Consider the following 72089-nt stretch of genomic DNA (forward strand, 5'->3'; position numbering starts at 1 on the left):
TCATTAGTGGAATGATGTGATGGACAAGACCCATTTGTTAGCTTAGCATAATGATGGTTAAGTTTTATTACTACTGCTTTCTTCATGTCAAAAATATATTCCTCTAACTATGAGATTATGCAACTCCCGGACACCGGAGGAATGCCTTGTGTGCTATCAAACATCACAACGTAATTGGGTGATTATAAAGATGCTCTACAGGTATCTCTGAAGGTGTTTGTTGGGTTGGCATAGACCGAGATTAGGATTTTTCACTCCGAGTATCGGAGATGTATCTCTAGGCCCTCTCGGTAATGCACATCATATGAAGCCTTGCAAGCAATGTGACCAATGATTTAGTTGCAGGATCATGCACTATGGAACGAGTAAAGGGACTTTCCAGTAACTAGATTGAATTAGGTATGAAGATACCGACGATCGAATCTCGGGCAATGGACATACCAATGACAAAGGGAATAACATATGTTGACATTGCGGTTCGAATGATAAAGATCTTCGTAGAATATGTGGGAACCAATATGAGCATCCAGGTTCCGCTATTGTTTATTGACCAAATAGGTGCCTCGGTCATGTCTACATAGTTTTCGAACCCGTAGAGTCTGCATGCTTAACATTCGATGACGATATGTATTATATGAGTTATGTGTTTTGGTGAGCGAAGGTTGTTCAGAGTCCCGGATGATATCACGGACATGACGAGGAGTCTTGAAATGGTCAAGAGGTAAATATTGATATATTGGAAGGTTATATTCGGACACCGGAATGGTTCTAGAGTGTTTCGGGTATTTTTTGGACTACCGAGGGGTTACCGACCCCCCGGGGAAGTAATGGGCCTCATGGGCCCTAAGAGGAGAGGCAAGGCAGGCCGCAGGAGGTGGCGCCCTCCCCCATGGAAGTATGAATTGGACAAGGGGGACGGGGCACGGCCCCCTTTCATTCTCCCTGTCCCTCTCCCTCTACTTCACTCTTCCCCCCTGTGTTGCAAAGGAAGGGGGGCGACTAGGAGTAGGAGTCCTAGTAGGACCCCCCCCCCACTTGGGCACGCCCTAGGCCGGCCCTCCTCCCCTCTCCTCCTTTATATACAAGGGAAGGGGGCACCTCAAGGCACAACATTGTTTCTTAGCCATGTGCGGTGCCCCCCTCCATCGTTTACTCCTCCGGTCATATTGTCATAGTGCTTAGGCGAAGCCCTACGCGGATCACATCACCATCACCGTCACCACGTCATCATGCTGACGGAACCCATCTACTCCTTTGTACCTCTACTGGATCAAGAGTTCGAGGGACGTCATCGAGCTGAACGTGTGCAGAACTCAGAGGTGCTCTACGTTCGGTACTTGATCGGTTGAATCGAGAAGATGTTCGACTACATCAACCGCGTTAAGCTAACGCTTCTGCTTTCAGTATACTAGGGTACATGGACACACTCTCCCCCTCTTGTTTCTATGCATCTCCTAGACAAATCTTGCGTGAGCGTAGGATTTTTTTTGAAATTGCATGCTACGTTTCACAACAGTGGCATCCGAGCCAGGTCTATGTGTAGATGATATGCACGAGTAGAACACAAAGAGTTGTGGGCGGTGATCGTCATACTGCTTACCACCAATGTCTTATTTTAATTTGGCGATATTGTTGGATGAAGAGGCCCGGACCAACCTTACATGACCGCGTTCATGAGACCGGTTCCACTGATAGACATGCAACTAGTTTTGCATAAAGGTGGTTGGCGGGTGTCTGTTTCTCCAACTTTAGTTGAATCGAATTTGACTGTGGCCGGTTCTTGTGAAGGTTAAATCAACAATCTTGATAAATCACCATTGTGATTTTTGTGTCGTAGGTATGTACGGTTCATGCTAGAAGCCCGTAGCAGCCATGTAAAACTTGCAACAACAAAGTAGAGGACGTCTAACTTGTTATTGCAGGGCATGTTGTGATGTGATATGGTCAAGACATGATGTGCTATAAAGATGTTGTATGGGATGATCATGTTTTGTAAAAGTTATCGGCAACTGGCAGGAGCCATATGGTGTCGCTTTGTTGTTGAAATACAAACACTATGTAATTGATTTACTTTATCGCTAAGCGGTAGCGATAGTCGTAGAAGCAATAGTTGGCGAGACGACCACGACGCTATGATGGAGATCAAGGTGTCAAGCCGGTGATGATGGAGATCATGACGTTGCTTTGGTGATGGAGATCAAAAGCACAAGATGATGATGGCCATATCATGTCACATATTTTGATTGCATGTGATGTTTATCTTTTATGCATCTTATTTTGCTTAGTACGATGGTAGCATTATAAGGTGATCCCTTACAAAATTTCACGGTATAAGTGTTCTCCCTAAGTATGCATCGTTGTGAAAGTTCTTCGTGCTAAGACACCACGTGATGATCGGGTGTGATAAGCTCTACGTTCAAATACAATGGGTGCAAGCCAGTTTTGCACATGCGGAATATTCAGGTTAAACTTGATGAGCCTAGCATATACAGATATGGGCTCGGAACACTGGAGACCAAAAGGTCGAACGTGAATCATATAGTAGGTATGATCAACATAGAGATGTTCACCATTGATGACTACTCCATCTCACGTGATGATCGGACATGGTTTAGTTGATTTGGATCACGTATCATTTAGATGACTAGAGGGATGTATATCTAAGTGGGAGTTCTTAAGTAATATGATTAATTGAACTTAATTTATCATTAACTTAGTCCTGATAGTTTTTTGCATATCTATGTTGTAGATCAAGGGCCCGTGCTACCGTTCCCTTGAATTTTAATGCGTTCCTAGAGAAAACTAAGTTGAAAGATGATGGTAGCAACTACACATACTGGGTTCATCACTTGAGGATTATCCTCATTGCTGCATAGAAGAATTATGTCCTTTATGCATCGCTAGGTACAAGGCCTGCTGCGGGAGCGGAAGCTGACGTTGTGAACGCCTGGCAAGCTCGATCTGATGACTACTCGTTAGTTCAGTGTGCCATGTTTTACGGATTAGAATCGGTACTTCAAAGATGTTTTGAACGTCATGGACCATATGAGATGTTCTAGGAGTTGAAGTTAATATTTCAAGCAAATGCTTGAGTTGAGAGATATGAAGTCTCCATCAAGTTCTATAGCTGCAAGATGGAGGAGAACAGTTCTGTTAGTGAGCACATACTCAGAATGTCTAGGTACCATAATCACTTGACTCAGCTGGGAGTTAATCTTCCAGATGATTGTGTCATTGATAGAGTTCTTCAATCACTCCCACCAAGCTACAAAGGCTTCGTGATGAACTACAATATGCAAGGGATGGAAAAGACTATTCCCGAGCTCTTCATAATGCTAAAGGCTGCGGAGGTAGAAATCAAGAAGGAGCATCAAGTGTTGATGGTTAACAAAACCACTAGTTTCAAGAAGAAGGGCAAGGGTAAAAAGAAGGGGAAATTCAAGAAGAATGACAAGCAAGTTGTCACTCCCGGAAAGAAACCCAAAGATGGACCCAAGCGGGAAGCTGAGTGCTTCTACTACAAAGGGACTGGTCACTGGAAGCGGAACTGCCCCAACTATTTGGCGGATAAGAAGGATGGCAAAGTGAACAAAGTTATATTTGATATACATGTTATTGATATGTACCTAACTAATTCTCGTATTAGTGCCTGGGTATTTGATACTGGTTCGGTTGCTCATATTTGTAACTCGAAGCAGGGACTGCGGATTAAACGAAGATTGGCTAAGGACAAGGTGATGATGTGCGTCGGGAATGGTTCCAAGGTCGATGTGATTGCCGTCGGCACGCTACCTCTACATCTAACTTTGGGATGAGTTTTAGACCTGAATAATTGTTATTTGGTGCCAGCATTGAGCATGAACATTATATTTGGATCTTGTTTAGTGCAAGACGGTTATTCATTTAAATCAGAGAAAAATGGTTGTTCTATTTGTATGAGTAATATCTTTTATGGCCATGCATCCTTGAAGAGTGGTCTATTTCTGTTGAATCTTGGTCATGATGATACACATATTCATAATATTGATGCCAAAAGATGCAAAGTTGATAATGATAGTGCAACTTATTTGTGGCACTGCCATTTGCGTCATATTGGTGTAAAGCGCATGAAGAAACTCCATAAAGATGGGCTTTTGGAATCACTTGATTATGAATCATTTGATACTTGTGAACCGTGCCTTATGGGCAAGATCACTAAAACTCCGTTCTCCGGAAAAATGGAACGAGCTAATGACTTATTGGAAATAATACATACTGATGTATGCGGCCCAATGAGTGTTGATGCTCATGGCGGGTATTGTTATTATCTGACCTTCAGGGATGATTTGAGCATATATGGGTATATCTACTTAATGAAACACAAGTCTGAAACATTTGAAAAGTTCAATGAATTTCAGAGTGAAGTGGACAACCATCATAACAAGAAAATAAAGTTTCTACAATCTGATCATGGGGGAGAATATTTAAGTTACAAGTTTGGCCTTCATTTAAAACAATGTGGAATAGTTTCACAGCTCATGCCACCTGGAACACCACAGCGTAATGGTGTGGCTGAATGTCGTAACCACACTCTATGATGTCTCTTATCAATTTACCACTATTGTTTTGGGAATATGCATTAGAGACAGCTGCATTCACGTTAAACAGGGCACAATCAAAGTACGTTGAGACGACACCGTATGAACCATGGTTTGGCAACAAACCTAAGTTGTCATTTCTTAAAGTTTGGGGATGTGATGCTTATGTCAACAGGCATCAGCCTGATAAGATCGAAATAGATCGTAGAAGTGTGTCTTCATAGGATACCCTAAGGAAACAATTGGGTACACCTTCTACCACAAGTCTGAAGGCAAGATTTTTGTTGCTAAGAACGGAACCTTTCTAGAGAAGGAGTTTCTCTCGAAAGAAGTGAGTGGGAGGAAAGTAGAACTTGATGAGGTAATTGTACCTACTCTCAATTCGGAAAGTAGCTCATCCGAGAAATATGTTCCCGTGATGCCTACACCAACTGGAGAGGAAGCTAATGATAAAGATCATGAAACTTCAGATCAAGTTGCTACAGAACCTCATAGGTCAAACAGAGCACGATCCGCACCAGAGTGGTACGGTAATCCTGTTCTGGAGGTCATGTTACTTGACCATGAAGAACCTATGAACTATGAAGAAGCTATGATTAGCCCAAATTCCGATAAGTGGCTTGAGGCCATGAAATCTCATATAGGATCCATGTATGAGAACAAAGTGTGGACTTTGGTGGATCTGCCCGATGATCGGCGACCCATAGATAATAAATGGATCTTCAAGAAGGAGACTGACGCTAATGGTAATGTTACTGTCTATAAAGCTCGACTTATCGCAAAAGGTTTTCGACAAGTTCAAGGAGTTGACTACGATAAGACTTTCTCACCCGTAGCGATGCTTAAGTCTGTCTGAATCATGTTAGCAATTGCCGCCTTTTATGATTATGAAATCTGGCAAATGGATGTTAAAACTGCATTCCTTAATGGATTTCTTAAAGAAGAGTTGTATATGATGCAACCAAAAGCTTTTGTCGATCCTAAAGGTCCTAACAAAGTGTGCAAGCCCCAGCGATCCATTTATGGACTGGTGCAAGCATCTCGGCGTTGGAATATACGCTTTGATGAGGTGATCAAAGCATATGGTTTTATACAGACTTTTGGAGAAGCATGTGACTATATCTTGAACTAAGGGTACTCACCATGTCGTCTCCCGGTCAGTTAGATTGGGCCGAGGACCACCATGGCCATATACTCATGGGCCAGTTCGGACAGCCGAAGTATACACAAGGAAGATTCCACAAGACTTGGTGATCAAGACAAAGACTCCTCCCCACCGGCATATTCGGCTAGGACTCTTGTTATCCTGGGCCTCTGGTGCATTATATAAACTAGGGTCAGGCTAGTCGATAGATCATTACAACAATCATAATCATAGGCTAGATTCTAGGGTTTAGCCATTACGATCTCGTGGTAGATCAACTCTTGTAATACTCATATTCATCAAGATCAATCAAACAGAAAGTAGGGTATTACCTCCATAGAGAGGGCCCATACCTGGGTAAACATCATGTTCCCCGCCTCCTGTTACCATCAGCCTTAGACGCATAGTTCGGGACCCCCTACCCGAGATCCACCGGTTTTGACACCGACATTGGTGCTTTCAATGAGAGTTTCACTGTGTGATTGGAAAATGATCGATGTCTTGTCTGGAGATTAACTGCGACGTCGGCATCTTCGTCATCGGCTCGACTGGTCACCTCGGCTTGACCGAGGACTGTGCCTGCCTCCTATAGTCATGTTCGGATGAGGTCCTTCATTAGCATCAACTCCGATCTCTATCAAGATCATGGAGGAATCATCCATGGAGCTCAGGGGCTCAATGTCAACATTGCCCTCGGGCAACTGTGCTGTTTTTCTGGACAGCGAACTTGTATCCGCCGCCACCGCCTCCTCGAGTGTCGTTTTAACAATTGCTTCCGTGGAATTGTGCGGAATTGAATCTACAACAACCCTGGAAAATTTCGTCGAGTTCCGATGGAGGAATCTCTGGTAATCTACGATATACCGGAGCCCTGTTAAATCTGGATGAGAATCTAGACAAGTTTAGGGTGTGGTCTCCAGAGCCCAGCTCGAAAGTCCTTTGGAAGATCCAGCCGTTCATCTGCTGCGGAATTCCCATATCTACCACTCCTCAAAATTTCAGCTCGATCCGACCGTCCAAACTCCGGGAACCTTCTGATTAGTGCATCACTTTTCAAATCTGCTTTCTGCGCGAGAACGAATCCGACCCGAGTTCATCTTTTTTATGAACGGGATTTCGAACATCCTTTTTGAAGGAAGTTTTGTATGGGGTATTGTGTTTTGTTCCCAAACACATACCATTAATTTTAAAGTCTTCTCCAATATGATCTTCACCATCGCGCCGGTATCACACCAGTCCGACAACGTTGCTCTACGGCTGCCGACCTGCACTAGACACGTCGTCGCTTTGTTGAGCCGAGCTTAGTTTCTTTGGATCATCATCTCGGCAAGCCAAACAAGAGTTTGGCATCACGAAGGATAAATTGTCACCAACATTGCCCCCCACGGATTACGCGAAGCGGGCACACCGTCATAACCGCACGGTCACTTCATCAAGCCAGCATTGACCATGTCACAAGTTACGACCTGCGCCGGCATGGCCGCACTGTTGCTTCTTCAAGCCGATGTCCGTCACACCGAACAGCTTCAATACCTCGGCTGGCATGGTAGCTGGAACGTCTCCTTACCGGCCTGCTCCGTCACCTCGGCTAGACGAGGGGCTTCACCATCCCTTCTTCAACCTACTCCGGAGACTTCAACGTCGTCAGCCGACCAGCTTCGCCACATTAGCTGGACCGGAAGCTTTGCCTCGGCGAGCCAAGATTTACCAGCATCGCCATGTCGTTGCTTCACCACCCATCAGGCAATGAGTGTGCGTATCAATTCCCAATTTTGGGAGTCACTTTTCTTCGGACTCCTACAACAAATAAACCAGGTGCTATTAATCCTATCAATTTTTGCTTGTTGATTTTATTTTATTTTAATAAATTGTTACTCTGGTTTGTTCCATCATCTGTACATAGGTCTATCAAATGGCGGCCACATTAACGACGGTCGCGTGGTGGTTCAGTCAGTTTCCGTACATAGTTCAGCGAATGCCACATCTGGAACCCGGACCGCCCTGCAAAATTCAGGCTTTGTCACGCCTTCACTGCGTCACGCCGACGCCCTGCATCGACATTGGCTTCGGCGCCACACCACATCTCTTTAAATAAATTGTTTTTGCGTAAAGAAATTATGCAAGGATTATATATATATATATATATTATTTCCTGGACCATACTGTTTTATGCGTGTAGGTAATCGATTTTGACTGCGTTACGCGATCACTACTCTGGAGTGCTGAACTCCTTGCTCGGACACCTCGACCTTGGGGGCTGGGACCTCGGCCATGTCGAGGACTACGAACCTTCTCGTATCTGTCACATATCAATGGGCGTCTTCGTCCCGCCACAAGCCTGAATCGTGTCAGCACCACCAAGCACATTAACCAGCTAAGTTGCTTTCATGCTCAAAGACTTTCTGTTTTAAATTTGGTTCGGTTCGACCAAGCATTATATTTTTTTGGCAAAAAGTAGTTTGTGAAAAAATTCCTTCTCAAAACTTTGTTTGTGACACACAAATTCAAATGCCTCGTTTATTTTGGGGCTTCCTTTATGAAGCCTTTCCTCTTGCATACGATTATACTTGTATGGCTTCGTTCCTTGTTCGTGTATTATGCCACAATATGCACCATATTGACTTAAGTGTTCTGCAAGCTGGGTTGCCTTGCTCCCGTGCTTACCCCTACATTCCCAATTGTTCGGATAGGGAGTAAAGGGAGCACCTCTACGATTGTCACAATCGGGTCATCCGAGCTCGGACCTCAAACTGGGTGAAGCCGAAAGCTAGCGCTCTTATTGTTTTCAATCATGGTCGGCACACAACGGAACTCATGAGTACAAAAAATCTATTGCACAAGTCTCATAGTAACAATGAGCAACCGAAGAAAGGTATCGGTGGGGGTACTATTTTCTTCGAAGATGCTTCTTACACTTCGTCAGTAATATAGCATAAGTTCCCTGAGCATGCTTTGTCTGTTATAGCCTTATGGCCTGATTGCCTGGTTATCTGAAACACCATCGATATTCTCGACAAGTGGAGTACATAACACTTTCCGTCCCTTGACCGAAGAGGGAGAAGCTAACGGTCGGTTAAGATGTGTTTAAAGTTCGAGTGAACACATATATGATATAAGTACTTTAGTACATACAATCATTATACATAAAATTCTTTTACCCAAGTCACTTGGGGGCTCTAAAAATTTATGAGTTGTTTTATAGTAAATGTATTTTCTTCTTGGTCGTTGCAAAGTCTTTTTATACCGCTCCTTTTTTCGACTCGAGTGTATGGTCAATATCCGGATAGCCTGTCTTCTCTCTAAAACCCGCTCGAGTTTAGTTCGCTAAACTGACCTCGGAGAAGTACTCCACCTTTGGGATAAGGAGCTTGAAGCCGTAGGCTGACCCGTGTGAAGTCTTCAGATCGGGTGTGTCATGTTAAAGCACGACAGAAGCACAATTTTTTTCCAATTTTCAGATTGGCACCGAACACTTGATCTTATTCGGATGTCAAGTTTTCACTGACATTTTTTGGTTTTCCAAGCTTATGGCACTTTTAAACTATTTGTGTGTATCCAGCATAAGTCTGGCAGTGCAACGCCGGACATCTTTAGAGATTCGGCAAAAACATTCTTGGATATTGCTATATATGCATCGGTTTCAAATTGTGTCTTCGGTCAATAGTTGGGTTGCCCGGCTCCTGTGCTTGCCTCCTACGTTCCGATTTGTTCGGCTAGGTGTGCAAAGAGAGAATCACTGCGATTGTGCTTCCAGCTCGCATGGTTAAGCACCTCAGTGGAGAAAGCCGAAAACTGACTATCACAATAAGCGTAAACTAGTCAGCGATCCGATGACTATGTTAAATGACAGGATGTTCATAACATTGGCCGAAGTGTTTATGACTTGACCTCGGCTGTCGCCGAACACTAATCGGGGGCTCGTAGCTAGCTTCCCCTGTTCAAAGCTCCTATGACTAAGTGAAAGTTATAAAGCCCGCATATCTGATTGCCTTGTTTCCGCTAACACAACCACCTTCGGGCACCGAGACGTCAGCTAAGGGTTGTCTTGTTATTGCGGAAACACCCTGCATAGTATCTACAAAGGGGTAGAAGCCGACGATGGGCCGCTTTCAACTGATAAACGGTCGCAACGGAGTCAAAATAAACATATCATCGGCATTTAATATACAAGGGCCACCTTCCATAATCATCGTTATAAAGCCATAAATATGCATCAATTTGACTTAAGATTTTTGCCAAGCTGGGTTACCTGGCTCATGTGCTTACCCCTACATTCCCGATTGTTCGGCTAGGCGGTAAAGGGAGCACCTCTGTGATTGTTACAACCGGGTCATCCGAGTTAGTACCTCAGACTGGATGAAGACGAAAGCTAGGAATCTTAAAGGATCACATTGGTCGGCAATGACGGAAGTGAAATTTTTGGTTCATTAATACCATAGAGTTCGGGAACTTTCCCCGAACTAAATCCTCAATATTTTCCTCCCACATTGATCGGAGGTGAGGTTTCATGATCATGATAAGCATGACGGCCCAAAGAAAGGAAACGATAGAGGGACTATTTTCTTTGGAAGATGTTTCTTATGTTAAAACGTAATATAACATATCTCTCCATGTACCTTTGTTTATAAAACCGTATGGCCGGATTGCCTTGTTTTCCATAAATCTTTGCCCTTATAACGTCTTTATAAAGTAGGGAAACACTCCTCGGCTACTGGCCGAAGAGGTTGAAGCCGATGATCGGTCAACAAAGTTTTATACAACACGGATTTGAGCATTAATGATGTAGAGTACTTGGATACATAGAATCATTACACATAACTTGTGATTCTACTATGGATATAGATCCTTAATTCGGCCACCCGCGCCCGCCTTAAGGCTCTGGGGCTATTAGTCTTCGGGCTTGTTATTTACAAATATTAAAGGGGCACATCGATCCCCTGATCTGGTGTTGCCACCCGACCAGTGTCTCGGGGGCTACTACGCTGCATGTTTAATGCAGAAAATTCAAACTGCTTAGTGTTTGGCTTGACCGAACTATGGGCAAACGCGTATTCGGACAACAATAGGTACCATCTGGACCTATCTGGCATCAAGCTAATATATTGTGGCAACTTATCCAGACCCTCTCTCAAGGGCCCGTTCACCGATGACTATTATCTCTAATATATTACACTGTGCTTCTATTCCTACGAATGTTGTCGAGCTAGGAGTTGATCCTCAGGCCGATTTCGTGCATCGACCTGAGTCTCAGGGGCTACTAGGATCACCGGTTTCATGTTTTCCTTCATCTGCATCTCGGGTTTTAGACTGACACACACCTTGAGGGCTACATGATATACATATACTGGTTGTATATCTCGACAGAGAATAAATTGCACCAGTCAAAAATATTCACCAAAAATCAGCCCGCGGTCGGGGTGGTGCACCACCTCAGAGGTAGTCCGGCATAAACCTCGGGCGCCAGTGGCTAGCTCCATAGAGGGCATTTCTGGCATTAAGCTTGGCTAAACTCCTTCAACTTTTTTGAACCAAGGTGATCTATGACACCTCGGATATAGTCCGGCGTTGGAGCTCGGATACAGTCCGACGTTGGAGCTTGGACACAGTCCAGCATTGGAGCTCGGATACATTCTGGCATTGGAGCTCAGATACATTATGGCGTTGGAGCTTGGAAGCAGTCCGACGTTGGTGCTTGGCTGCCAAAGATACCTCGAATGCAGTCCGATGTTGGGGCTCGGATGCAAGAGAACACCACCGCACAGGAACAGCTTCAAACCCGAGGTGTGGCGTAAAAAATGACAAGGCATTGACAAAGGCCGAGAACTTAAAGGGGCTCCTCGGATACCCAACGTGTAAACTCTTAGGATTCAGCTTGGCTATCCTCAAGATCGAAGAGAAGATTTGTTGAACCAGCTTTCAAGACCGACGACCGAAGATGAAGAATAGTTCGAAAGAATCGAGAAGCGTCCCCAACTTGAAGACTGGTTCAGGGGGCTACTGACGGTTTCCTGGACTGGGGGGTACTCACCATGTCGTCTCCCGATCAGTTAGATTGGGCCGAGGACCCCCATGGCCATATACTCATGGGCCAGTTCGGACAGCCACAGTATACACAAGGAAGATTCCGTAAGACTTGGTGATCAAGACAAGGACTCCTCCCCACCAGCATATTTGGCTAGGACTCTTGTTATCCTGGGCCTCTGGTGCATTATATAAACCAGGGCCAGGCTAGTTGATAAATCATTAAACCAATCATAATCATAGGCTAGCTTCTAGGGTTTAGACATTACAATCTCATGGTAGATCAACTCTTGTAATACTCATATTCATCAAGATCAATCAAGAAGGAAGTAGGGTATTACCTCCATAGAGAGGGCCCGAACCTGGGAAAACATCGTGTCCCCCACCTCCTATTACCATCAGCCTTAGATGCACAGTTCGGGACCCCCTACCCGAGATCCGCTGGTTTTGACACCGACAACATGTATTTACAAGAAAGTGAGTGGGAGCTCTATAGCATTTCTAATATTATATGTGGATGACATATTGTTGATTGGAAATGATGTAGAACTTCTGAATAGCATAAAAGGATACTTGAACAAGAATTTTTCAATCAAAGACCTCGGTGAAGCTGCTTATATATTGGGCATCAAGATCTATAGAGATAGATCAAGACGCTTGATAGGACTTTCACAAAGCACATACCTTGATAAAGTTTTTGAAGAAGTTAAAAATGAATCAGTCAAAGAAAGGGTTCTTGCCTGTGCTACAAGGTGTGAAGTTGAGTCAGACTCAATGCCTGACCACTGCAGAAGATAGAGAGAAAATGAAAGTCATTCCCTATGCCTCAGCCATAGGTTCTATCATGTATGATATGTTGTGTACCAGACCTGATGTGTGCCTTGCTATAAGTTTAGTAGGGAGGTACCAAAGTAATCCAGGAGTGGATCACTGGACAGTGGTCAAGAACATCCTGAAGTATCTGAAAAGGACTAGGGATATGTTTCTCGTTTATGGAGGTGACAAAGAGCTTGTCGTAAGTGGCTACGTCGATGATAGCTTTGACACTGATCCGGATGACTCTAAGTCACAAACCAGATACGTATTTTTATTGCATGGTGGAGCTGCAGTTGGTGCAGTTCCAAGCAGAGTGTCGTGGCGGGATCTACGAGTGAAGCGGAGTACATGGCTGCTTTGGAAGCAGAAAATGAAGGAGTTTGGATGAAGGAGTTCATATCTGATCTAGGTGTAATACCTAGTGCATCAGGTCCAATGAAAATCTTTTGTGACAATACTGGAGCAATTGCCTTGGCGAAGGAATCCAGATTTCACAAAAAGGCCAAATACATCAAGAGACGCTTCAACTCCATCCAAGATTTGGTCAAGGGGGGAGACATAGAAATTTGCAAAATACATACGGATCTGAATGTTGCAAACCCTTTGACTAAGCCTCTTCCAGGAGCAAAACATGATCAGCACCAAGACTCCATGGGTGTTAGATTCATTACAATGTAATCTAGATTATTGACTCTAGTGCAAGCAGGAGACTGAAGGAAATATGTCCTAGAGGCAATAATAAAGTTGTTATTTTATATTTCCTTATTCATGATAAATGTTTATTATTCATGCTAGAATTGTATTAACCGGAAACTTGATACATATGTGAATACATAGACAAAACACCATGTCCCTAGTATGCCTCTACTAGACTAGCTCGTTGATCAAAGATGGTTAAGTTTCCTAGCCATGGACATGAGTTGTAATTTGATAAACAGGATCACATCATTAGTTGAATGATGTGATGGACAAGACCCATTCATTAGCTTAGCATAATGATTATTCAATTTTATTGCTACTGCTTTCTTCATGTCAAAAATATATTCCTCCGACTATGAGATTATGCAACTCCCAGACACAAGAGGAATGTCTTGTGTGCTACCAAACGTCACAACATAACAAGGTGATTATAAAGATGCTCTACAGGTATCTCCGAAGGTGTTTGTTGGGTTGGCATAGACCGAGATTAGGATTTGTCACTCCAAGTATCGGAGATGTATCTCTAGGCCCTCACAGTAATGCACATCATATGAAGCCTTGCAAGCAATGTGACTAATGAGTTAGTTGCGGGATGATGCACTACAGAATGAGTGAAGAGACTTGCTGGTAACGATATTGAACTAGGTATGAAGATACCGACGATCGAATCTCGGGCAAGTAACATACCGATGACAAAGGGAATAACATATGTTGACATTGCGGTTCGACCGAAAAAGATCTTCGTAGAATATGTGGGAACCAATATGAGCATCCAGGTTCTAGTATTGGTTATTGACCGAAGAAGTGTCTCGGTCATGTCTACATAGTTCTCAAACCCATAGGGTCCGCACGCTTAATGTTCGATGACGATATGTATTATATGAGTTATGTGTTTGGGTGACCGAAGGTTGTTCGGAGTCCCGGATGAGATCATGGACATGACGAGGAGTATTGAAATGGTCAAGAGGTAAATATTGATATATTGTAAGGTTATATTCGGACACCGGCCGGAGTGTTTCAGGTATTTTTCGGAGTACCGAGGGGTTACCGGACCCCTCCCCCCCCCCCCCCGGGGGGGGGGGGAAGTAATGGACCTCATGGGCCCTAAGAGGAGAGGCAAGGCAGGCCGCAGCAGGTGGTGCCCCCCTGGAAGTCCTAATTGGACAAGGGGGAGGGGCGCGGCCCCCTTCCCTTCTCCCGCTCCCTCTCCCTCTACTTCCCTCTTTCCCCCTCCGTTGGAAAGGAAGGGGGAGCGACCAGGACTAGGAGTCCTAGTAGGACTCCACCCACTTGGGAATGCCCTATGCCGACCCTCCTCCCCTCTCATCCTTTATATACGGGGGCGGGGGGGCACCTCAAGGTACGACATTGTTTCTTAGCCGTGTGCGGTGCCACCCTCCACCGTTTACTCCTCTGGTCATTTTGTCGTAGTGCTTAGGTGAAGCCCTACGCGGATCACATCACCATCACCGTTACCACACCGTCGTGCTGACGGAACTCATCTACTCCTTCGTACCTCTACTAGATCAAGAGCTCAAGGGACGTCATCGAGCTGAACGTGTGCAGAACTCGGAGGTGTTGTACGTTCGGTGCTTGATCGGTTGAATCGAGAAGACGTTGCACTACATCAACCACGTTAAGCTAATGCTTCCACTTTCGGTCTACGAGGATACATGGACACACTCTCCCCCTCTCATTGCTATGCATCTCCTAGATAGATCTTGCATGAGCGTAGGAATTTTTTTGAAATTGCATTCTACGTTTCCCAACATTGATGTTAACCTTGTAGGTCAGTTCATCGGTTGTGGTCATTGAGGGATGATTCCTCCTTCGCCACTCTCGATAATGACGTTGTCGTGCAACTCCTCAAGAGTGGACCTCGAGGGTGATTCCTCCTAGGTTCACCTTTGTTGTTTTGGACACACAGTTACTATGGCTTTACAACATAACCATGATACTAAAGTCGGGTCGGCCTTGAGGGGTACCCGTGTGAGCATATTTGCGAGATAACTACATGGTGTAGCCGGGCATTCTTAGCCCTTGCCGCAAGTCCATGAGACGGGGCAACGGGGTCAAATCGATCGTGAGTCTTTGCTCGTTACCGCGTGTTCCTAATTCAATAACAGTTTCGGTATTTGATCCAAGTAGGCCTATGGCCTTTTTCGCACTAACCACCATGCGGGAATAAGTATGAGCACTCTGCGTCGTATGTATCAGCCGAAAGCTCAACGGACGTCAGCATTGGAGCAGTGCGCGCTGGGTTGGACTGGAACGCCTCGCCTTGTATAAGGTGGGCTAGGTATGCTCACTGGACGCATACGCAATGTGCAGGAGTGCAAAAGGCGATGGGCTAGAGACCCCTGCGCACTTAGAATGTAGACCGGCGTGCTGGCCTCTCTAATGAGCCTAGGTAGGACTGTGATGTGTTGATCGGCCAAGGGCGGTCATGACCTGATGGTGTGTCCGACCGGAGTTGATCGAGCGTGCTGGGTAAGTTGGTGCACCCCTGCAGGGAAGTGTTATCTATTCGGATAGTCGGGTCCACAGTAACAGACGCTCGGAGTTGTATCCCGATCGATGCAACTAAAACTAGATACTGAATGATGATGCATGTGATGGATATGTGGCTCCGAGATTGCTTTCCTGTAGGGAGTCGGGAAGGATCTCTGGGCGTTATTTGTACAACATGTTTATTAAATATAAAATGTTATTCTATACTCTTCTGATTGCTGCAAGATGCTTGGAGCTACTTGAAAATGCTAGCCTTCGATAGGCTAGGCTTTCCCATTCTCTTCTGGCATTCTACAATTCAGTCCACAGATACTACCCATTTCATTGTAACCGATGCATATGAAGTGTAGATCCTTGCTTGAGAGTACTTTGGATGAGTACTCACGGTTGCTTTGCTCCCCCTTTTCCACCTCTTTCCATTCTTCTCAGATGCTTGATAACCCACAAGTGTAGGGGATCGCAACATCTTTCGAGGGTAGAGTATTCAACCCAAATTTATTGATTCGACACAAGGGGAGCCAAAGAATATTCTTAAGTATTAGCAGTTGAGTTGTCAATTCAACCACACCTGGATAACTTAGTATCTGCAGCAAAGTATTTAGTAGCAAAGTAGTATGATAGTAATGGTAGCAGTGGCAAAAGTAAAGATAATAGTTTTGTAGTAATTGTAACAGTAGCAACGAAAAAGCAAATAAGCGAAGCACAAGATGTGAAAAGCTCGTAGGCATTGGATCAGTGATGGATAATTATGTCGGATGTGATTCCTCATGTAATAGCTATAACATAGGGTGACACAGAACTAGCTCCAATTCATCAATGTAATGTAGGCATGTATTTCGAATATAGTCATATGTGCTTATGGAAAAGAACATGCATGACATCTTTTGTCCTACCCTCCCGTGGCAGCGGGGTCCTAATGGAAACTAAGGGATATTAAGGCCTCCTTTTAATAGAGAACCAGACCAAAGCATTAACACATAGTGAATACATGAACTCCTCAAACTACGGTCATCACCGATAAGTATCCTGATTATTGTCCCTTCGGGGTCTTCGGATCATAACACATAATAGGTGACTATAGACTTGCAAGATAGGATCAAGAACACACATATATTCATGAAAACATAATAGGTTTAGATCGGAAATCATGGCACTCGGGCCCTAGTGACAAGCATTAAGCATAGCCAAATCATAGCAACATCAATCTCAGAACATAGTGGATACTAGGGATCAAACCCTAACAAAACTAACTTGATTACATGGTAAATCTCATCCAACCCATCACCGTCCAGCAAGCCTATGATGGAATTACTCACGCACGGCGGTGAGAATCATGAAATTGGTGATGGAGGATGGTTGATGATAACGACGGCGACGAATCCCCCTCTCTGGAGCCCCGAACGGACTCCAGATCAGCCCTCCCGAGAGAGATTAGGGCTTGGCGGCGTCTCCCTATCGTAAAACACGATGAAATTTCCTCTCTGATTTTTTTCTCCGCGAAACAGAATATATGGAGTTGGAGTTGAGGTCGGCGGAGCTCTAGGGGGCCCATGAGACAAGGGGCGCGCCCCCACCCTCGTGGACAGGGTGTGGGGCCCCTGGTCTTCATCTTTTGCCAGTATTTTTTATATTTTCTGAAACTGATCTCCGAGGATTTTCAGGTCATTCTGTGAACTTTTGTTTTATGCACATAAAACAACATCATGGCAGTTCTGCTAAAAACAACGTCAGTCCGGGTTAGTTTCATTCAAATCATGCAAGTTAGAGTCCAAAACAAGGGCAAAAGTGTTTGGAAAAGTAGATACGTTGGAGACGTATCAACTCCCCCAAGCTTAAATCTTTGCTTGTCCTCAAGCAATTCAGTTGATAAACTGAAAGTGATAAAGAAAAACTTTTACAAACTCTATTTTCTCTTGTTGTTGTAAACATGCAAAGCCAGCATTCAGGTTTCAGCAAATATTATGAACTAACCATACTCACAATAACACCTAGGTCTCACAATTACTCACATCAATGGCATAATCAGCTAGCGAGCCATAATAGTAAAACTCGGATGACAACACTTTCTCAAAACAATCATAACATGATATAACAAAATGGTATCTCGCTAGCCCTTTCTAAGACCGCAAAACATAAATGCAGAGCACCTTTAAAAATCAAGGACTGGCTAAACATTGTAATTCATGGTAAAAGAGATCCAGTCAAGTGATACCCAATATAAACCAGTAGTAATAGATGCAAATAACAATGTGCTCTCCAGCGGGTGCTTTTTAATAAGAAGGTGATGACTCAACATAAAAGTAAATAGATAGGCCCTTCGCAGAGGGAAGCAGGGATTTGTAGAGGTGCCAGAGCTTGATTTTAAAATAGATATTGAATAACATTTTGAGCGGCATACTTTCACTGTCAACGCAACAACTATGAGATGGTTGTATCTTCCATACTACATGCATTATAGGCAGTTCCCAAACAGAATGGTAAAAGTTTATACTCCCCCACCACCAACAAGCATCAATCCATGGCTTGCTCAAAACAACGAGTGCCTCCAACTAACAACAGCCCTAGGGGAGTTTTGTTTAATTATGTTGATTTGTGTTGATTATTTTGGATCATGGGACTAGGCATCCCGGTTACCGGCCCTTTCTCGTGAATGAGGAGCGGAGTCCACTCCTCTTGAGAATAACCCACCTAGCATGGAAGATATAGGCAGCCCTAGTTGAAACATGAGCTGCTCGAGCATACAAAACAGAATTTCATTTGAAGGTTTGGAGTTTGGCACATACAAATTTACTTGGAACGGCAGGTAGATACCGCATATAGGAAGGTATGGTGGACTCATATGGAAAAACTTTGGGGTTTAAGGAGTTTGGATGCACAAGCAGTATTCCCGCTTAGTACAGGTGAAGGCTAGCAAAAACTGGGAAGCGACCAACTGAGAGAGCGTCAACAGTCATAAACATGCATTAAAATTAATTCACACCGAGTACAAGAAGGAGTAGGATATAATCCACCATGAACATAAATATCGTGAAGGCTATGTTGATTTGTTTCAACTACATGTGTGAACATGTGCCAAGTCAAGTCACTCAATTCATTCAAAGGAGGATACCATCCCATGATACCACATCATAATCATTCTAATAGCATGTTGGCACGCAAGGTAAACCATTATAACTCATAGCTAATCAAGCATGGCACAAGCAACTATAATCTCTAAATGTCATTGCAAATATGTTTACTTCATAATAAGCTGAATCAGGAATAATGAACTCATCATATTTACAAAAACAAGAAAGGTCGAGTTCATACCAGCTTCTCTCATCTCAATCAGTCCATCATATATCGTCATTATTGCCTTTCACTTGCACGACCGAACGATGTGTATAATAATAATAGTGCACGTGCTTTGGACTAACCTAGAATCTGCAAGCATTCAACTCAAGAGAGAATACAAAGTAATATGGGCCCTAAGTTAAATAAACAACCATGCATATGAGAGCCACTAAACATTTTCAATATGGTCTTCTACTCTCGACCCCCAAGGGAAAGAAAAGAAAATAAAACTATTTACACGAGAAAGCTCCCAACAAGTAAAAGAAGAACGAGAAATCTTTTTGGGTTTTCATTTTAATCTCTACTACAAGCATGGAAATTAAACTAACTAATTATTTTTGTTTTTTCTTAAGGTTTATCAAACACACAAGAAGAAAACTAGAAAAAGAAAATTAAACTAGCATGGATAATACAATGAAAGAGTATGAGCACCGACGACTAGAATAGTGTGTGAACATGAATGTAAAGTCGGTGAGGAATATGTACTCCCCCAAGCTTAGGCTTTTGGCCTAAGTTGGTCTAACGCCAAGGGTAGCCTGGCAGATATCCGTAGTTGTAACTGGGGTCGTATTGAGATGCAGCAGCAAATGCCTCCTGAGTTGCGGCATGTTGGCGAGCCGCCTCCGCTCTCCCCTCGTGTTCAGTTGCTTCCTCCCTGGTAACAACATATCTTCCTTTTGCCTGGTAATCAAAAAGGGAACGAGCAGGAAGAGTAACATGGACAGCGCTATGTCTGTCAAAGATTAGTCGATACTGGAGGAATTGTTCATTCCTCTTAAGAAAATGATGTTGGACCATAGCGTCATAATCTAAATAAGCGGGAGGTAACATCATATCCCCCTCTCGTGGGGCTATACCAAGATAATTTGCCACACGGGTCGCATAAATTCCTCCAAATAAATCTCCAGCTCTACCATTTTTATGCAACCTACGTGCAACTATTGCCCCCAAGTTATAATCTTTATAACCTAACATAGCACTCTTGAGGACACAAAGATCAGGCACACACATATGACATGCTTCATCTTTACCGTTAATGCATCTACCAATGAAGAGAGCAAAATAATGTATAACACGAAAATGAATGCTCCCTATGGTAGCTTGTGCAATATCCCTAGATTGTCCCACGGTAATACTAGTAAGGAAATCTCTAAATTCAGATTTGTGGGGATCATTAATATTGCCCCACTGTGGAAGTTTGCAAGCAGTTGTAAAATCCTCTAAGTCCATGGTATAAGATGTATCATAGACATCAAATGGGACACTCGGAGAATTACGTGTACATTTATATTTAGGGAAGAAGATGGAGTGTGTGGGTGCTGGCATAAGTGGAGGGGGCCCACGAGACAGGGGGCGCGCCCAGGGGGTGTGGGCGCGCCCTCCGCCCTCGTGGCCTGTTGCTTGCCCCTCCTGCAGTAATTTTAGTGCCTAAAATCCTTAAATATTCCATAAAAAATCATACTAAATTTGCAGGGCATTTGGAGCACTTGTATTTTCGGGATATTTTTTTATTGCATGGATAAATCAGAAAACAGATAAAATATTTTATTTCTACTTTATTTATTTTAAGTAACAGAAAGTAAAAACAGGGTACAGAAGGTTGTGCCTCTTAATTTCATCCATCTCATGATCATCAAAATGAATCCACTAACAAGGTTGATCAAGTCTTGTTAACAAACTCATTCTGAATAACACGGAACCGAAGAAATTTCGAAGTGACACTAGGTTACCTCAATGGGGATGTGGATATCCCCAACAATAAGAATATCATACTTTTTCTTGACAGTAGGGAGAGGAAATTCAAGACCTCCAATAATAATTGATGGAATTTTCCCAATAGAGTTTATGCTGTGAACTTGAGGTTGTTTCTTCAGAAAATGTACCGTATGCTCATTTCCATTAACATGAAAGGTGACATTGCCTTTGTTGCAATCAATAACAGCACCTGCAGTATTTTAAAAGGGTCTACCGAGAATAATCGGCATACTGTCGTCCTTAGGAATATCAAGGATGACGAAGTCTGTTAAGATAGTAACATTCGCAGCAACAACATGCACGTCCTCACAAATGCCGACATGTATAGCAGTTGATTTATCAGCCATTTGCAAGGATATCTCAGTGGGTGTCAACTTACTTAATTCAAGTCTATGGTACAAGGAAAGAGGCATAACACTAACACCGGCTCCTAAATCACATAAAGCAGTTTTAGCATAATTTCTTTTTATGGAGCATGGTATAATGGGTACTCCGGGATAACCAAGTTTCTTAGGTATTCCACCCTTAAAGGTATAGTTGGTAAGCATGGTGGAAATCTCAGCTTCAGGTATTTTCCTTTTATTAGTGATGATATCTTTCATATATTTAGCATAAGGGTTTGTTTTAAGCATATCGGTTAAGCGCATGCGTAAGAAAATAGGTCTAATCATTTCAGCAAAACGCTCAAAGTCCTCATCATCCTTTGTCTTGGATGGTTTAGGAGGAAAGGGCATGGGTTTCTGAACCCATGGTTCTCTTTCCCTACCATGTTTCCTAGCAACAAAATCTCTCTTATCATAACGTTGTTTTCTTGATTGTGGGTTATCAAGACCAACCGCAGGTTCAATTTCTATATAATTGTTATTACTAGGTTGAGCATCAACGTGAACATCATTATTAGCATTATCATCAGGTTCATGTTCATCTCCGGATTGTGTTTCAGCATCAGAGATAGAAGTATCATTAGGATTCTTAGGTGTTTCTACATTAGGTTCACTAGAAGCATGCAAAGTACTGTCATTTTTCTTTTTCTTCTTCTTAGAAGAACTAGGAGCATCTAGATTATTATTCTGAGAATCTTGTTCAATCCTCTTAGGGTGGCCTTCAGGATACAAAGGTTCCTGAGTCATTTTACCAGTTCTAGTAGCCACTCTAACAGCAAAGTCATGTTTATTATTTAGTTCATCAAGAAAATCATTTTGAGCCTTAAGTACTTGTTCAGATTGAGTGGCAACCATAGAGACATGTTTACTAGTGAGTTTAAGTTCACCTTTAACTCTAGCCATATAAACACTCAAGCATCCAATCATATAAGCATTATTTTTCAATTGTCTACTAACATAATCATTGCAATTTGCTTGTTTATCCATAAAGTCATCAAATTCATCTAAGCATGGGCTATGAAATTTAGTAGAGGGAATTTCAACTTTATCATATCTATATAGAGAATTTACCTTTACTACCTGTGTCGGGTTATCAAGACAATGTGTTTCTTCAACGGGCGGTATATTAAGACCATGTATTTCTTCAATAGGAGGTAAATTCTTAACGTCTTCAGCTTTTATACCTTTTTCTTTCATTGATTTCTTTGCCTCTTGCATATCTTTAGGACTGAGAAATAGAACACCTCTCTTCTTCAGAGTGGGTTTAGGAATAGGCTCGGGAGTTGGCTCAATTGGTTCAGGAATTGCCTCAGGAATTGGCTCGGGAAGAGTCCAATTATTTTCATTAGTCAACATATTATTCAATAGTAATTCAGCTTGGTCGACTGTTCTTTCCCTGAAAACACAACCAGCGCAACTATCCAAGTCGTCCTTGGAAGCATCAGTTAGTCCATTATAAAAGATATCAAGTATTTCATTTTTCTTAAGAGGATGATCAGGCAAAGCATTAAGTAATCGGAGAAGCCTCCCCCAAGCTTGTGGGAGACTCTCTTCTTCGATTTGCACAAAATTATATATTTCCCGCAAGGCAGCTTGTTTCTTATGAGCAGGGAAATATTTAGCAGAGAAGTAATAAATCATATCCCGGGGACTACGCACACAACCAGGATCAAGGGAATTAAACCAAGTCTTAGAATCACCCTTTAATGAGAACGGAAATATCTTAAGAATATAATAATAGCGAGACTTCTCATCATTAGTAAACAAGGTGGCTATATCATTTAACTTGGTGCGATGTGCCACAACAGTTTCAGATTCAGTGCCATAGAAAGGATTGGATTCAACTAAAGTAATAATCTCAGGATCGACAGAGAATTCACAATCCTTATCCGTAACAAAGATAGGTGAAGTGGCAAAAGCAGGGTCATGTTTCATTCTAGCATTTAGAGTCTTTTGTTTCACCTTAGCTAACAATTTCTTAAGATCTGATCCATCATTGCAAGCAAGAAAATCTCTAGCAGTTTCTTCATCCATAACATAACCCGCAGGAACAACAAGCAATTCATAATTAGGAGGAGAACCTTCATCATCACTTTCATCAATAATTTCATTTTCAATAATTTCATTCTTCCTAGCCTTAGTAAGTTGTTCATCAAGAAATTCACCCAATGGCACAGTAGTATCAAGCATAGAAGTAGTTTCATCATAAGTATCATGCATAGCAGAAGTGGCATCATCAATAACATGCGACATATCAGAATTCATAGCAGTAGCAGGTTTAGGTGTCGCAAGCTTATTCATAACAGAAGGAGAATCTAGTGCAGAGCTAGATGGCAGTTCCTTACCTCCCCTCGTAGTTCAAGGATAAATTTTAGTTCTTTGATCTTTCAAGTTCTTCATAGTGATCAGCAGATATAAATCCCAAGTGACTCAGAGAATAGAGCTATGCTCCCCGGCAACAGCGTCAGAAATTAGTCTTGATAACCCACAAGTGTAGGGCATCGTAATAGCTTTCGAGGGTAGAGTATTCAACCCAAATTTATTGATTCGACACAAGGGGAGCCAAAGAATATTCTTAAGTATTAGCAGTTGAGTTGTCAATTCAACCACACCTGGATAACTTAGTATCTGCAGCAAAGTATTTAGTAGCAAAGTAGTATGATAGTAATGGTAGCAGTGGCAAAAGTAAAGATAATAGTTTTGTAGTAATTGTAACAGTAGCAACGGAAAAGCAAATAAGCGAAGCACAAGATGTGAAAAGCTCATAGGCATTGGATTAGTGATGGATAATTATGTCGGATGCGATTCCCCATGTAATAGCTATAACATAGGGTGACACAGAACTAGCTCCAATTCATCAATGTAATGTAGGCATATATTCCGAATATAGTCATACGTGCTTATGGAAAAGAACTTGCATGACATCTTTTGTCCTACCCTCCCGTGGCAGCAGGGTCCTAACGGAAACTAAGAGATATTAAGGCCTCCTTTTAATAGAAAACCAGACCAAAGCATTAACACATAGTGAATACATGAACTCCTCAAACTACGGTCATCACCGAGAAGTATCCCAATTATTGTCACTTCGGGGTTGTCGGATCATAACACATAATAGGTGACTCTAGACTTGCAAGATAGGATCAAGAAACACACATATATTCATGAAAACAAAATAGGTTCAGATCTGAAATCATGGCACTCGGGCCCTAGTGACAAGCATTAAGCATAGCCAAGTCATAGCAACATCAATCTCAGAACATAGTGGATACTAGGGATCAAACCCTAACAAAACTAACTTGATTACATGGTAAATCTCATCCAACCCATCACCGTCCAGCAAGCCTACGATGGAATTACTCACGCATGGCGGTGAGCATCATGAAATTGGTGATGGAGGATGGTTGATGATGATGACGGCGACGGATCCCCCTCTCCGGAGCCCCAAACGGACTCCAGATTAGCCCTCCCGAGAGAGATTAGGGCTTGGTGGCGGCTCCGTATCGTAAAACATGATGAAACTTCCTCTCTTATTTTTTTTCTCCGCGAAACGGAATATATGGAGTTGGACTTGAGGTTGGCGGAGCTCCAGTGGGCCCATGAGACAGGGGGGCGTGCCCAGGGGGAGGGGGCGCACCCCCCACCCTCGTGGACAGGGTGTGGGCCCCCTAGTCTTCATCTTTTGCCAGTATTTTTTATATCTTCTGAAACTTATCTCCAAGGATTTTCAGGTCATTCCGAGAACTTTTGTTTTCTACACATAAAACAACATCTTGGCAGTTCTGCTGAAAACAGCGTCAGTCCGGGTTAGTTTCATTCAAATCATCCAAGTTAGAGTCCAAAACAAGGGCAAAAGTGTTTGGAAAAGTAGATACGTTGGAGACGTATCAATGCTGCAACTAGATGGTGGAGCCCAGGATCCAGACGCCACCGCCGACGACTACTACTACCCCGAGGGTGCCTACTACTACATGGCGGAAGCCGATGACCAGGAGTAGTTAGGAGGCTCCCAGGCAGGAGGCCTTGCCTTTTCGATCATAGATGCTTTCGTGCTAGCCTTCTTAAGGCAAACTTGTTTAACTCATGTCTGTACTCAGATAATGTTGCTTCCGCTGACTCGTTTGTATTCGAGCCCTCGAGGCCCCTGGCTTGTAATATAAAGCTTGTATTATTTTAATTTTTGTCTAGATTTGTGTTGTGATATCTTCCTGTGAGTCCCTGATCTTGATCGTACACATTTGTGTGTATGATTAGTGTACGATTGAGTCAGGGGCGTCACAATCACCAAAGTTAAGGATGGCAGTTTGTTTAGTGCAATCCATCTTAGCATTAACGGTCTTGGAGAAAGGTCTACCAAATATAATGGGACAAAAATCATCTTCTAGAGAACCAAGAACTAGGAAATCATTAGGGTATTTTATTTTTTCACACAAGACTTCAACATGTCTAAAAGCGGTGAAATAGTATCTCTATTCGCAAGCTTAATAGTAACATCAATATCTTCTATCTCAACGGGTACAATATCATTCATAATCTCCTGATATAAGGTAAACGGAATAGCAATCACACTAGCACCCAAATCACATAAGCCATGATAACAATGATCCCTATTTTCACTGGGACAACAGGCTTATTCTTATCTTTAGGATCAAGTTTATCAATTCTAGTAGCTTCATCACAAAAGTAAATAACATGCCCATCAGACCAATAGATCCTTAACCATAGAAACATTAGGTACAACTTTAATTTGTTTAGAGGGTCTAGGTGCTCTAATATTACTTTTGTTAACCATAGTTGAAAATTTAGCATGTTCCTTTTCCTAACAGGAAAAGGTGGTTTCCCAATATAAGCAGCAGACACAACTGGATCAACATTGTAAATGATAGTTTCATCTTTAACTATAATGGGCTCCTCAATATTTTCTTTAATAGGGAATGGTATTTAAGCCATTTCTCCTTAGGGAGATCAACATTAATAGCAAATGACTCACAAAAGGAGCCTACTATCTCAGAGTTCCATATTTAGTGCTAAATTTATGAAAACCATCAGTATCCATAAAAGAATTAACACAATCAAACTTAAGTATTATACCTGACTCTTTACCTTTGTCGAGTTCCCAATCTTCAAAGTTGTGTTTAATTCTTTCCAGACAACCCCATCTAAATTCAATAGTTTTCTTCATAAAGGAACCAGTAGAAGAAGAATCGAGCATGGTTCGGTCGTAATGAGAGAGCCGAGCATAAAAATTATGTAAGATAATTTCTCTTGAGAGCTCATGATTGGAGCATGTGTACATCATGTACTTAAACCTCCCCCAAGCTTGAGAAATGTTTTCTCCTTCACGAGGCCAAAAACTATATATATAATTCCGATCACGATGAACCAGATGCATAGGATAAAACTTTTGATGAAATTCCAATTTCAATCATTCCCAATCCCAAGTTCCAATATCATCACATAGCCTATACCATGTCAATGCCCCCCACCCAAAAAAAGATAAAGGGAAGACCTTCTTCTTAACTCCATCTTTGGATAAACATGCAATCCTAAATAATCCACAAACTTCATCCACATAGATTAGGTACATATCAGGATGTGTTGTTCCATCTCCTGCATAGGGATTAGCTAGCAGTTTCACTATCATACCCGAAGGAGTCTCGTAATAAATATTTTCAGTACATGCAGTAGGTTGAGGAGCAACTCTTTGTGTTTCTGGTCGAGGTGAAGATACCCTGAACAAACCCCTCAAAGGATTGTTAGTGATAACTAATCATAAATTTCAGCACGTACTTTAAATGTTTCCTTACCAAATTCCACTCACCAAAGGCGCTTCACTCCCCGGCAACGGCGCCAGAAAAGAGTCTTGATGACCCAAAAGTATAGGGGATCAATCGTAGTCCTTTTGATAAGTAAGAGTGTCGAACCCAACGAGGAGCAGAAGGAAATGACAAGAGGTTTTCAGCAAGGTATTATCTACAGGTAGTGAAATTATCGGTAAAGATAGTTTGATAGCAAGGTAATTTGTGATGAGCAACATGTAGTAATGGTAAAAAGGTGTAGCAAGGTAGCCCAATCCTTTTTGTAGAAAATGACAGGCTGGAATAGTCTCTTATAATAAGCCAAGTGTTCATGAGGACACACGCGAATTTCATCTAGTCACTTTCATTAGGTTTGTTTGATTCGCGTTCGTTACTTTGATAATTTGAATAGTGGTGGATCGGTGCTTGGGTGTTGTTCTTACTTGATCAAGCCTCCTATTTATGATTACCCCCTCTCACAAGCATCTTCAACTACGAAAGAAGAATTAAGATAAATCTAACCATAGCATGAAACTTATAGATCCAAATCAGCCCCTTACGAAATAGCGGATAAACTAGAGTTTAAGCTTATGTCAATCTAGCACCCATCATTTAATAACTACTCCACAATGCATTCCCTTAGGCCCAAAGATGGTGAAGTGTCATGTAGTCGATGTTCACATAACACCATTAAAGTAAGCAACTACATACATATCATCGAAATATCAAACGAATACCAAATTCACATGATTACTTATGAAAAGACTTGTCACATATCCTCAAGAAAAATAGTAACTACTCACAAATCATATTCATGTTCAAGATCATAGGGGTATTGAATGGCATCAAGGATCTGAACATATAATCATCCACCAAATAAACCAACTAGCATCCACAAGTATCAAGATCATAGAGGTTTTGAGACAAAGATTGAACACAAGAGATGAACTAGGGTTTGAGATGTGCTGGTGCTGGTGAAGATGTTGATGAAGATTAGCCCTCCCATGATGAGAGGATTGTTGGTGAAGACGATGGCTTCAATTTCCCCCTCCTGAAGAGAAGTTTCCCCGGCGGAATCGCTCTGTTGGAGAGCAAAAGTGCCCGTGCCCAGGTTTTGCCTCGAGATGGCGTCGCTTCATCCCGAAACCCTTCTTGTGATTTTTTTAGGTTAAATGGCACAATATAGGTGAAGATGGGCTCCAGAGGCGTGCTAGGGGTGCCATGAGCTCGGGGGCGCGCCCAGGGGGTACGGTGTGCCCCCAGGAGTGTGACTGCCTGGTGGGTCCCCCTCTAGTTTTTCTTTCGCCAATAATTTTAATGTATTCCAAAATACTTCCCCGTCAACTTTCATATCATTTGGAGTTGTTCAGAAAAGTGCCTCCGAATAGCCCTTTCTAGTCCAGAATTCCAGCTGTCGGCAGTCTCCCTCTTCACATGAAACTTGTGAAATAAGAGAGAAAAGGCATAAGAATTGTATTATAAAGTGAAATAACAGTCCATATTGCAATAAATATCAACATGAAAACATGATGCAAAATGGACGTATCAGCCTTACGTTACCTTCTTGAAAAGAAGGATGCTAAACCCCGATAGATTCGATGGATATTGCTGCTTCAGGAACAAATACCACACACAACCGTAGAGAGTATAATATTCCACGAGTCCAATCTGCTGACAACTTTTCATAGCGTGACATCATGCCACTGCCTGGTCATTATTTGAATAGTTTCTTAGCGAGACGCTCCATATTTCGAGGTGCGGTTTCATTGGCACGTCTTGTCAAAGCAGAGATCGTGTCCCCTTATCACGGAATTCTCATCAATATGGGCATGGGTAACCCAATCGCGCCATCTGCATGGCGCTTGGGGAATAGGTGGGTTTTAAGGCAAGTGGGGAGGCACATGATTTTTACTACCTTTATAAAGGGATAAGGATTCACCCTTTTTCACCCATGCCTTCTCCTTCCTCTGCCCATCCATTCTCGAGCTCCAACACCCAAGATCTTGTTTTCTCCGCCCAAAAAAGAACTCCGATCATGTCCAGATCCGGAGCAGGCGGCAAGTGGATGGCCTCCTCCGTGAAGGAGAAGGACATCAAGAAGCTCCGGGTGGCAGGGTACCTGGCCAAGGAGGTTACACATCGGCTTCCGGACAAGGGACAAATCATCCCCACCCCGAAGCCCCAGGAGAGGGTAGTGTTCGTCTCTCACTTCGTCCGCGGGATGGGATTTCCCCTACACCCATTCGTCCGCAGAATTATGTTTTACTACGGGCTGGACTTCCATGATCTGGCTCCCAACTCCATCCTCAACCTCTCGGTGTTTATCGTCGTGTGCGAGGCCTTCCTCTGCATCCCACCGCATTTTGGACTACGACTGAAGACTTTTAATGTGAAGCCAAAGGTGGTGAGCGGTCAGCAAGCAGAGTGCGGACGCGCCATGGTGGGCAAGATGCCCAATGTCACCTAGACCGAAGGCTCCTTCGTGGAGACTGCCAAAGGATGGCAGTCGGGGTGGTTCTACATCACCGAGCCGCATTACACCAACTGGGTCGCGGCTCCCGCATTTCGGTCCGGAGTCCCGATGCGGCTCACTTCCTGGCAAGAGAAGGGTATGTCATGGTCTTCCTCGGACAAGCTGACGGCACTCCAGACGCGCATCAAGAACATGATAAACAAGAAAATCAAGCTCATCAACGTGATCCAGGTGATGCTTGTTCGCCAGATCCTACTGTGCCAAAGCCGGGTTTGCATTCTGTGGGAATTCAATTCGGCCAAGCACCAAACCCTACTAGAGCTCATCGACACTACGCATGAAGATATCTGGAAGGTGCTCTTCAAGGCCAACAAGGTGCCGCCGCCCACGGACGAGGATCGCGGGCACGACTCAACCCACCTAGCTAGTCCGGTAAGTTTTTCATGTTTTCAAGGTGTACCCTTTACTTGCATATTCAAGGAAAGTGTCTGAGCCTCCCTATCGATTTTTCCAGACCTGGACAGAGAAGGCGGAGCGGATCAAGTGTCTGGCTCCACAGCTCGAAGACCCAGAAATCCCGCTCTTAACAAAGATGCTGGTTCCGGCGCCTTATCAGGTGCCGGAGAACAAGGCCAAGAAGAAGGCCAAGGAGACCAGAGGAGGTCTCCGTCGCAAGGGCAATTCGTACGTGGCATCCGAAGATGCCGAGGCTCACTCCTCCGTCGAAGGCGAAGAGGAAGAGGAGGAGGAGGAAGAAAGCCAATCCCCCCTGCAGGGGGAGAAAGAAAAGGACGACATCCACGCATCTGGAGGCCAAATCTTCCAAGAAGGGGAAAGCTTCCCTTCCGGACAGCTCCACCGCAACCACCGACAGCAGCTCGGAGTGGCAACCCAGGGACAAGCCCCTGGCCAAATCGTAAGTATCCGGACACATTTGTATATCCGGCCTTTCTATTTTATTGTTTTGACATGTTTGAATCATGTATTTGCAGTCCAGCTCGGTCCAACCTCGAGCAGTCCTTATCTTCGGAGGACTCGCTGGACTCGGCCGCAATGGACAGCGGGACTATTCCCTCGGCCTCCTCTCCCAAGGACACGGGTGACACCGAGGAATCGTCCCGAAGGATCCCAGGTCTAGGAGAGAACCCGGAGGTCATCAGGGAGGCGCCAGAGGGTGAGGCCTCGGCTGCCGGACACATGGGGGAGCAAGCCCCCATGGAGACTGACGGCGGGGGCCATATCCAATTCGGCCCCCAACCAAATACTATTCCGGAGACCTATATGGCTCCAAAATCAGGCAAGCAGCCCCTCTTGAAGGATGGTGGCGTGCCGATTCCGCTGGTGACCTCTGTCCATCCAGAGGCACTGGATACTTTGATGGAAGCACTGCGAGGCGCTTCCATTGTAGAAGAACACCGTACCCTTATGGGTATGGTGATTGAGAGGATCCAGTATGCGAAAAGCGGACTGACCAAAGCCTGCACTAGCCTTCTAACAAGCTTTGAGGTAAGCAATGTAAAAAATAATGTCACAGTATAGACAGTAGCCCCTGACACATTGTCCGGTGCTCGAAAAGACAAACCGGACAGAGGATCAAATAATTTTCGCATTGAGACTAACCCGAAATGCATATGTGAATAAGCAGGCATTGCTGCTGGCTGTGACCTCTCACACTGCGGAAGTATCCGGACTGAAGCAGAGTCTGGAGCAAGCCGAGGAAGAGCTCGGCCGTGTGAAGAAGCAGCTGGAGGAAAATAAAGGTATGTAATAACCTTGTATATATTCATGAATGATGAATGACGTGTGCTGACTAAAATGCCATTATATTTATTAGGGGCGGCGACCGAGGTAGAGGCCCTCAAGAAAGCGCTGGCCAAGGCCGAGGACAGAGCGGCCAAGGAACGAGCCGCACGCGAAAAGCATGAGGCCCGGGTCAGTGAGGTCCAGCAAGAGCTTATGGACACCGTCAAGAAGTGTATGGATCAAGAGTCCGAGCTTGCCAAGGCCCGCCAGAGTGCACACAATGCCCAGGCTGAAGCCTAGGGCGCCCTCCAGGAAATCCAGGCGGCCAAGAAAATCACGACAGGTAAGGCTTTTATAATGCAGAGCAAATATGTGAAGGAAAGGTTCCTCTTACTGACCCGGATTTGGAGTTCTCCAGGGGCGTTTGCGGATCTACCGCGCAGTGTGTCAGACGCTGCGGAATTCTACCGAGCCGAAGAGGAGAGCTCTATGGAGAAGCAGTTCTGGTCACAATACCTTGCGCCAGAACATCCGGTGCCCTTTAGCGATCAGCTGAAGCAACTGGTCGAGCTGCATAGGGCGTCCGAACTAGCCATGAAGGATTTGATAATCCGGCTATGGCTTGCCGAAGCCATTCCTATCAGCTACTTCCAACTCGTGAAGCAGCTGGTCAGTACCTGCCCTTGGCTTGACGCCATCAAGTGGTCGGTCTGCATTGAAGGTGCATGGATGGCCTTCGCCTATGCCAAGATGCATTTGGCGAAGATGGACGCCACGAAGCTGATGACCGAAGGACCGCCCGCGGGCAAGGAGCACCGCACACCCAAACTGTATTTTAACAATGTTCTAGAGGGATCCCGCTAAGGGAGTCCTGGATTAGGGGTTATCCGCATAGCCGAACTATATACATCGTCCGGACTATTGAAGCGTGAAGATACAAGACTCAAGACTTCGGCCCGTGTCCGGATGGGACTCTCCTTTGCGTGGAAGACAAGCTTGGCGATCCGTATGTTATATTTCCTTCCTTGTAACCGACTCCATGTAAACCCAAGCCCTCTTTGATGTCTATATAAACCGGAGGGGATGGTCCTTAGAAGGCCGATCACAATTACAATCATACCATCATAGGCTAGCTTCTGGGGTTTAGCCTCTACGATCTCGTGGTAGATCTACTCTTGTACTACTCATATCTTCAATATTAATCAAGCATGAAGTAGGGTTTTACCTCCATCGAGAGGGCCTGAACCTGGGTAAACATTGTGTCCCTCGCTTCCTGTTACCGTCAGCCTAAGACGCACAGATCGGGACCCCCTACCCGAGATCCGCCGGTTTTGACACCGACATTGGTGCTTTCATTGAGAGTTCCTCTGTGTCGTTGCTCTGAGGCCTGATGGCGTCTTCACTCGCCAACAACACCGTCCAGTGCGAGACTTTTCTCCCCTAACAGATCTTTGTGTTCGGCGGCTTCGCACTGCGGGCCAATTCACTTGGTCATCTGGAGCAGATCAATAGCTACGCCCCTGGCCACCAGGTCAGGTTCGGAAACTTGAAATACACGGCGGATATTTGCGGAGACTTGATCTTCGAAGGATTCGGGCCTGTGCCAGGAGCGCCGGACAGTCACGACGAGCACGGCCTAGACATGCCGTCAGACAATGGTCGGGATATCATCCCTGTAGTAGCCCTGGGTCTAAATCCGGAGCAGGTCACATTGACTAAGGACGGAGGGGTGGACCCCGCCCAGCAGGCCGCATACTCATCGACGGTGGAGCCGAATACGGGTCTCACCTCTGTTGAGGCCTATAACCCCGGGCCCCCGGACTCGCATCCAGTTGTTGGTTCTGGTCTGCACACCCTCGAGCCCGCCAATCCAGGTTGGGCTCCGATAATGGAGTTTACCGCGGCGGACATCTTTCAGCACTCGCCCTTCGGCGACATGCTGAACTCATTAAAGTCTCTCTCTTTGTCAGGAGGCTCTGGGCCGAACTATGTCCGGCTTGAGTGGGAAGCAGGCGACGAAGGAATTCGCTGCCCACCCACCGCCCACTTCATTGCTATGGTCGATGATTTAACCGACATGCTTGACTTTGACTCCGAAGACATCGATGGTATGGACGACAATGCAGGAGACACACAGGAGCCACCGCCCACAGGGTGGTGGACAGCCGCCTCTTTATATGATACATATATGGTGGACACTCCGGAGGAAACCAATGGCGACGAGGCAGCGGAGGATAACCCCTCAGGAGAAAAAGCAAAGCATGGGCGTGTTCGGCGCTGCTCCAAGCCCCGCCACATCAATACCGGCCCCAAATATAAAAGCAATCCGGATGGTGCCGAAGAAAACAGCCCTGATCAGCCTACCTTCAAGCAGGCCGGACCGAACACGGTGGGATACTTGGAGAGGGACAACTATACACCCCCCTCCGAAGACAAGGTAAGCCTCGGCAATGACGAATTTGGCGTGCATGAAGATCCAGCGGAACAAGTTCGCTTCAAGCGACGGCTCATAGCCACGGCAAGGAGTCTGCAAAGGAAGAAAGAACAGCTTAAAGCTAGCCAAAATTTGCTAGTGGATAGGTGGACCAAGATCCTAGCCACTAAAAAGTACGAATTCGACCACCCTAACAAAGGGCATACACGGCACAACTGGCTACCTCAACCTAAGCAGGATAACCAAAGGCACACAACCCGACGTCCACACACCACTATGGTCCAAGACAATAAGAAGGATACACGAAGAGGCATCCTCAAGCCTCGGCGCACTGGTAATAAACGTCAAGTCAAGGAAGCTGGCGTCAAGTCCAGCAACTCCCAGTCCGGTCAACGGACAAAGAACAGCTCGAGCCCATTCGGCCTGAGCCACATACTTGATCAACCATGTGAAATTCACGGTACTCCTAGAAGGACGGCAAAGCATACCAATAGAGAATGCCGGATCCTCAAAACAAAGCGACCGGTCGTGTGCCAGAAACAATGAAGGGAGGCGTTTAGTCAAGAGACCCCCCCCCCAGAGCACAACAGTACAGCCCGACGCCCCCTATCATACAAACCACAACAATTCAATTGTCGTACCCCCAGACCTAGTAGTCAAGGGGCTCCATAACACATAAAGCCCACGCGGGTATGAATCTACAAATAAACACCTTCTATAAGGTGTCCAGTGCAAAGGCCAAGTCCATTGGCCCACCGCTCTAACAGTTGTTCTCAAATAACCAAATATTCCACGCCATCGGCGCATCCCCCTCATACGGTAACCCACCATGTGCTAACGGGATTAACCACGTTGACTAGATTCCACGTGGCAAACCAGTAGGCCAACGTCGGGGATATACTCACACCCACGTGCAAGGCCGAACCCCGCCCTTAGAGCGGGAATCATACAATTGCCGAAGTAGCAAGTCGTGCATGCCTATCAAAATTGTGATATAACAGCTAACTATCCGGACACCAATTGAGGAGTCTGCGCCGCTTCACGGTATATCGGCTGGGGTCACCAGGGTCCGATCAGGAACCCTTAGACCAACCACAAGAGGACGTTCGGCTGCCTCCGAGCATTTACCCTCACAAACTAAATTTTATGCAGAACAGGATTGGCGGCGTGGAATCGGCCCGGACACATAAGGATAGGACCATGCAGGTAGAAGGCAGTTCGGATTCACTTTTGATCCATTCACAGCCCCCTCCAGTCCGGCCATCGCAGGTTCCGCCAAAAACCATCTCTTTTTCATAATCATAAATCGCACTCATATGCATAGACATATCATCCTACTACAATGTGTAGACTTAAATAACATGTATCGTCCATCGCTTATCATCGACGCCTCTCTGCCACAAAACGGCAGCCACACTTTGTGTTACGCCCGGTTGTGCAAGGGGCTTCATAATACGGCAATAAAGTCTGACCACCTTCTCGGTCGCTCGGCACCCCGAACTTATAGCCTATATGCATCAGCTCTGAATCATGTCTTGGGTCATTGGTTGGGTTTGCCCGGCTCCCATGTTTTGGTACCTTACATTCCGTTCCAACGGCTAAGGTAGCGCTGGGAGAACTACTGCGATTGTGTCCTGGTTCAGCCGGACGAGCACCTCAGTAGAGAAAGCCGAAAACTGACTGTCATAATGCAGCGAGAGCTGGTCAGCTGTTCAAGAGGTTGCAAAATCCTTCAAGATTTATTCCGCATAACACCACTATCAATGCAGATTGCGACGGATCGGTCTTCCGATCAGGCGCCAATAGAGCCCCTAGTTCGGCCTTCCGAACACTAGGGGCTGCGCCGACCATACTCGAATTCCTATGGCTAAGTGAGAGTAGTAAAGCCATATAGTCCGATTGCCTGGTTCGTGGTGAGAAACACCTCCTTAAAAGGACCTGACCATGGGATAAAGAGTGTTTAGATATATCTCGAACACCCCCGTATTTTTTACGTGGGGGCTGAAGCCGACGACTGGCCAACTCTTAGAATTTACATACAATAAACGGCTGCATAGGAAGAACATATGCTCAAACAAAACATGCAATATATAATAAAAGCGCCATTATCCCATATTACAAATATCGGCATGAATGCCCTCAAGGAAACATAATGTCTTTTGTACACTTATCCGCCGCAAGGCGGGCCCCCTTCAGTACACCTTCATAGTATAGTTCGGGCTTGCGGTGCTCCTTACCCTCCGGCGGCCCATCATTCATCAGCTTTTCCGCATCAAGCTTGCCCCAATGCACTTTTGCACAGGCAAATGCCATGCGTGCACCTTCTATACAGACTGATCGCTTGATAGCATCAAGCCGAGGACATGCGCCCACAATCTGCTTCACAAGTCCGAAGTAACTTCTTGGAATTGGCTCCGCAGGCCACAGCCGGACAACCAAGTCCTTCATGGCTAGTTCGGCCGCCTGGTGCAGTTCGACCAGCTGCTTCAGCTGATCGATAAAAGGCATCGGATAGTTCAGCGCCAAATACTGCGACCAGAAGCTCCTCTTCACAGACTTCCCCTCCTCGGTATGGTAGAATTGGGCAGTGTCTGATATGCTGCGAGGCAGATCCACAAACACCCCTGTAAAATCAAAGAATTCAGTTTGCCGCTTAGAGTTCTCCCCATTATCATGTAATTATGTCCACGAATACAACAGGCCTTACCAGCCGTAACTTTCCGGGCCTCTTGAATGTCCCGTATAGCACCTCGGGCTTCTTCCCGAGCATCTTCTACGGCTTGGAGAGCTTGGGCAAGTTTGGATTCTTTCCCTACTAGACTCTGTTCCAATCTCTCGCTTTTCGCCACAGCCTCCTAGAGCTCTCGTTTAGCTGTAATGACCCTGGCCTCGTGTTTTTCACGAAGTGCCTTTTCGGCGGCAGCCTTCTTGTTGGCATCAACCACAGCCTTCGTCAGCGCCTCATATTCGGCACTCGCTCCTAGGGCGTACAACACAAATACTTTTCAATAGGCACAATTACTCATTCGTGCCTAATGTAAGACAATGTTTAAACATACCTTGCTTCTCCTCTAATTGCTTCCTCACACGGCCAAGTTCTTCCTCGGCCCGTTCCAGGCTCTGCTTCAGTTTGGACACTTCCGCTTGATGAGCGGCTGTCTTCTCCGCAGACGCCTGTTTTGAAACAAAGAGGTACACATCATTAACAAAGGTTCACACCAAAAGAGGAATTGATCCCCTGCCCGGCTCTCTATCTTTCGCCGGGCAGTGTATCAGGGGCTACTACTATTCATATTATGATGATTCCTCAAAAGGTTCCTTAGAAACCATATCTCAAAAGCCTTTATGAGGCCAAGGCAGGACTCATTCAGCCTGCTTTCGGCAGACTGAATCTTTCCAACCACCGCACCCATGAGGGTCCGATGTTCATCGATGATAGACACGTTCTTTAACGCTGTCGATAGACCGCCCGACAGCTCTGCATAGACAGAGGTTGCCGGTAGAGTAGGCAAACCTCCCTCCATGAAGGGTGGCCGCTTGCCCGGTCCTGGAGCCTTAGAGGCCTCCAGGACCTTATCCGGCTCTAGGTCTCTTCGAGACGACACCTCGGTGTCGCGCCTGGACTCCGGAAAAAGAGCCGCCAGAGGCGTCTCGCTCGCCACAGCATCCGAACTCAATGAATCCTCCGATGAGGACTGTCCGGCAGGAGATCTCGCCGGGCTGTACGAGATGCGGCGACAAGTTAAAACTACTATAGTCAGACGACCCTAAATGCATAGGCGCATTCGGGATTCGGTTACTTATGATTTTTCCAAGGGCTGGGCTCTGGGATCCCACTCCGGGCTGTTCTCGGCAGCCGGGGTGGATGCCTCTGGATGGGACCCTCTCCCCCTCTTGGGATATCTGACCTCCAGGGACGGGGAAGCCGCACGCTTCTTCCCACCAGCAGAGTGAGGCTCGTCCTCCACTTCTTCCTGCTCTTCGTCTTCGGAAGAGGGAGCGTCGCTGGAGTCTTCGGATTTGGCGTCCGAAACCTCGCGGCGATGGAGGCCACTCCAATCTTCTTGACCTTCTTGGAGTCCTCCTTCTGTGCCGCCTCGTAAGGCGCGGGGACCAGCATCTTCGTTAGAAGAGGTCCGACCGGTTCCTCCGGCAGTGGGGCCGGACAATGCATCCGCTCCACCTCCCTAATCCATCCCTGAGGTCACGATGAAACACGATTAAAATTTCTTCCTCATGACATGCCAACTAGGCATGGAGGGACAGGGCGTGGTTGTAACTTACCGGGCTTGCAGAATGGGATAATTGATACCCCCGGTCCTTGGCGGAGTCCGGCTACGATTTGCCGGGCTTGAAGAGCACCTTCCAGATATCCTCGTGAAAGGAGTCATGGAGCTCCCGAAGGGTTTTGTGCTCGGTTGGGTCGAACTCCCACAAAGCGCAGGCTCGATGCTGGCAAGGGAGAACCAGGCGAACTAGCATCACCTGGACAACGTCGACGAGTTTGACGTCCTTGTCAACCATGCTCTAAATGCGCGTCTGGAGCAGTGACAGCTCATCGGGCGAGGTCCAGTTCGGGCCCCTCTTGGGCTAGGATGTGAGCCGTAGTGGGGCTCCAGATCTAAACTCAGGAAGTGCAGCCCACTTTTTGCCGCGTGGTTCGGTGATATAAAACCACTGCTGCTGCCACACCTTGACGGAGTCATTGAAGGTGCCCTTCGGCCAAACGACCTTGGGCATCTTGATTACCATGGCGCCGCCGCACTCGGCGAGTTCGCCACTCACCACCTTGGGCTTCACATTGAAAATCTTCAGCCACAGGCCGAAGTGAGGCAGAATCCAGAGAAAGGCCTCACACGCGATGATGAACGTCGAGATATTGAGAAAAGAATTGGGGGGTAAGATCATGAAAATCAATCCCATAGTAATACATGACTCCGCGGACAAATGGGTGGAGGGGAAACCCGAGCCCACGGACAAAATGGGGAAGGAGCACGACTCTCTCGCAAGGCTCCGGAGTGGGGACAGCCTGTCCCGCCGGTGGAAGACGGTGGCCAATCTTCTTCGCCAGATACCCGGCTTCCTGGAGCTTCTTGATATCCTTCTCCCGGATGGTAGAAGCCATCCATTTGCCTCCTGCTCCGGATCCGGACATCTTTGGAAGACCTCTCTTCGATGGAAAAGAAGAGTGCTTGGGCGTTAGGGCTCGAGCAGAGGGGAATGAGTTAGTGGAAGGAGAAGGCGTGGGTAGAGAGGAAGAGACCTTATCTCCTTATAAGAGATGGTAAAAGCTTTTTGCGCCTCCCCACTTGCCTGGTAGAACCTGCTCATCTCCCACTCGCCGCGATTAGTGGTGCGGTTGGATTACCCATACCCGTATTGATGAGAATCCCGTGATAAGGGGACGCGATCTTTGCTTTGACAAGACGTGTCAAGGAAACCACCTCGCAATATGCGTTGTGGCTGGTTGTGGAAAACGGTTCAAATAATGACCTGACCGTAATGACGTATCACGTCGTCTAAAAAATTGTCAGCTGAAGTATCATTCTCTCTACGGTGGTATGTGAAGATCATTTTGCAGATCCGGACACGGTCTATGTGTTCGATAATAACCTTGGAGTATTCGGAAGGAGGAACCCGCCTTGCAATGCCGAAGACAAGACTGCGTGTCGGACTCATTGTCATTGAAGTCTGGTTCAGGGGCTAATGAGGGAGTCCTAGATTAGGGGGTATCCGGACAGCCGGACTATATACATCGTCCGGACTATTGAAGTGTGAAGATATAAGACTCAAGACTTCGGCCCGTGTCCGGATGGGACTCTCCTTTGCGTGGAAGACAAGCTTGGCGATCCGGATGTTATATTTCCTTCCTTGTAACCGACTCCATGTAAACCCTAGCCCTCTCCGGTGTCTATATAAACCGGAGGGGATGGTCCTTAGAAGGCCGATCACAATTACAATCATACCATCATAGGCTAGCTTCTAGGGTTTAGCCTCTACGATCTCATGGTAGATCTACTCTTGTACTACTCATATCTTCAATATTAATCAAGCATGAAGTAGGGTTTTACCTCCATCGAGAGGGCCTGAACCTGGGTAAACATTGTGTCCCTCGCTTCCTGTTACCATCAGCCTAAGACGCACAAATCGGGACCCCCTACCCGAGATCCGCCGATTTTGACACCGACACCCGCCTTGTGGCGGAGCAATGTGCTAAGGATATCATATTCCCATGAATACATTCATGTTATCCTGTACGATGAAAAAAATCCGTTATGTAATATAATGTGTGTTGTTTATAATTTTACCTCCTGTGTGGCCGTTTTATTAAATCTGAGAGTTGGCAAGTCGCCGGCTTCTGCCCCCACATAGGTAGTATGGGGGTGTTCAAGATAAACATAAACACTCTTTATCCAAGGTTTTGGTCCTTTAAGGAGGTGTTTAGCACAACGAACCAGGCAATCGGACTATGTGGCTTTACTACTCTCACTTATCCATAGGAGTTTGACAAGAAAAAATTAGGTGTAGCCCCTGGTGTTCGGAAGGCCAGACTTGGGGCGCTATACACACCTGATCGGATAAAAACCGATTCATCGCGTAAAGTGGAAAAAATTGGTAAAGATTTGTAACCTCTCGAATAGCTGACTAGCTCTCGCCACATCATGACAGTCAGTTTTCGGCTTTCTCTACTGAGGTGCTCATCTGGAAGAACCAGGACACAATCGCAGTAGTTCTCCCTTTACTACCCTAGCCGATATAGCGCAACATAGGGTAGCAAGCACGGGAGCCGAGCAACCCAACTATTGACCCAAGACATGATTCGGAGCCGATGCATATAATGCTAAAATTCAGGGTGCCGAACTACCGTAAAAGTGTTCGGACTTTCTTGTCGTATTATGGGGCGTAATGAAGCCCCTTGTGAATTAAAGCATACCAGATTGTACGTGTGCAATTGATTAGAATATCAAGAAAAATGAAATATTAAGCAATAAGCTGTTGTCGCAAGAATTGAGCCGCAAACTATGTTCCATTATAATCTGATTAATACGTCAAAGTGTGTTTGTACAAGTAGTGAAATAAGCAATAGGGCTATTTGACATGCCATGACCAAGGGTAGGCTGTGTGCAGGTTTTAAAATAGGTATAACGATCGTTAGCAAAGACCACCTAGGAATTCCCTTGCACGTCAAAGCTTCTTGCCTTCTTGGTGTATACGTCCCTTGATAGGTCCGATGATTAGGTTATCAGGAAAAAGGCCTGGGGAAAGAAAGAAACCTGAAAAAGAAAAAGAAACAGTGAAAGTATGCGGGTCCAGGAGTGGTTGAGCCGTATTGTGGACCCTGGTCTAGTTGTGCCTCCGTCTACACCCATGGTATTTTGAGTGCATAATTATGTACTTGCGATACAAATGCCGCTGTTTTGATAGGACTCGGACAGAGGCTGAATTGCTAGTCGAGCTCTTGACAAACTATACCATCCTGCTGCGGAGTAGTTCGGACTCGTTTGACAGTGTCCAGGAGCTTGGCCGCTGTATTGTCGTTATGCCTGAGAAGGCTGCTCTGTACTTCTGCTGCAAGGGCCGCGGTGTGCTCCTCGGTACGAAGGGAGCGTTCTGTGTTTCCATTGACTGTTATAACACTGCGCGGTCCGGGCATCTTGAGCTTGAGGTAAGCGTAGTGCGGCACCGCATTGAATCGAGAAAATGCGGTTCGTCCGAGCAGTGCGTGATAGCCACTGCGGAAGGGGACGATATCAAAGATCAATTCTTCGCTTCAGAAGTTATCCGGGGATCCGAAGACCACTTCTAGTGTGATTGAGCCCGTACAACAGGCCTCTACACCTGGTATGACACCTTTAAAGGTGGTTTTTGTGGGCTTGATCCTTGAGGGATCGATACCCATTTTGCGCACTATATCCTGATAGAGCAGATTCAGGCTGCTTCCACCGTCCATGAGGACTCGTGTAAGGTAGAATCCATAAATGATTGGGTCGAGCACCAGTGCGGCTGAACCGCCATGACGGATACTGGTCGGATGGTCCCTGCGATCAAAAGTGATCGGACAGGAGGACCATGGGTTGAACTTTGGGGCGACTGGCTCCATCGCGTATACGTCCATGAGTGCGCACTTGCGCTCCCTCTTGGGGATATGGGTAGCGTATATCATGTTCACCATTTTAACAGGGGGGGGGGGACTTCTTCTGTCCCCTTGTGTTTGGTGGCTGGGGCTCCTCGTCATTGTCATCGCTTTGCGACCCCTTCTCATTGTTTTCGGCATTTAACTTGCCGGCCTGTTTGAAGACCCAACATTCTCTGTTCGCATGATTGGCTGGTTTATTGGGGGTGCCGTGGATTTGACATGGACGATCGAGTATGCGGTCCAAATTGGACGGGCCCGGATTGTTTCTCTTAAATGGCTTCTTCTGCTGACCAGACTTAGAGCCACTGAACCCGATGTTGATAGCCGTGTCTTCGGTGTTGTCGCCATTGCTTCAACGCTTGTGTCTGTTGCGCCGGGGCTTGCCGTCGCGATTTCTGGCTTCAAAAGTGCCAGGCTCGCTTGCATTGTTATTGCTACGGGCTAGCCAGCTATCTTCGCCCGCACATAAGCGAGTCATAAGTGTCGTGAGGGCTGCCATGGACTTCGGCTTTTCTTGGCCGAGGTGTCGGGCAAGCCATTCGTCACGGATGTTGTGCTTAAAGGCCGCTAGGGCTTCGGCATCCGGACAATCGACGATCTGGTTCTTTTTAGTTAAGAACTGAGTCCAGAATTTTCTGGCTGACTCTCCGGGCTGTTGGATTATGTGACTTAAGTCATCGGCATCCGGAGGTCGGACATAGGTACCTTGAAAGTTGTCAAGGAAGGCATTCTCCAAGTCCTCCCCACTGCCAATAGAGTTTTCGGGCAGACTGTTCAACCAGTGTCGAGCTGGTCCCTTGATTTTTAATGGGAGGTATTTGATGGGGTGAAGATCATCACCGTGGGCCATATGAATATGGAGAAGAAAATCCTCAATCCATACTGCAAGATCTGTTGTCCCATCGTATGATTCGATGTTCACGAGTCTAAACCCTTCTGGGAATTCATGTTCCATCACTTCATCAGTGAAGCAGAGGGGGTGTGCGGTGCCTCTCTATCGAGCCACGTCATGACGGAGCCCGGATGGAGTCCGTCTACGGTTTTCGGACCGGGCATGGTTATAGTTGTCACGTCCAGCCGGGTGGCCATTGTCGCGCATCGGGGAACACCCTCGCGATCCGTAGATCGATCTGGTCTGTCCCGCTCTTTTATCCAAGTCATGTCGCAGGTCATATGTGTAATCCCGAGTTGTTGTTTTTCGGCGAGGTAGTGTGGGATGGTGTTCGGCCTGAGTTACCGCTTTGTCCCGGCCACGTGTTGGTCGGTAAGCCGCATTATGCGCTGGGAGGACGGGCTCCCACGCCTCGCCATCGAATTGAGGGAGCAATTTGCGCTTCGGGTAACTTTTGGTTGGAAGCTCGAGGTCGTATTCCTCGGCTGCCAGGACATCAGTCCATCTATCGTTGAGCAGATCTTGATCAACTTGAAGCTGCTCCTGCTTCTTTTTTAGGCTCCTTGCAGTGGCTATAAGCCGGTGCTTAAAGCGCTCCTGCTCAAAAGGTTCCTCAAGCACGATAAATTCTTCGTCGCCGAGGCTTACCTCATCCTCGGAGAGTGGGATGTAGTTGCTGTCCTCCGAGTCTTCATTCATGGCCTGTTCATCGGGGCTAACTCGCCCATCTTCCCGTTCGTCTTGTTCGGCGGTTGGCTCGACGTGGTCTTCATTGTCTTTGGCATCGTCCAGAGTGTTATCCTCTCTAGTGCCGGTATTGTTTGTTTTGTCCATGGCGTGGTTTAGAGCGACGCCGCTGACGTCAGTGCTTTGGCTGCTTCTCAGGAGGATTATCCTTAACGGGTTTTTCATTGTCGCTGTTGTTCTCTTTGGGCTTGTCCATCATATATATGTCATATGAGAAGGTAGCCGCCTAGTGCCCTGTGCGTGGTGGCTCTTGTGTTTGCTGCTCTCCGGCATCGTCGTCCATACCGTCGATGTCTTCGGAGTCGAAATCGAGCATGTCGGTTAAGTCCTCGACGGTGACTATGAAGTGGGTGGTGGGTGGGGATTGGAATTCTCCGCTCTCAGCTTCCAATTCGAACCGGATATAGTTCGGCTGAGAATCCCCGGACAAGGCAAGGGCCTTTAATGAGTTTAGCACACCTACTAAAGGTGAGTGCCGGAAGATATCCGTGGAGCTGAACTCAAGGATCGGCGCCTCCTGATCGATGGGTGGGGATGTACGTGGTTTAGAACCTATGGCCGGAGACGAGTCCGAGGTTCCGATGACACAGGCCTTGTTCGAGGTTGTATCTGTGTTTGGCTCCAACGCCGCTGGGTCTGCGGCTTTCGTGGTGGGGTTGAGCTTCCCGTCCTCAGATGGCGCAGTCTGCTCCGGATCTAGGGCTAGAGCAGTCACACGCGCTATCTCCTGAGCACAGTCCGATGACAGATCTAGGTCATGTTCATCATGGTGGCAGGGAGCGGCTGTCCTGGGCTCGAATCCATCAAAGATCAAGTCTCCTCGGATATCGGCCATGTAATTCAAGCTTCCAAACCTTACCCGATGGCCAGGGGCATAGCTGTCAATCTGCTCTAGGTGGCCAAGCGAGTTGGCCCGCAGAGCAAAGACGCCGAATACGAAGATCTGTCCGGGGAGAAAGACCTCCTCCTGGACTGCGTTGTTGTAGATGATTGATGGAGCCATCAAGCCTTCTGGTGACGACGCAATTCAACTCTCAATGAAAGAACCAATGCCGGTGTCAAAATCAACGGATCTCGGGTAGGGGGTCCCAAACTGTGTGTCTAAGGCTAATGGTAACAGGAGGCGGGGGACACAATGTTTACCCAGGTTCGGGCCCTCTCTATGGAGGTAATACCCTACTTCCTGCTTGATTGATCTTGATGAATATGAGTATTACAAGAGTTGATCTACCACGAGATCGTAATGGCTAAACCCTAGAAGCTAGCATATGATTATGATTGTCCTTCTTTCTATGGACTAAATCCTCCGGTTTATATAGACACCGGAGGGGGCTAGGGTTACACAAAGTCAGTTACAGAGGAAGGAATCTACATATCCGAATTGCCAAGCTTGCCATCCACGCAAAGGAGAGTCCCATCCGGACACGGGAAGAAGTCTTCGATCTTGTATCTTCATAGTTCAATACTCCGGCCCATGTTAATAGTCCAGCTGTCCGACGACCCCTTAATCCGGGACTCCCTCAGTCATTTCCAGAATTCAATTACTTACGGCCCGTTACTCGCATGTTCCGCTTGTGGGCCAAATTCAGCCCGTGGTTACACTCGGCCTATTTTCGTAGTGTCATCAAATACGTCCTATTAACGGCCCGTTATGGTCAGGCCATAAAATAGACGATTCCCACTCTAGCCCATTTATGACCCATTTTGCGGACTGTTATTGGTCCACAAATAGTACGGCCCATGTTTGGCAAAACGATTATACGGCTCGTAGAAGGCCCATAGATTAGATGGCCCGTAGAAGGCCCATGGTTCCTACGGCCCATAGAAGGCCCGTGGAACCTACGGCCCATAGATGGCCCATGGAACCTCCATCCCATAAAAGGCCCATGGATCGTACAACCCGTGGAGGGCCATGGTCACTAAAAAAGGTAGCAGGACCATGGTTGCAACAGTCTGTGTGTTGCCATGGTTATTGTGGCCTAGTTATAAAAATATGTTATTGTGGCCTAGTTATAAAAATAGGTTATTGTGGCCACTAGAAAAGCATGGAAAAAGAACTACAATGACTACAAGCAAACAACTAAACAAGACAATAATGAAATAAATAAGCAATCAACTAACGCTAGGCTATTACGGCTATTACACATATTACATCCACTGGGCATCAAAGTTTGACACTAGTGCAAATATAGGGAACAAAGCAGCATATTACATACACTGGCCGTCTAAATTGGCCAGCAATGCAAATAAATGCGGTAGCAAAACAAGTCCATAACTGGAACAACTTCAGAAGAGCTCAAGCAATGTTATCCTGGGCATCCACCATGCTGGCAATAAGCTTAGCAAGCTTATTACTTTGTCCTGTTTGGCGCTAAAATCCTCCAACGCTTGTTGTTGCACCAGAAAGTATGCATCTGAATGCTCCAGGAACTTCCGCAGTCCTTCGGCTTCTTGTCACAGCACAGTTGATCGATGTCTTTCAGCTTGTAGTTGAGACTCAAGAAACCGATTGATTCAGACAGTGAGTTTGAATAGCTTGTGCCAGCGATAGTGGCCAGTAACTCGAACACTAAACCAAGACAAGACTTTGGGGTTGTCTCACTGTCTTCAAGATAGTTTTCCTTAGCTATTTTATCAGCTTTTTTGGAGACCAACAACGATGTGTCACTATCCTAAACTTTATTTGCATTACTTACTTTACCATTTCTTAGTAAGGCACTCTTCCCCAATATTCTGTCAGCATTCTAAAAGAAGAAACAAGCAGACACATAACAGGTTTATCATGTACTAGTATATGAAACTCATTTCGGTGAACCAGTTCATTACTAAGGTGGACAGGATTAAACTACCAAGTCTTCTATTGCCAAGTAGTACATAATAAAAGCATCAAACAAACATATATCTATGTCCTATGGGCACTGCATTGTCTTGCCAAATCAAAATAGAGACACGGTTCAAATCATACCAGTTCAAGACAAAGCAGCACTAAAAGAATACAAAGCGTGGGGAACTACATGGCACAACAAGATTTCAGATGGGTACCACGGGTCTACATGTAGAACAACACTATTGGCTCTATTGTGATGCTAGTAATGTGCATGATGAGAAGTCAACTGTATACACAATTGAAATTGAAATCAACAGAGCTATTTATAAGAGAAACCCTATTAAAGAAACATGTGTAAACATACCTGTTGTGCCATTGGAGTTTCGATTGGATCCTTCAATTTTAAAATAAGTTTGTATGAGTAAATGCAGTGATACAAGAGCAAAGCAGTATGCACGATAGCAATGGAATCTTAAATGAGAATAGTTGTTCTTCAGGTTTAAGCACTTGTTCTACATGAACAGAGTACAGTAAGACGCAATCATATAGTACTTAGAAATAAAAAATGAGCTTATAGACCTTACCACATTCTTGGTTTGGGACCAGTACAGAACAAGGCGTTTCATTCAGTAAATGTGTCTTAGGAGAACATAAGGGAATTTGATGAGTTTCTTTGCTAGTGAAGTACGTTTTCTTCAGGTAATTCTGATACTGCCACCAAGCATTCTTGAAGATAGCGAAGGTATTAGCGCAGGTTACCTCATCCTGAGTTTCCAAATCGGTCCTTCTCTATAGAGAAAAATGGGAAAATTGTTGTATTATAACCATCATGGAGGTAGAATGTATGGGACAAAGCAAAGTAATTGCCATGAATAACATTACTTACACATAACTCCTGGACAAACACCTGCAACTGGCATTTTCCTTCATCTTCAGTATAATATTTCCATGATGGGAAGATACGCACATATGATTTAACACATCAAATGTGATAGATGCTAAACTGCGAATGGTTGGTTGTGATTCCTCCACGGGAATAGGTGTACTAACTGGTGGAGTTAGGGTCCGTCGTGGTAGTACTGGTGCTTTGGGCATTGGAGCTGCCTTACTAACTGCTCTTGTTTGGGAGCTCTGTGGTGGAGATGGTGATGTATCAAGAGGAACTGGGTTACTATCTGATGGGGTTGGGGTTAGATTGGGAGAAGTTGGTTCTCTATCCATCGCGTTAGGGGTACAATCTGTGAGAGTCTGGGTTATGTGTGGTAGGGCTAGTTCTCATGCATGTACAACCAGGGTGCTATCTCCACCAAGAGGTTGCACTGTCTTATTTGAAGATCATGTTTTTACTCTACTAGATACTGCCATCACCCGCTCCAATTCAAACGTCTAATAAACCGGAAACATAGTTGAATGTACAGACATTGTATGAGAGACAGATGCAATAGATAGTGTTGAAAAAATAGGGCATGGAATAGTTGACATGTATATTGTTTAACTAAAAATGATAGCATGACATAATTTCACATATATGATGTCTATCTAAACTGGATAGCATAGCATGACATAATTCAAAGATATGATGACTAACTAAACAGGATGGCATGAGATAATTATATAATGTCTTTAGTAAACAGGTTCACATGACATAATTCACATACATGTTATCTAAGTAATCAGGATCCATGATTTAACTCACATATGTGATTTATATGCTAAGCAGAGGGCATTCGCATATATGATGTCTGAACTAAGAACATGGTGTTGAATATTGTGTATATGATGTCTAAACTATGTATTGCAAGACACCATATGCATGATATGAGCAGTATAATCATGCCAAGTTAGATCATACACCTCGGTGGGGGAATAGGACTGGTCATATGTCTCTGAATCCATCTTTGAGGAGCTATCGGGACCCAGCAAGAGATCTGCTTCGACAGGTAGCACTGTCTGCTCTGAAGACCTTGTTTTCACTCCAAATTTTTCCATCACCCACTCAAATGGCTGATTCACAGGAAGAGTAGTTTAATGTACAAACATTCTTGACAAATGGAAATGTAATAAAGAAAAGGATGGGCAAGATATCATTCAAATATATGATGCCTGGTTAAACAGGATGGCATTGCATATTTCACATATATTTTGCTGGCTAAAAGTGATGAGACTGCATAATTCCCATATATGATATATAAACTAAATAGGTGGCATTACAGAACATGTCTAAACTAAGCAGATATCATATATGATGTTGAAAGTAGGCACTGCAAGGCAACATATGCATGGTATGACTAACATCATCATGCCAAGTTAGAAAGAACACCTTGGGGGTAAATAGGAGTGGTCAGCTGCGTCTGAATCCGCCTCAGAACAGATATCTTCCTCTGGATTACAATTTAGGGAGGGGGAGGGTTTTCCATTAAACCCACAATGGAGCGATGTCTGCATGACATTTATTGCCGTGGAAAACTCTTCTCTTTTTCTCTACATGTTCAGCATGACTGTGTATAATATCTGACATGCATACGAAAAAAATATAGTGAGATTATGTAAGGATAGCATGTAGAAATCTAGAGTGATGGTAACAACCAATGGATAGATCCAAAAATAATGATAGCAGGCTGATGATAGCTTTAATTTAATAAAAAGACAGATGATGATTGCTTTACTATTTGTTTCCCACCCAAAATGAACAACATAAGCAGAGATACTATTCATTGTTGCCTTGATATGTGCCAGATAATAGATAGAGATACTATTCATTGTTGCCTCGACATGTGCCACACAACTAATTTTAAAACTCAAGTTTGAACATTAATTTGGACCTGACTTGGAGTCTAAGAAGTGAATAGGACGATAAAGTAGCAAGTAATATTAAGCAATGCATAACATAAGTAGAAACAAAAAAGTGTGACCTCTATTGTCGACCTGTGTACCCCTCAGGTTCATCTATTGAGTCGATGATGGTGATGCCATTGCGGTGGGAGCTGGCGGTAGGGAAGGAGATCTGAGGCAGCGAAAGACGGTTAGGAGTCGTGATGTCTGGTTTGGTGGATGCTTCTGTCGATGGAGCAGCTCAGCTGAGGTGGACGACGTCGCGGCAGGAGCAAGACAAACCACACAAAGTTTTCTTCGACACCTACCTGTAACTGAAGTAATTTTGTAAGGGCTCCTTTGGCTTGTAAGATTCTAAAAACGCAAGGATAGGAAAAACACCGGAATAGGATAGGAATGCACGTTGGAAACAGAGCATTTGTAAACACATGATTTCTGTCAACTTGGGTGTTTGGTTCACAAGGATTGGAAGAGCAGAGGAATGCAAAGAAACATGACCAAATTAAAGTCAAACCATATGAAAGTGTGTACAGTTAGAATGTTATTCTGCCACCAATGCACTTGGTCTTGTTTTCATGCATAGGATTTTGAAAAGTAGGTCCAGGTGGATGTTTTGCTCCATTCCTTTCAACAAAATGCATGAATAATTGAATAGTAGAGTGCCATAGGAAAATTTCATATTGCTATGTTTTCTTTCAACTTTTCCTTTGAACCAAAATAGCCCTAATGGATCGACATGAATGTAGAGTAATAAGTGATGCGACAAGTGGACAACCTCTTTGCGGTAGCCGTGTTGACCTTGGCATCATTGGGTTGGTCGCCGAAGAAGTTGAGGCAGAGATGGTTGTCGTAGGTGTGGAGGAAGATCTGAGGAATCTATAGACGGCGTCCAGGGCACTGCTCTGTTGTGATGGATGGTTCCGTCGTTGGAGCAGCTGCGGCGAGTGATGTCTACTACACAACCTTCTTCTTGTAGACGTTGTTGGGCCTCCAAGTGCAGAGGTTTGTAGGACAATAGCAAATTTCCCTCAAGTGGATGACCTAAGGTTTATCAATCCGTGGGAGGCGTAGGATGAAGATGGTCTCTCTCAAACAACCCTGCAACCAAATAACAAAGAGTCTCTTGTGTCCCCAACACACCCAATACAATGGTAAATTGTATAGGTGCACTAGTTCGGTGAGGAGATGGTGATACAAGTGCAATATGGATGGTAGATAAAGGTATTTGTAATCTGAAATTATAAAAACAGCAAGGTAACTAATGATAAAGGTGAGCGTAAACAGTATTGCAATGGTAGGAAACAAGGCCTAAGGTTCATACTTTCACTAGTGCAAGTTCTCTCAACAATAATAACATAGATAGATCATATAACAATCCCTCAACATGCAACAAAGAGTCACTCCAAAGCCACTAATAGCGGAGAACAAACGAAGAGATTATGGTAGGGTACGAAACCACCTCAAAGTTATTGTTTCGGATCAATCTATTCAAGAGTTCGTACTAGAATAACACCTTAAGATATAAATCAACCAAAACCCTAATGTCACCTAGATACTCCATTGTCACCTCAAGTATCTGTGGGCATGATTATACGATATGCATCACACAATCTCAGATTCATCTATTCAACCAACACAAAGTACTTCAAAGAGTGCCCCAAAGTTTCTACCGGAGAGTCAAGACGAAAACATGTGCCAACCCCTATGCATAGGTTCATGGGCGGAACCCGCAAGTTGGTCACCAAAACATACATCAAGTGGCACATGATATCCCATTGTCACCACAGATAAGCACGGCAAGACATACATCACGTGTTCTCAAATCATTAAAGACTCAATCCGATAAGATAACTTCAAAGGGAAAACTCAATCCATTACAAGAGAGTAGAGGGGGAGAAACATCATAAGATCCAACTATAATAGAAAAGCTCGCGATACATCAAGATCGTGCCATAGAGGGAACACGGAGAGAACATGAGAGAGAGAGAGAGAGATCAAACACATAGCTACTAGTACATACCCTCAGCCTCGAGGGTGAACTACTCCCTCCTCGTCATGGAGAGCGCCGGGATGATGAAGATGGCCACTGGTGAGGGATCCCCCCTCCGGCAGGGTGCCGGAACGGGCTCCCGTGAGGTTTTTTGGTGGCTACAGAGGCTTGCGGCGGCGGAACTCCTGATCTATCTTCTTTTTTGATGTTTTTAGGGTACGTGGACTTATATAGGCGAAAGAAGTCGGTCGGGGGGTGCTCAAGGGGCCCACGAGACAGGGGGCGCGCCCAGGGGGGTGGGCACGCCCTCCTATCTCCTGGCTTCATCGAAGCTTCCCTGGCTTGTACTCCAAGTCTCGCGGATCATGTTCGTTCCAAAAATCATGCTCCCGAAGGTTTCATTCCGTTTGGACTCCGTTTGATATTCCTTTTCTTGGAAACACTGAAATAGGCAATAAAACAGCAATATGGGCTGGGCCTCCGGTTAATAGGTTAGTGCCAAAAGTAATATAAAAGTGTATAATAAAGCCCGTAATCATTCAAAACAGATAATAAAATAGCATGAATGCTTCATAAATTATAGATACGTTGGAGACGTATCAGCATCCCCAAGCTTTATTCCTGCTCGTCCTCGAGTAGGTAAATGATAAAAGAGAGAATTTATGAAGTGTGAATGCTAGCACGTGCACAAGTTTGATCAATGATAATTTCAATCACCTTTACTAGCATGATTATATGTCATGACAATAGTTCATCTCATAAAACTTCACACGATCAAGTAACACACTATTCACATGTTAAAGCATAGACCATAAACTTTCTTGAAAACTAGCAAACTCTGTTCTCAGTCATCAAACAATTGCAATTCATCTTATTTTCAGGAAGGGTCTATGTCAGAGCTTTGATTTAGCAAACTTCACATACTCAACTATCATATAGTCTTCTACAATTGCTAACACTCACGCAATACTTGTGGTTATGAAGTCTTAATCGAACACTGAGAAAGATAGGGGCTTATAGTGTTGCCTCCCAACGTATTCACCTTTGGGTGATGTCAACAATAATAGTTCATGCTAACTTACATTCAATTGGGTATATATATTAGGATCACCCTAACACAAAGTGCTTGCCAAAGGATAAAATGAAAAAGGGAAAGGTGAAGATCACCTTGACTCTTGCATAAAGTAAAAGACATAAAGTAAAAGATAGGCCCTTCACAGTGGGAAGCAGAGGTTATCATGCGCTTTTAGGGTTGGATACACAAAATCTTAATGCAAAAGAATGTCACTTTATATTGCCACTTGTATATGGACCTTTATTATGCAGTTTGTCGCTTTTATTGCTTCCATAACAAGATCGTACAAAGCTTATTTTCTCCGCACTAATAAGTCATGCATATTTAGAGAGCAATTTTTATTGCTTGCACCGATGACAACTTACTTGAAGGATCTTACTCAATCCATAGGTAGGTATGGTGGACTCTCATGGCAAAAACTGGTTTAAGGATATTTGGAAGCACAAGTAGTATCTCTACTTGGTGCAAGGAATTTTGGCTAGCATGAGGGGGGAAGGCAAGCTCAACATGTTTGAATGATCCATGACAATATACTTTAACTGAGATGTGAGAAAACATAACCCATTACATTGTCTTCCTTGTCCAACATCAACTCTTTAGCATGTCATACTTAATGAGTGCTCACAATTATAAAAGATGTCTAGGATAGTATATTTATACGTGAAATCTCTCTTCCTTCAATATTCTTTCATGAATTGTTCAAATGACCAATACAATGCCTGCTAACCTTCAATAAATTTACAACCTATACTTCTTAGATGTGAAGTCATTACTCCCAACGGGGTAAGCATATGAAACATATAATAATTTCAGATTTGTGACATTCAACTCATTCAACCATTTACTCATAGGATATAAGTGAAGCACACGAGTAAATGACAAACTACTCCAAAAAGATATAAGTGAAGATCAATGAGTAGCTAAATAATTATATAACTATATGAAGACTCTCTCTCATTAAAGAATTTCAGATCTTGGTATTTTATTCAAACAGCAAGCAAAACAAAATAAAATGGCATTGCAAGGATAGCACAACTCATGTGAAGAAGCAAAAACTTAGGTTCAACCGATACTAACAGATAATTGTTGAAGAAGAAAGGTGGGATAGCTTAGATTCTTGAGACTTATTGAAATATTATCTTGGGGTGCCTTGGGCATCCCCAAGCTTGAAATTTTGTGTCTCCTTAATTCCTCTCATATCATGGTTTCTCTATTTCTCAAAAACTTCATCCACATAAAACTCAACAAGAACTCGTGAGATAAGTTAGTATAAAACAATGCAAAACCTTATCATTTTCTACTGTAACAAATCACTAAAATTATAATTCAACATTGAATACTAAATCTCTCTGTATATTTAACACTCCTATCCTCAAATAGAATCATTAAACAAGCAAGCATATGCAAACAATGCAAACATAACAGCAATCTGCCAAAACAGTATAGTCCGTAAAGAATGCAAGATTCATCATACTTACCTAACTCCAAAAATTATAAGAAGCATATGATCCTCTCTCATAATAATTTTCAGTAGCATCATGAATTAATTCAACAATATAACCAGCACCTAAAGCATTCTTTTCATGATCTACTTGCATAGAAATTTTACTACTCTCCACATAAGCAAATTTCTTCTCATGAATAATAGTGGGAGCAAACTCAACAAAATAACTATCATGTGAGGCATAATCCAATTGAAAACTAAAATCATGATGACAAGTTTCATGGTTATAATTATTCTTAATATCATACAATTCATCACAATAATCATCATAGACAGTGACTTTATTCTCATAATCAATTGGAACCTCTTCCGAAATAATGAATTCATCACTAAATAAAGTCTTGACCTCTCCAAATCCACTTTCATAATTATTGCAATAATATTCAACATCCTCCAAAATAGTGGAATCATTACTTCCTAAAGTTGACACTATTCCAAACGCACTTTCATCAATATAATCATCATAAATAGGAGGCATGCTTTCATCATAATAAATATTCTCATCAAAACTTGGGGGACTAAAAATATCATATTCATCAAACATAGCATCCCCAAGCTTGTGGCTTTGCATATCATTAGCATCATGGGTATTCAAAGAATTCATACTAACAACATTGCAATCATGCTCCTCATTCAAATATTTAGTGCCAAACATTTTATAGATTTCTTCTTCTAGCACTTGAGCAAAATTTTCCTTTCCATCATTCTCACGAAAGATATTAAAAAGATGAAGCGTATGAGACAAACTCAATTCCATTTTTTTGTAGCTTTCTTTTATAGATAAAACTAGTGATAAAACAAGAAACAAAAATATTCGATTGCAAGATCTGAAGATATACCTTCAAGCACTCACCTCCCCGGCAACGACGCCAGAAAAGAGCTTGATGTCTACTACACAACCTTCTTCTTGTAGACGTTGTTGGGCCTCCAAGTGCAGAGGTTTGTAGGACAGTAGCAAATTTCCCTCAAGTGGATGACCTAAGGTTTATCAATCCGTGGGAGGCGTAGGATGAAGATGGTCTCTCTCAAACAACCCTGCAACCAAATAACAAAGAGTCTCTTGTGTCCCCAACACACCCAATACAATGGTAAATTGTATAGGTGCACTAGTTCGGCGAAGAGATGGTGATACAGGTGCAATATGGATACTAGATAAAGGTATTTGTAATCTGAAATTATAAAAACAGCAAGGTAACTAATGATAAAAGTGAGCGTAAACAGTATTGCAATTGTAGGAAACAAGGCCTAAGGTTCATACTTTCACTAGTGCAAGTTATCTCCTATCTCCTGGCCTCCTCGAAGCTTCCCTGGCTTGTACTCCAAGTCTCTCGGGTCATGTTCGTTCCAAAAATCACGCTCCCGAAGGTTTCATTCCGTTTGGACTCCGTTTGATATTCCTTTTCTTCGAAACACTGAAATAGGCAATAAAACAGCAATATGGGCTGGGCCTCTGGTTAATAGGTTAGTCCCAAAAGAAATATAAAGGTGTATAATAAAGCCCGTAATCATTCAAAATAGATAATAAAATAGCATGAATGCTTCATAAATTATAGATACGTTGGAGATGTATCAGTGAGCCGTAAGATGTTGAGGCTGAAGCAGTACAAGACAGACATCGTTAATCTCAAGTGGGATTCTAATAGCATCTCCAATAGATGATGTAAAATACATTACCAAAAAGTGATAGATGTAAAATTTACCTCACCAGAAAAACACCTAACTACAATAGATGAGGTAAAAATTGTTGACTCTGGACTTAACTATCAAAACTGAAATTTACCGTGGAATCTGAATGTTACTGTCGAAACTGAATGCACTGGTAGCAAAGAGGCACTTCACATGTAGTTTAGGCTGCTCGAGCACTAGTAGTAGAAAAACAGTGATCTAAATCAGCAGGCGATTGACGAGTAACACAGTAGCAGATAGCAGCCAAAGCAGCAGCACCTGGAGGAGCAGCGCGAACTAGAGCCAGAGCAGCAACTCGTGTAGCTGCTGCAGCCCGTGTACCAGCATCAGCAGCGCGAGCGGGAGCAAGAGCAGAGCAATAGCATGAGCGAGGGGGAGAGTAGAGCAGTAGCACGAGCGAGCGAGCAAGGGCCGGAGCAGTAGCAGTAGCGCGAGCAAGAGCCGGAGCAGCTACAGCAGATCTGGCTAGTATGGACGCCGCCGCCGAAGGGGCCTCACACTGGGGGAGAGCCGCCATGGAGATATCGCCTGCGGTGCTGGCTTCGGTAGCCGCGCCATGGGGGTGCAGGATGGAGCACCATCGGCGCTAGGAGGTCAAGTTAAGGAGAAGGTGCGATGCGATGAGTGTACAACCTCTTTGGTGGCGCCGAGTAGGCCTCGGCTTCGTTCAAGGAGTCGGTGAGGATGTTATGGTTCCAGTCGAGCAGGTTAAGGCGGTGCTTGTGGAGATGGAGCAGCCACGATAGACGAGGCGATCGTTGGAGCAACTCCTTGGAGGTGGAGGACGGGGTGGCTGAACCGGCGGGCCGACGGATCCTCATCCGGGGAGGTGATTGAGGGACGTCGAGCTTTTGTGGTGGACGACGTCATCGGGGAAGAGGCTATGGCTGGGCAGTGGTGAGGTGGCGGACGGAGGAGTGTGGGGTTTTGCGGCTCGAGCAGAGAAGTTATGGCGGCCTGGGATTTCGGATGGCAAAAAGGAGGTGATGGGAAGTACCCCCACCGATTTGAACTAGCGACCCTTTTGGCTCAGGATTAGAAGGGGGATTTCGCCTGTCGGGATTTGGCAGCTCGAGGGAGTTTTCGCGCATGTTGTAATTTCGGGATAGCAAGGCGCGGGTTGTGGAGGCGCGAGTTTTGGGAGCATGACATCTCAATTTTCGGGATGTAACAAGGCGCGGGTTGAATTTTAGGGACAAGCCTAATGTGCAATATTGTACGTACCAAATCATTTCGCACTTCCCTCAACAAAAAATAAATAAAATAAAGCTATTCACACCACACAAAGAGAGAGTCTTGTCCCGTTTTACTGTACGAATGCTATTCGAAGCTATGAATCCATGTTATGTCCAATTAAAAAAAATCGCTAGTTGTATAATGCATGTGACCTACTCATACCAACATTTTAGTGTATTCCAAATGTCTATACTACCACTGCAATTCGAACTAAATTTGAATTTGTTTCTCTATTCGAATAAGAATCTACAATCATGATTGTTGCCAACTTAAACCACCATTCGTGTATTATCTTAACAATACACCACATGATTACTATAGAGATAGATATGAACTATGTGTACTATATGAACTCGAATTCAAAATTTTGGATACACTTGATGTTGATTCCAAATAATAGTACATTTTATGTACTAACTAGATATTCATAATCTAAACCATGTTCCATATGTACACCGAGTTTATCACACAAAGTACAGTGTGCCCCGCCCCCTACATTATGACAAGTATTTAGCCCTGAGCTGCAAAAGCCACACATTATCCGAAATTATAATCAATGTTCGGTATATTATATGTAGTATAACATGTTAATACCCACACCATGCATATCACCATTATATATATTCATTCATGCATGCGTCGATTTAAAACACTATGATATCTTCTTCAAATATTTGAATCCACTTTTTTATATTGAATTATGATCTCTGTTCGTCTTTTACACCTTCACGATCCTCTTCTCTTTTTAGCTAGCCAGCACTAACTTTCTATCGTGCATGCACACGCCCGCCCCCCTCTCACCCTCCCTCATCTTTCCCTCCATCGCGCACATTCGTTTCTCTTTAGGTCATTCACCCACGATGTGTGTAGGCCCCCCGGCTCCTTCTTTCTGGCACACACGGATACGTCTCCAACGTATCTATAATTTTTTATTGTTCCATGCTATTATATTATCAACCTTGGATGTTTTACATGCACTTATATGCTATTTTATATTATTTTTGGGACTAACCTATCAACCTAGAGCCTAGTGCGAGTTTCTGTTTTTTCCTTGTTTTTGAGTTTTACAGAAAAGGAATACTAAACGGAGTCCAATTGACGTGCCATTTTTTGATGATTTTTTATGGACCAAACGAAGATCCCAGAGTAAAAGAGTTGGGCCAGAAGAGTCCCGGTCTGCCCATGAGGGTGCGGGGTGCACCCACCCCCCTGGCCGCGCCCCCGTATCTCGTGGACGGCTCGGAGACCCCCCCCCCCTGACGTGAGACCTACACCAAAAATTCCTATAAATACAAAAACCTCCAGAAAATAACCTAGATCGGGAGTTCCGCTGCCGCAAGCCTCTATAGCCACCAAAAACCAATCGGGACCCTGTTCCGGCACCCTGCCGGAGGGGGGATCCCTCACCGGTGGCCATCTTCACCATCCCGGGGCTCTCCATGACGAGGAGGGAGTAGTTCACCCTCGGGGCTAATGGTATGTAACAATAGCTATGTGTTTGATCTCTCTCTCTCTCTCTCGTGTTCTTGATTTGGCACGATCTTGATGTATCGCAAGCTTTGCTATTATAGTTGGATATTATGATGTTTCTCCCCCTCTACTCTCTTGTAATGGATTGAGCTTTCCCTTTGAAGTTATCTTATCGAATTGAGTCTTTAAGGATATGAGAACACTTGATGTATGTCTTGCATGTGCTTATCTGTGGTGACAATGGGATATTCACGTGATCTACTTGATGTACGTTTTGGTGATCAACTTGCGGGTTCAGTGACCTTGTGAACTTATGCATAGGGCTTGGCACACGTTTTCGTCTTGACTCTTTGGTAGAAACTTTGGGGCACTCTTTAAAGTACTTCGTGTTGGTTGAATAGATGAATCTGAGATTTTGTGATGCATATCGTATAATCATGCCCACGGATACTTGAGGTGACATTGGAGTATCTAGGTGACATTAGGGTTTTGGTTGATTTGTGTCTTATGGTGTTATTCTAGTACAAACTCTATGATAGATCGAACGGAAAGAATAGCTTCGTGTTATTTTACTAAGGACTCTTGAATAGATCGATCAGAAAGGATAACTTTGAGGTGGTTTCGTACCCTACAATAATCTCTTTGTTTGTTCTATGCTATTAGTGACTTTGGAGTGACTCTGTTGCATGTTGAGGGATAGTTATATGATCCAGTGATGTTATTATTGTTGAGATAACTTGCACTAGTGAAAGTATGAACCTTATGCCTTGTTTCCTAGCATTGCAATACCATTTACACTCACTTCTATCATTAGTTACCTTTCTGTTTTTATATTTTCATATTACAAAAACCTATATCGACTATCCATATTGCACTTGTATCACCATCTCTTCGCCGAACTAGTGCACCTATACAATTTACCATTGTATTGGGTGTGTTGGGGACACAAGAGACTCTTTGTTATTTGGTTGCAGGGTTGTTTGAGAGATACCATCTTCATCCTACGCCTCCCACAGATTGATAAACCTTAGGTCATCCACTTGAGGGAAATTTGCTACTGTCCTACAAACCTCTGCACTTGGAGGCCCAACAACGTCTACAAGAATAAGGTTGCATAGTAGACATCAAGCTCTTTTCTGGCGCCATTGCCGAGGAGGTGAGTGCTTGAAGGTATATCTTTAGATCTTGCAATCAAATCTTTTAGTTTCTTATTTTATCACTAGTTTAGTCTATAAAAGAAAACTACAAAAGAATGGAATTGAGGGTTCCTCATATGCTTCATCTTTTTAATGTGTTTCGTGAAAATGAAGGGAAGGAAAATTGTGCTCAAGTACTAGAAGAAGAATTACATAGAATGCTTGGCATAAAATATGTGAATGATGAGCATGATTGCAATGTTTTTAGTATGAATTCTTTGAATACACATGATGCTAATGATATGCAAAGCCACAAGCTTGGGGATGCTATGTTTGATGAAGATGATATGTTTAGTCCTCCAAGTTTTGATGAGCAAATATATTATGATGAAAGCATGCCTCCTATTTATGACGATTATTGTGATGACATGTATGCTATAAAGAATAAATATAACCATGAAACTTGTCATCATGATTTTAATTTTCAATTGGATTATGCTTCACATGATAGTTATTTTTTTTTAGTTTGCTCCGACTACTATTGATGAGAATAAATTTTGTTATGTGGAGAGTAGTAAAATTTCTATGCAAGTAGATCATGAAAAGAATGCTTTATGTGCTGGTTATATTGTTAAATTAATTCATGATGCTACTGAAAATTATTATGAGAGAGGATCATATGCTTCTACATATTGCAATAATATCAAGTTTCCTCTCTATGTGTTGAAAATCTTGAAGATTTGCTTGTTTTGCCTTCCTATGCTAGTTGATTATTGTTCCCATAAGTTGTTTGCTCACAAAATACCTATGCATAGGAAGTGGGTTAGACTTAAATGTGTTAGTCATATTCTTCATGATTCTCTCTTTATGTTTCAATTCTTATCTTTTATGTGAGCATCATTTAAATCATCATGTCTAGCTAGGGGCGTTAAACGATAGCGCTTGTTGGGAGGCAACCCAATTTTATTTTTGTTATCTGCTTTTTGCTCCTGTTTAGTAATAAATAATTCATAAGCCTCTGTTTAGATGTGGTTTTATGTTCTAATTAGTGTTTGTGCCAAGTAGAACCTTTGGGAAGACTTGGGTGAAGTCTATGTGATCTTGCTGTAAAAAACAGAAACTTTTGTGCTCACGAGATTAGCTGCCATGTTTTACTGGAGAGTCATTTTATGTTTATTATTTTTTAAGATGATTAATAGCCAAATTTTCCAGGTCCACCAATTTATTTCAGAATTTTTGGAGTTACATAAGTATTCGAATGATACAGATTACTACAGACTGTTCTGTTTTTGACAGATTCTGTTTTCTATGTGTTGTTTGCTAATTTTGATGAATCTATGAGTAGTATCGGAGGGTATGAACCATATAGAAGTTGGAATACAGTAGATGTTACACAAATATGAATTTAGAATGAGTTCACAACAGTACCTAAGTGGTGATTTATTTTCTTATACTAACGGAGCTTACGAGTTTTCTGTTGAGTTTTGTGTTGTGAAGTTTTCAAGTTTTGGGTAAAGATTCGATGGACTATGTAATAAGGAGTGGCAAGAGCCTAAGCTTGGAGATTACCAAGGCACCCCAAGGTAATATTCAAGGACAACCAAGTAACTAAGCTTGGGGATGCCCCGGAAGGCATCCCCTCTTTCGTCTTCATTCATCGGTAACTTTACTTGGAGCTATATTTTTATTCACCACATGATATGTGTTTTGCTTGGAGCGTCGTTTTATTTTATTAGGTTTTGCTTGCTTGTTTGAATAAAATACCAAGATCTGAAATTGTTAAATGGTAGAGACTCTTCCATAATTGCATAATTATTCGACTACTCATTGATCTTCACTTATATCTTTTGGAGTAGTTTGTCGTTTGCTCTAGTGCTTCACCTATACCTTTTTAGAGCACGGCGGTGGTTTTATTTTGAAAAAATATATTAACTCTCATGCTTCACTTATATTATTTTGAGAGTCTTTAGAACAGCATGGTAATTTGCTTGGGTTATGACTTTAGTCCTAATATGATAGGCATCCAAGGGGGATATAATAAAAACTTTCATATGAAGTGCATTGAATACTATGAGAAGTTTGATTCTTTATGATTGTTTTGAGATATGGAGATGGTGATATTAGAGTCATGCTAGTGAGTAATTTTGAATTTGAGAAATACTTGTGTTGAGGTTTGTGAGTCCCGTAGCATGCACGTATGCTGAACCGTTATGTGATGAAGTTGGAGCATGATTTATTTATTGATTGTCTTCTTATGTGTGGAGGTCAGGATCGCGCGATGGTTAACTCCTACCAACCCTTCCCCTAGGAGCATGCGTGTAGTACTTTTTTTGATGACTTGTAGATTTTTGCAATAAGTATGTGAGTTATTTATGACTAATGTTGAGTCCATGGCACACTCTCACCCTTCCACCATTGCTAGCCTCTCTTATACCGCGCAAATTTCGCCGATACCATACACCCACCATATACCTTCCTCAAAACAGCCACCATACATACCTATTAAGGCATTTCCATAGCCATTCCGAGATATATTGCCATGCAACTTTCCACCGTTCCGTTTATTATGACGTGCTTCATCATTGTCATATTGCTTTGCATGATCATGTAGTTGACATCGTATTTGTGGCAAAGCCACCATTCATAATTTTTTCATACATGTCATTCTTGAATCATTGCACATCCCGGTACACCGCCGGAGGCACTCATATAGAGTCATATTTGTTCTAAATATCGAGTTGTAATTCTTGAGTTGTAACTAAATAAAAGTGTGATGATCTTCATTATTAGAGCATTGTCCCAGTGAGGAAAGGATGATGGAGACTATGATTCCCCCACAAGTTGGGATGAGACTCCGGACGAAAAATAAAAAATAAAAAGAAAAAAAAAGAGGCCAGAAAATGAGAGAAAAAGAGAGAAGGGGCAATGCTACTATCCTTTTACCACACTTGTGCTTCAAAGTAGCACTATGATCTTCATGATAGAGAGTCTCCTATGTTGTCACTTTCATATACTAGTGGGAATTTTTAATTATAGAACTTGGCTTGTATATTCCAATGATGGGCTTCCTCAAAGTTCCCTAGGTCTTCGTGAGCAAGCGAGTTGGATGCACACCCACTTAGTTTCTTTTTGAGCTTTCATACACTTATACCTCTAGTGCATCCGTTGCATGGCAATCCCTACTCACTCACATCGATATCTATTGATGGGCATCTCCATAGCCCATTGATATGCCTAGTTGATGTGAGACTATCTTCTCCTTTTTGTCTTCTCCACAACCACCATTCTATTCCACTATGGTGGCATGTCCATGGCTCACGCTCATGTATTGCGTGAAAGTTGAAAAAGTTTGAAAATACTAAAGTATGAACAATTTCTTGGATGAAACCAGGGTTGTGCATGATTAAATACTTTGTGTGATAAAGATAGAGCATAGCCATACTATATGATTTTGTAGGGATAACTTTCTTTGGCCATGTTATTTTGAGAAGACATGATTGATTTGTTAGTATGCTTGAAGTATTATTATTTTTATGTTAATATTAAACTTTTGTTTTGAATCTTATGGATCTGAATATTCATGCCACAATAAAGAGAATTACATGGATAAATATGTTAGGTAGCATTCCACATCAAAAATTCTATTTTTATCACTTACCTACTCGAGGATGAGCAGGAATTAAGCTTGGGGATGCTTGATACGTCTCCAACGTATCTATAATTTTTGATTGTTCCATGCTATTATATTATCAACCTTGGATGTTTTATATGCACTTATATGCTATTTTATATTATTTTTCGGACTAACCTATTAACCTAGAGCCCAGTGCCAGTTTCTGTTTTTTCCTTGTTTTTGAGTTTTATAGAAAAGGAATACCAAACGGAGTCCAATTGACGTGCCAATTTTTGATGATTTTTTATGGACCAAAAGAAGCCCCCAGAGTAAAAGAGTTGGGCCAGAAGAGTCCCGGGCTGCGCATGAGGGTGGGGGCGCGCCCACCCCCCTGGGCGCGCCCCCCTATCTCATGGACGGCTCGGAGACCCCCCTGACGTGAGACCTACGCCAAGAATTCCTATAAATACAGAAACCTCCAGAAAATAACCTAGATCGGGAGTTCCGCCGCCGCAAGCCTTTGTAGCCACCAAAAACCAATCGCGACCCTATTCTGGCACCATGCCGGAGGGGGATCCCTCACTGGTGGCCATATTCATCATCCCGGTGCTCTCCATGACAAGGAAGGAGTAGTTCACCCTCGGGGCTGAGGGTATGTACCAGTAGCTATGTGTTTGATCTCTCTCTCTCTCTCGTGTTCTTGATTTGGCACGATCTTGATGTATCGCGAGCTTTGCTATTATAGTTGGATCTTATGATGCTTCTCCCCCTCTACTCTCTTGTAGTGGATTGAGTTTTCCCTTTGAAGTTATCTTATCGGATTGAGTCTTTAAGGGTTTGAGAACACTTGATGTATGTCTTGCCGTGCTTATCTGTGGTGACAATGGGATATCATGTGCCACTTGATGTACGTTTTGGTGATCAACTTGCGGGTTCAGCGACCTTGTGAACTTATGCATAGGGTTTGGCACACGTTTTCGTCTTGACTCTTCGCTAGAAACTTTGGGGCACTCTTTGAAGTACTTCATGTTGGTTGAATAGATGAATCTAAGATTGTGTGATGCATATCATATAATCATGCCCACAGATACTTGAGGTGACATTAGAGTATCTAGGTGACATTAGGGTTTTGGTTGATTTGTGTCTTATGGTGTTATTCTGGTACGAACTCTATGATAGATCGAACGGAAAGAATAGCTTCGTGTTATTTTACTACAGACTCTTGAATAGACCGATCAGAAAGGATAAATTTGAGGTGGTTTCGTACCCTACAATAATATCTTCGTTAGTTCTCCGCTGTTAGTGACTTTGGAGTGACTCTTTGTTGCATGTTGAGGGATAGTTATATGATCCAGTTATGTTATTATTGTTGAGAGAACTTGCACTAGTGAAAGTATGAACCTTAGGCCTTGTTTCCTACCATTGCAATACTGTTTACGCTCACTTTTATCATAGGTTACCTTGCTGTTTTTATATTTTCAGATTACAAAAACTTATATCTACCATCCATACTGCACTTGTATCACCATCTCTTCGCCGAACTAGTGCACCTATACAATTTACCATTGTATTGGGTGTGTTGGGGACACAAGAGACTCTTTCTTATTTGGTTGCAGGGTTGTTTGAGAGAGACCATCTTCATCCTACGCCTCCCACGGATTGATAAACCTTAGGTCATCCACTTTAGGGAAATTTGCTACTGTCCTACAAACCTCTGCACTTGGAGGCCCAACAACGTCTACAACAAGAAGGTTGCGTAGTAGACATCACACACCGGTCGATATACCTCTCTAGCCAAGTGTGCCTACCACAAACACACACTTACCCTCTTCTCTTCTCACCGTCCATGTCCCCCTGTGTCCAATACGGTTCCACATAGGTGCACACTCCCGCCCCTCTTTTCATCGATCTCATACTCGCACACTCCTCCACCCTCGACATAGTAGGCTTCTCGCACCACCTCCTAGCCACACCCCTCTCCACATGTCCATCTCTCCGGACCTTATTTGCTTCTAACACATGCATGCATGTATACATATCGATCTCCCTACATATAGCTATGTCAACTATAACTCTTTTACCCCAAGCACTGGTCGACTTACCTCACTAGTTATGTCTCTCCCTTTCTCAGACACACGACGATTGATCTTCCTATGTAGTTACGTCCGCTTACCACAACAATATCGCCCCCTCATCATCCTTGCATACCTCCCGACACATCTCTCACACGCACGTGCATAGACTGGCAGACATCGCCTCTCTTATTAATATTGCACTCGTACCCTCCGTTTGTCTAGCAGGCCTCTCCCACCATTTGTGAGAAGCAACTCCCTCACCAACCCTCTGACACTCTACCTTTGTCTTTCTCCCAACCTTATTCCTCTGCTACACATATGCATGGATGTCGATCGATCTCCCTCAATACATAGCTAGGTCTCTCTCCTTCTCCACACATATACTAGTCGATCTACCTCTCTATAGTTAGGTCTCAGCCGCCTCCCCCCCCCCCACACACACACCGATAGTCGAACATTGTAGGTAGGTATCCATGCACAGAGAAAAATTGCACCTCTGCGCTCTCACATTCCGGTAGGCCAGTCGCCCTGTATCTTTGACATGGGAAACACAAATTCGATGGGATTCTTCATCGATCGCGCACCCACACACTTCATCCCTCTTTTTGATTCTATCGATATCTCACGCCGATGATCCCTCCACTATCTTCTCGTGGATCGCTCCCTCTATATATGATATATCCATGACTTTGTTTCACACACATTGCATATGTTACGTTTTTTTTGTTTGAGATATCATCGACACATTGCCTCTGTTTCGCACAAATCATCTCTCTCACACCCACCCATGTATGTCCCTGCACCTAAAGAACAGGTGCATGCACGATGCACGTACTCAGGTCTCGTTCCCGGACACCCGTGCGGGTACATGGTGGAGTTCATTTCTTCACGAAAAGGCAGCCCACGTGATAATTTGATGCCTGTAGTAATTGTTTACTCAAAGGAAGGTCTTGTACCATGTGTAGACGGAACAAAGTTTGACTTGACACGTTAGTATTAAATAAAGTTATATTCCTCAATGGAACGTATAGAATATAAAATGATTTTCGTCCGGAAAAAGAAAATTCCAACCCACTATATACAATGGAGCCTGCCTGCCGGGATTTGTCTCTCGTCACACTATCTCACACAAGGCGGCGGCGGCCTCTCTCTCTCTCTCACTGTTAGTCACCGATTCGGCCTCATCCCGTCCGCTAGTGGAAAGGGAGGATGTGCATCGTTTCTCTGTTCGACGGTGTTGAGGCAGCATGTCCCGATCTGCGATACCCGCCGTTCTCTCTAACCAAGCTCCCGCACGGTAGGGCCTTCGCCACTTGCTCGCTACCGCAATATGGGCAGATCTAGGCTGCCCGCGCCCTCCTAGTTACATCCCAATGACCCTCAGGTACAGCTTCCTCCGGCCTTGCTCCACTGCCCATCTTCCCACTACTTTCCATCTTGCAATGTCGTCCTCAAACCATTTTTGATAAACCACCATGTTGTTATCTTTCCCTTATTACATGGAATATGCTTCTTTTTGTCGGCGTATGTGTCTTCAACTCATGTTATTGGGCAGTAATTGTTTCCTTTCTACCTTCTTTTTCAAACAGGGCTATCCATTTCACCTCGTTGCTATTGCGACCTTTTGGTGAACTGCACAAATCACTTTTTTCTTAAGAGTGTTTTGTGCAGTTCCGCCAAAATGTCACACGGGCAACGTTTTTACATTTCTATGGGACTGCGGAAAGGGAGATTCATTTTGATATCCTCCTCATCTAACTCCGTGCCTAATCTTGTCCAACGAGTAATTAGTCCTAAAGAGATATCGCAGAGGTGACCCGCTTCTATTTGTGTGTGTTATGTTTCATCATCTAGTTCCACTATAATTGTAATCATATTGACTGGATATCTTTGCAAACAGGGATGATCAACTCAATTTTAGTGGAGTTGCACAAAATGATCAGATTGTGATGTCCTCCATACACCTCTTTTTTGACTACAGAGTTGGGTGAAACTAGCTGCCAACCAATGAACACTGTGTCTAGGAAATGGAGCCATGCCTATGAACAGCATCGATCAATTATATATTTTTCTTTATTTGTACACCTTATCACAACTTTGTCTTTAGTTGTGATGTGAATATTGGCGTTGATTTACGAACCATTGAGATGCATTAGCAGCCATGGTTGTTTCATTTGTATTTGATGAAATGTTGTAACGAGACAATCTTGAGGCAAGAGGACACATGAATCCTAAGTTGAAACCTTTTTTACATGTGGGAACCGAAGTTGAAACCTTCGTAGCATCATAGTACAATTTCATTATGGTGGAAAATTATGCGTACATATAAAGAAATCCTGAAGGATTGATAGCAATACCAGAAACAATTCAACTTCATTTCGCCGACATCTGGGACATCCTTCATCCGGCTCCACCTGCCATGCAGCAATATTGAGTGCACAACTACAGGGAAGATTCACCCCGATCGTTGTGCAGCAGTAATAATGACTAGTGAGCAGTCAAATCACAGAGCCCCACCTTTGCCACAGTAAGTTGCTCGGATGAAGCCACCATCATTTCTCTCTTCGTTGAATCCGCTGGTACTCCAATATTACCGGAGTAATAAGTTGCTCGGGTAAAGCAACCATCACTTCACCTTTCCCACAGTAAGTACTACCTCATTTTTATAATTCTAGAGATAACCACACGCGAATATTGGACGGTAGCAGCACATCAACTAAATCAAAAATCGAAACCAACCAATGAACTACTACTAGTGGTGAGCGTTTGCTAGTATCATGTACTCCGTCTGTCCATGTATATACAGCTTAATGCATTTTCCGAGACTAACTTTGGCCCTGTTTGGATCCATGGATTAGAGTTAGTTTGAGCTAGTTGGGGCTCAAATAGCCCTAGAGTATCCAAACATGAGGGTTAAATTGGATCAAGTTGCACCAAACCCACCAAAAAAATTATCCCACCCAATAGGTGCTAATTGGAGATAGTTCTCATTCGGCCCACTGGAAAATTACTTTTCTCTCTCTATCCCGCTAGCCAAGTGGTGCTAATTGGAGCTAGTTCTCGTGGGGATCACTGAAAAATCACTTTTCTCTCTCCATCAAGTGCATTTATTGTGAATCTAACCCTGTCATCCAAACACCTCTTTGGCTAGAGTTAGTTCAAGGTTAGTCATGTGTTAGTCTAACCTCTAGCTAAGTTAGAGTATCCAAACATGAGCAGTATAGGACATGCAATTTGACTCAAAGTATGCCATCAAATTCGTACGTGAAAGGATCTTTTTCTTAAACGGAACATGAAAGGATCTTCGAATGATATAATTTGCAAATTACATAAAATATTATCAATAGTCAAAGGCAACCTCAAAGAATACATTAGGCCCTATATAAAATCTTATCAATAGTCAAAACCAAGTGTACTACTACACCAAACAAGTTCAAAACAAGAAACTGGACCAACTCATGGCACGACATGCATGTCTCATTTGGTCCGTCAGTCAAAGCACTTCCTCTTCTTGGCATAACAATAGAGTACAATAAATTTTTTAGAATGCTCTTGGCATGTCGCTAACATGTGATGAGTTAACCGACCTCAATAGACGGCAAAATCGGCAGCTCGCCACACTTTGAGAGAGATGAGGAGCAAGAAGCAATACGGGCTGGTGGATTACTAGAGCTAGGTGTCGCAGTGAGGCCAAGAAATATGGTGATAGCGTGGGTTGGCCATGTATGATGTAACTACACTGGGCTGTCGTGTTTAAAAGGAATACGGGCATGAAGAGAAGAGGTGCAGGCACCGACGCAGGTACTCTTTGCCTCTTTCCCTAATACTCACATGCGGGTACAAGGTGAGCTCATTTCTATATGAAGAGGCAGCTCACCAGATAATTTGGCGAGTGTAGTAGTTGTTCATGGGAACCACGCATGGATGAATCAAAGTTCGATCATGACGCGGTGGCGTGTTTTTTATAAATTAAGTTATTCTATTCGATGGCACATATGCAGCATTATTTTCTCAATGGAATGTGAATCGTGCACGCATTGAATGACAGAGCATGGGATGGTATCCATGGACATGGTTAACCCTTTTTGGAGACTAATACACTACTTTTGATGTGTCCTGTCAACTCGCAAATGAGGAGAAGCGTTGCTTACTACTAGCACGACCTCTCCCTCGCTCATGCGCGCGGTGGCTCGCAGGACGAGGAGAAGCTTTTGCATTATGATAGTGCGCTTAAGACAGACGATGGACGTGCAGCAGTTCATTCGGTGTCAGATTGCCAGAAGTCGAACTATACTATAGTACTATCATCATCGCTCGACTTCCGGAAGAGGCGAAGAGCCAAGCGCATGGTCACCTAGCTACTCACAGTATAATCGGTCGTGTTTGCACAAATTTTTTAACATAGTACAAACTGAGTGGATTGCTCTAGTGGTCATCACACGTGAGCCAATCGATTCACACCCTTCCGTGATCCATTTTGTCTTGCGTTCCTTCCTCCGTCCAGCATGCTGACAAGTGGGCCACATGCTCATGTATGCCAACGTGGTAGTCAATTATTTTGCTAGAGTTAGCTATCACACCCTTTCGATGCCACGTGAATGTACCCAATAAAAAAAGTTAGACTTGTTCGGTTCAACCGCCTCCCAAGGTGTTTGGAGAGGAATTGGTCGTCTCAAGGTGGTTCTATAGGTGGGAGGTGGCAAAAAATAGGGGAAAACGTGCGAACCAGCTAGAAGAGAGATTTGGTTGATTTTATATTGCCGAATAATATAAAATATTATGATTGCAGATGCTCCACCGTGAGGTTCCTTGCTCCTTCTTGGTCGCTCGGAATCTACGTTCTTCCACTCTTTTTTTACATGAGCTTTGTTCATCCGTTTGCCAACACGCGGGACATCTAGCATCAAGGTGCATGTGTCATGCAAGAAAATGGAGATAAGCAGTGCGTAAGTGAGTCGTGCACTTCGATGGCACATAGTACTACGCAATATTTTTTTCTCCTCGATGGCATGTGAATAGTGCATGTACTCAATGACGAAGCAGGGATGGTAGACATGGACATGGTCGGCCCTTTTTGGAGAGAGTAATAAATAACTTTGATGTGTCCCGTAAACTCGTGGAACGACGAGAAGCTTGCTTACTACGCCTTCTCACTCACCAACGCGTGCACGGTGGCTCACAGCACGAGGAGAAACTTTTGCTTACAAGCGAGGGATGTGTAGTAGTTCATTTGGTGTCAGATTGCCAAAAGTACTACTGTAGTACCATCATTATTGTTCAACTTCCGACAGAGGAGAAGAGCCAAGCGCAAGGTCACCTACTAATCTAGTACAGTAGTATACTATAGCCAAAGTTGGTCCACCTTTTTAGAGCATGGTTAATTAATATAGGCGGCTCTTGTAGCAGTACATCATTTAGAGCAAGTACTCTCTTCGTCGGAACTTAAAATGCAGGAATAGGAAAAATGAAGGATTAGAGTGGCATGTCCACTTGAATCCCATAGCATTAACACAATGTTCTCATAAAAAACAGAGTGTTTGACACAGGAAAAACAAAGGAAGTGAAAAAAAGTTGGAGTGGATGCTAGATTGCCAATTAAAACAGGATTACATAGGGAAAAATCCTATAGCATCCTATCCTATGAATCAAACGACCAATGTAGGAAAATTATGAGGGGGTCTCTCCAACAGTGTTCCTTGGCTCACACCTAGCATCACGGTGGTCGAACTTGGAGTCATTCATCTGGTACACGTGGCATCTCAGATCTGGACACAAGGTGACGTACACCGTCAAGGATAATGTTGTCCTTAAAACCGGACGTACACGGTCAAGGTCCACGGTCAAGGGGGTAAGTGCGGACGCGACCTCTCACTGCGTCCGCCATTTGAAGTGGCACGCCGGCCAAGGGCACCGCCCACTGCACTCCCAGTTGTACCCGCCTCCTCGCCGCATTCAAACACCGACATTTACTAGCAAGATGACCATGCGTTGCATGGAACATCAAATGTGGGAGAAAATAATGAATGATTGAAGGCCTTATTTGCAAATGTGGAGAGGGGTGTGGGTATATTTTTGCAAAATTGCCATTGTTTCCTTCCTATCCATCAGATATAAATCGGACGGCCTATATTGCAGGATGGCAGGCACACCATCATCACCAACTCTGTTTTTTATAAGAGTAGAGAGTAGAGATAGAGAAACCTGCGTCGAATGCGAGAAACCCACTCCGGTCACACACATCCATTCAGGAGTAGGACACCGGCCAAGCTCCTCCTTCCACCATTTTCTCCACTCTTTCGGCAGCATGCGACGAGCAGAAAGAGCAGTTCTCTGACATAAAAGACATCTCGGTGGCCTGCCGAGCCCGGCAGTTACGAGCGAGGCATCTTGCTGCTCCACCTACCTCGCCTCGCCCGTCGGAGGCAGTTGCCGCACTAAGCCGGCGCATGGTTCTGTAGCTGGCCGCTCCAATACAGCTCGAGGAAGAGTGCCAACTTGCTCCACGCCGTCTTGTCGGTGAGCACAACAGCACGGGCATTGTTGCTGCCCTCGATGTGCTGCGTCGTACAGCGCCTCCAGTGCCTGCAACTGCGCCATTCACCGTCGACGTGCGCCTAGCCGCGCCATGCAGGCAGAGAAAGAAGCCGCAAATGGAAGCACAAACCTCAATTTTAGTGGAACCTGCTGTCAGCTTACCTCACGGTGCTCCAGGTATTGCTACATTCGTAACTTGGTAGAATGACTAACAAGATGAAATAAGCTTATTCGTATGCTTACTTGTTGTTTGTAGTGTGGAACGAGCCTGTCATGTGTGGAGGAGAAAACAAGCACTGCGGCTGTGCCGTCAACGCAAGATAAAAGGGACCGAGTCATTGATGGCCTGGCCGGCGAGTAGGGGTCGTGCAAACGGTGGTGCATTATTTTGTTGGAACTGCACAAAAAATATATTGGGGTTAGTCGGACAAATTTTCTACAGCCAGACAGAAGGAATTGCGCTCATCGATTGGATATAATTTCCTATGTGCCATCATAGGAGATCCCAAGGTGGAAATCAACTAACGACCTATAAAGTTATGCATAGTCTTCCTCACGCAGGTCAGTATCCCCTTCGTCCATATGATCGTGTTTTGTCATGCCGAGCTATTGATATGTGCTACTGTTTTGCGACATTGTTTAACTACAACA

The sequence above is a fragment of the Triticum aestivum genome, chromosome 3B, assembly GCF_018294505.1.
Source record: "Triticum aestivum cultivar Chinese Spring chromosome 3B, IWGSC CS RefSeq v2.1, whole genome shotgun sequence".
Classification (NCBI taxonomy): domain Eukaryota; kingdom Viridiplantae; phylum Streptophyta; class Magnoliopsida; order Poales; family Poaceae; genus Triticum; species Triticum aestivum.